We start from the raw sequence: 72,089 nt of genomic DNA, 5'->3' as shown, positions 1-72,089 counted from the left end.
AAATTCGACATGACACTACATGACTATAAATGACTTCAGTTCACGACATACAATGAAAGGACGACGACGACAGACCGCTCAATACTATTAGGGGTTTCCGACTAGGACTTGACTGGCCTAGGTGGGTAGTGATCCTGCCTGTGAAGCCGATGGTCCTGGGTTCAAAGCCTGGTAAGGGCGTTTATTCGTGTGATTAGCACGGATATTATTTCCTTAGTCATGTGTGTTTTCTATGTATTTAAGTATCTATTTGTGACGTCCCACGGTCAAAGGTACCTTATGGCGGGTATGGAGTTATGCATACCCCAGTAATCTACAATAAATAAGCTATCGATAACACAAAAGATCAACCTTCTAGGTTGCGTAGTTACAGAGATATGATTTTTTGAAAATAATGTTGTGAAATGAGCAACTTTACGATAAAGAAGTTTTAAGTTTAGCCGCCTCAAAAACTATGTTCCTGAAGTAAGTTACATAGTTGACTACAAATAATAATGCCTTATATATCTGAGATTAAAAAAATATTGCGACTTGTTCTGTAATGCAAATAGAAACTTTTGATATCGACTGATTTATGTGTATACTAACCAATCTCTTGAAAATAAAGTTTTATTTCATTTTCACGATTGATTGCAATGAGCTCTCAAGATTTAAATTTTATCTATTAGAAAACGACACTGACAGACAGTTTAAGCAAAAAACAATACCGATTTAGAGGTGAAAATGTATTTTCTGACTTTTTCATATAAAATCACAAAATTGAATATTTTTACTTTTAATGTGACACACAATCAATTTTTCTGAGCACATATGAAAGAAATTCTGTCATTCAAATGAAATAAATCCTAAAACCCCAACTAAATACTATATTTAACCCCTTATGCCACTTTAAACTTACATAACAATAACAGTATTTGCTCCATACATTTACGAAAAGGTACCTTATGGAAATAAATCTAATAATACATCACTACAAAATATCAATCATATTATAGTTTATCTTTTATGAATAGAAAATATTAATTTACATTAAACTGCCCCCAATTTAATTAGTTCTTCGTCATAATAATCTTAAAAAAGACCAATAATTTGTATGTAATGAAAAGGTACCTTGTGGTCAAGTTACATGATGAGGCATGATGATGATGGAACAGTTAGGATAAACTAATAATATTTTGGGGTTAAGATGGTATAAATCGTCTATTTCTTATCAATAATATATTTCGGTTGCTATTGAAGATAAGCGGCATTGAGGTTCAATGACCTCAGATATTCCATAAGGTAATGCGTCGGGTATTGGCATTTTTCAGCAAACCAATGGCTGATTTACTGCAAACCAAATGAAGATTATTCTAGTTAAGAAAGACTTGACGAGAGTAACTTTGGTATAATAGCAGTCTACTTGGATTTGTGATGTCGGTCTATGTACGGTTATAATATTTGCGAGGCGCCCCAACCAGAACTGAAATTATCAAATTAGTTTTGCAGAATGCTAATACAGTTCTCTACCAAACTTCTTTTCCCGTATTGACTAGTTTTTTTGGGAATTTTCAATCTTTTTTCCATAAGGTACCTTTTCTACTAAACTCTGAGACGACATTACTAGGCTTATAACTAACTTATAACAAAAATAAAAACAGGTAAACAAACGTTACGCATTAAGGTTTCAGATCACACAATAAAAAAAAATTGAGCATTTTTTCACCTCTTTACAAAACATTTAATATCTCCGAAACTAGAAACCCTCATAAGGTACCTTTTCCCGTGGAACGTCACATTTATAAATATTTATACCCACAACACGAACTTTATTGAGCTTACCGTGAGACTTAGTCAATTTGTCTAATAATGTCCTATAATATTATGTATTTATTTATTAACAAATAATTTTAAGCAAAAAATTATGATAAAAGAAAAGTTTTAATCATCTATACAAACTGCCAACCCCACTTCCAATTGAAAAACTTATTCTCTATATTGTTATCCACTTCACCGCTCAAGTTTGTTATGCTCGCAAATCCCTTATAAGTCTTAGCAATGTCCTCCCTAACTTCGGAACCCAAAGTAATCTAAAACATATAGACAAGTGGGAGTCGACGTTATGTGCCTGTCAAATTGCTGTCGTTTTATATGGATAAGCAATTTTGTGGAGGTTTGAGAGGTAGGTACGTGAACGATGTTAGTAAAACTTGTGGATGGTTTTAACTAGATTATATTGTGCTTGCCGTCTAAAAAATAGGTAGATTAAGCTAATAAAAATAGATAACTCAATCCAAAATACATTTATTTAATTGTTAAAGATTTAAAACTGCGGTTGAAAAGCGAACTGAAAAGCTTAAAATATTCCTTAACTTAATCTATGTAAATTAAAATTTAGTCAGGGTCATAAACAGCAGTCAAGGGACCTTGATGTATTGAATATTCCCATTTAAAAACGACAGGTTAGATTCGTAAGACGTGACGTCACGTGTCCGAACTGTTACAATGTCATTGAGTTTTTCATTTTTATTATTATAAGAGTTAGGAGCGAAAAACAAATTACATGCATTTTTTTAATGCGACGTAGCTATAGTTACCAATTATACAGTAAATTGTGTAAAAAATATTTTCCATAATGGCAATATCCAGGGAGGAAAATGAGGACTACGTTTGTAGTCCTTCTTAAAAGTAGGTACAGTCGCCATCAGATATATCGGAGCGGCCAAGGTGCCCACAAATATAACACGCCTCCATTGTCAAGGCGGTAGAGTGGGTGTCCAGATATTTTTGAGCACCTCGGCCGCTCCGTTATATCTTAGACTGTACAGTGCCTAAGTAATAATTCCTTTATTAGGAACCATTTTTCTACAGGACAAGCTGTACTCTGAATTACTTGGTCCCTCCAGCGTGTTTTCATTTCATTTCCTCTCGGCTCCTCGACATAATTATGTGGAAGAACTGAATGAACCTATCTCTTCATTACCGCACTTCCTTTAAAACGAACAGCAGTCCGTTTACATTAAAGGTACCTAGTAGGGATAAAGTAAGATGAATATATAAAGATAGAGTCAGTCCATGAAAAGTCTGCAGCGGATTTGATAGCCCACGCAGTGCACGTGTTATTTTAAACGTCAAACTTCTATGAAATTATGACGCATAAATGACACTTGCACTGCGTGGGCTATCAAATCCGCAGCAGACTTTTGTTGGTCCGACTCTAGTAATGTAAAAGCTGAAAATTTACATTTGACTTAGGTACGTTTGACCTCAATTTAAGTGTGTAATTTTTCATTAAGTTTGAGAATGACCAGACGGTTAACATACCTATATAGTAACTAAACCTATTAAAAGTTTACCTGCCGAGAATACAATGTATTTATTATACAATTTTCGCAATTTCGGAGTTGGTCCCATAGGAAAAGTTGCCCAGTATGACCTATTCACCCCGTAAATTTTAAACAGAAATAGATATCATACACTGGTCAAAGGCGCCTAGCCTTTCAAAAATGGCATAAAACGCGGCTTTAAAGACGCGGGTTCAATTTCCGCCCAAGCCACCGGTGGACTTGGTCACTTTTTCTTAAGTGTATGATATCTATTTCAGTTTATTATTACATGGTTCAACTGTGTATTTGTTTTCTTTTTTGTATTATTATTTAATTGTGTATTTTAATTTTATTTATGGGTACTTATTACAACTTTGACGGTGATGTTTTTGACATTAAAGATTTTGAATTAAATTGAATTGAATTGAATGTTAAAAACGATCTCACCACAATACACATATTACATACATATTTTCATCTAGAGGCTTATTATTTCGTAGGTACCTACTTACTGATCTATGAGAACGATCGTTTTGCTCAACATCGATTTTAACAAAGATAACAAAGAGCCGACAGTTTTTTTGATGTAAACAAATTCGGCTATTTAATTTTTGGGTTCGTAAATTCTTTTCGGAATTAGAATGAACTTAGGAAGTTCGCTTTATCGGTCGCCTGCGAGCGATACGGCTTTTGATACGTGATAGGAATGCCTACCAAATTATGGGCGGCTCGGACTCCGCAGAGGTTGGTGGCTCGAATGAAAAGCTGGCAATGGCAAGAAAATGCAGAAAAAGAATAACAGTTTGCCTTATAAGTGACAAGAAACGTTTCTGACAATAATGTTACTGAATAAATTTCAGGTCACATCTCCGCTACTTCTAACGTCAGTAAAACTGGTTATGATTATAAAATTCGAGACTATATGTCAGTGGCCGCTTGGCCTAGGGGGTATCTGTAACAGATAAAATAAAATAAAATAAATAAATGGATGGAAGTTCAAGACAAAGTTAAGAAGTGCCTTCTTAATTTTTTTTATGCCTCTGCAGTATAATATACCTAATGATTACATGCTTTTGAGACTTTGCTGTTTTGTGAAAATACTAATAAAACAGGGTCGTTGATACACATAATAAAACACTTAAAGGAATTATGTTAAAGTACTTGCTGTGATAACTAATAAGAATGTTGTTGTTTATCGGGAAGTATAAAATTACACACAAACAGATAATTAAAATTTTACACCTAAAAACTAAAGAATCTTAACAGAAATTTTCCATTTGAAACTTAATAACTTACATGAAATTTAAATGAAAGTTTCACTTTCGTAACTTACAAGCTGCCCATCACTAAATGCAGGTAACACAAGTATCGGTTATCTATATAGGTATATATCTATGTAAACATTACCATGCCCCACAGATGCATGTTTCTTAATATAGGGTGTTTAGTTTATGGTTTCTGGACATATTGTAGGGAAGTTGTGATATGGATGTAGATTATTTTATACTTATTATGTAGCTTAGATATGTAGTTCATTCATATTGGTTGTGTAGGTTACTTTCCAGTACCTATGCAAGTTAATGACGCATCTTCATCAAATAAACTACCTATGTACTTATATACGTTTACGAATAATAAAGTAATATAATACCAGCGCATTTAAAATCATATTTAAGTACACAAACATTTTTTTGGAATTACAACATTATTTGATGTACCTTTTCATAAACTTAACTTTAATTAAGAAAATCGAGATAAACAAAAAGGACAATCAGACATCAAATGAAATTTCCCGTCGAAATAACTCCGATATTTGTATCCGTTTCCATTAATTCTCGTGAAAATTCAGAATGCAATTGGCTTGATTTTTCCTTACGAATCAGCGGTATTTTTCCGATCCCTTGTGCAAGTTGTGCACTACAAAGGTGGGTGTTTGCACAAAAAGGTTTCATGTTCATTATGTATTTATGTCGCTTAAGGCCCTTAATGCGAAAAGAGAACAAAGGGGTTTAAAACCCGCGACACCAACTGCGTTTTAATCCAGTACAAAGTGGAATTTATAATATTTTTTGTTTATAAAAGGATGTTTTTAAATGACGATTTAAATGTATGTACTTGCACAATTGTGCAAACTTTTGTATGGATTGACATGGCTATTTGTACGTTACGTACAAATCATGTAGAAATAGCAATACATTTGACGTCCCCTCCCCCGCAAAAATCGGCAGACTGTTTCGTAAAGAAAATGACAGCGATGACATCTGCTTTCTAAATGTTCTAAGTAGAAAAATGTTATTGTAACCCCAGCTATGTGTTAAGGGATGTAGGGAGTAATGTAGGGACATTACTCATTTAGTATCAGATGTGTTGGAAAGGTTATTACGCTATTATCGTTATTAAGGTAAATGCTAACGAGTATAGCGTATCTATGGGCTAATAGTTGCCTGAAAATAAATATTTTCATTTCATTTCAAAGGCTCCAGTGCTCAGCCACGTACCATTGATGAGCCTTCTTGGTATGTATTTTCTTGATAAAAATAATGATAGAAATCGAAACAATATTTCAGTATTAGTAACAGATCTGTAAAAATTACATTTTTATTCATTATACGTAATTACCTGCTTGTCGCCTGTTGCTAACGTTATTTCGATACTTATTAAATATTTTTTGAATAACTTTTCATTTGCAATAGGTACTCAAAGAATGTTAGTTTGAACATTTTTTTACAGAAATACTCAAAGTATTTTATTACCTACCTTGCAAAAACGAAACTCATCGTGTCAACTTACAAAGAGAATAAAATTCGTGGAATTGAACACAAATGTTAAACATATTAAAACGATCACTCACGTATTTTAAGTCGAAAAACGCTCCGCTACGATTTTTCGACTTATAATAAATACGTTTTAAAATATTTTATTTGCGTGTGTCATTTATATAAGCTTTCAGAGTAACCAAAGAATGTTACATTACATAATATTTCATAACCCTATCCGAGCATAATCTTATAAGTTTCAAACAATTTCCCGTTCAAATATCGCTGCATAATGGAAAACCTTGCGAAATTCCAAACTAACCCCGGCTAAACTAAACCTCTTATAAGCATAAACCCTGCCGCCAATCGTTCAACTTTCTATAACGTTGTTATAGTTCGTAACACAAATTGTCTTGCAAGACATAGATCGTGGAGCGAGTTTGGCCCAGTCAGGTTCCTTGGGGACAGAACCTCTATATCCTGATTAGCTGGGTTCCCTGAAGACGTCGAAATCTCCTTATAACGAGGACAAGTTATGCCGCAATCTGAATGCAATACATGTCATCGAAGGAAGCTATATCTTTTCCAGAAGGCATTGGCGCTTTGAGTTCAATATTGCAATGGCGCCCCAGCATGACGGCGAGACGTATTTTTCAATTTTTTATTTATTTAAAACAAAAATGCAGACAAGAAGACGAATCCACGAATTGCTATTCCTGAAGAGGCATATATAATGCTTTTCTCCAAACGTGCGAGAAAATAAGGTAAAAATAATAATAATTATTGGATAATTCAAGAATATATGTTGTACTTTAGTTTTTACACGCATCGCGCTGAGGCAGCGCGGGTTAAAAAAAATATGTTATTTAAGACACTTCGAAAAACGCCTTGCGTTATCCTTTTTTAACACGTTACAATGTGTACAAATGTGTTTTATACAACACGATAAAAGTAGACGTTAAATTTTATAATAACATTGACTCGCATATAAACAAACAAATTAGTATGAATGGGTTGGGCAAATGGGCAGGCAGCGTTCGAAAACTTTGTACTTGCCTAATTAACTAGATTCGGGGTCTGTCTTGATTAGATCACGTATCGAGGGATCAAAACGGGTCTTAAGGTAAATATAAACTTTCTTTTATTGTTGTTTCGAATGCAATAAACAGTCAACTACTAAATTAAGATTGAATTTACTATGAATTAAATAGGTATAACTAGTGTCTCTCAGTAACTTGTAAATAGCATGACATGTGTTGGAATAATTTATTTTCTTGCATGAATAAAGCTTGTAAAATGTACATCTTAGAGTTAGACCGGTGCAAAGGAGCTTTTAGGTGAGTTTCACAGTGAAATGGTATGTCGGCGCTCCACGGCTGACGCCTGAATGATTTTTAACGAACCTATCTTAAATACATAATTATATTTTATACGATGTTTAAGCCACGTTTGTCTCAAAAGGTAGTTTAAATAGCGGGTTGATTAGAAATGGATGGTTTTAATAGATTATATCATCATCATCATTGGCCTGTAAAATCATTAAAATGATAGTTTATACAGCGTCCATAAGAGTGCGACACTTCCGCAAATGACTACGAGTAGTAAGTCCAATGCGAGAGCGGCAGCCGCGACCGTATACCTAGCTGGCAGTGGCAGGAGAATGCCGTGCCCGGTGACGAAGGTGGGAGAACGGCGCGGCGCGGCGCGCTGGTGTCTCGCTTCTCGCCTAGTGTGAAGAAGGTAAAACCACGCTTCATCGTGTGCAACTACTCCTTAACCCAGGGTTAGATTATATACGTTAAATTGTTGCATGGCGTTTCCGGATATAATAATGATACTAACTGAACAGTACCTACCAGTAGTCAGTATTAGTGACGCTGCAGGAGGTCTCGGGTTCGAATCATGGTAAGGGCATTTATTTGGGTGTATCACAGATAAAGAAAGCACCACGTGATCACCGATCAGCCTTCAGCCGTAGAAAGTGACATGACGTACGCCTCGGCCCGGGCCCGGGCCGGTCTAGCATGAGTCGTCCTTTATTTTGCTGTTATCGTTTTGTTATTGATATGTTTCTACCAGTAGTAGTGTATCTCGTTCTACCCAAGACATGAGCGCGAGTGAGATGCACGAGCACAAAGAGAATAGATAAAATTGACATGAATTTATAGGTTCGAATTTTGCCTGCTAGATTTTTCTTGTACGAACGAGGGATCTGCATGTAATTTCGATAAAAACTACAACTCGCTTAAAGCGGGGATTTTTGCTAATGAACCAATGTCGTGTTTTATTAACATTCAAGGGATCGTTGGAATAGTGCCCACTAGAGATGCCACGAATATTCGGCAACTATTCGGTATTCGGACTATTCGGCCACTTTGCCGAATATTCGGTATTCGGCCAAATGTTGCATACTATTCGGCCGAATACCGAATATCTATTCCACCTACCTAAAAGAAAAAAATCACCAAAAACTAGCTATTTTTAATATTTAAAATGTATTCTTGGAAAGGACTTATTTACGAAGGCACGTTTTTGAGCATTTGTTGATTAGAAAATATTTTATTTTTATCATGGGTCTGATTTGATTGACTCTGAAGCGTTGCGAGACTTGCACCTTTTTACATGTAATGTTTTTGATGGGTAGGTACTACATTAATTAATTATGTTCAACATAAAAATATATCTTAGCAAACGTTGTGCTTTGTTGGCGAACAGTTTTCGTAATAAATATTCACATCTCATGCCGAATATTCGGTCGCCGAATATTCGGCCTAATTCACTATTCGGGGCATCTCTAGTGCCCACATTTGGTGAAAGGAATATATTCAAACGAATTGTCATTAGATGTAATGCTAGTTCTGTGTAACCTATGTGAAATATAAGACAACTATAGAAACATACCTAATACAAGTGAACTTTCCGGGAAATAAAAACAATAACAAGGCTTGCAATATTGCTGCACGATATAAAACGCACCTCTTTACCAGAAATTCGGCACAGTATTGGGTAAAGGCTGACTCACGCTAGACCGGGCCGTGCCCGGGCCGAGGCCTATTAGTTATTCTGTGCCGAGGCATCCGACATGTCATTTTCTATGACGGCTGATCGGTGATCACGTGGTGCTTTCCATAGAAAACGAAGCTCCGGAAGCTCCGTTATGGCCACGGCCCGGTCTAACGTGAGTCATCCTTAAGCTGATTCGTAATTTCAAATTATTGCACACCTCACGGCACATATGATACCAACTCCTTGTACGTGTTCAAAGTAACTAGCTACACTTTTACAAAGAAGCCACTCCGTAAAGTTTCTGACGCAGAATCCGAACGGGTGTCGCCAGAGAGTCGTTTGAATAAAGTTAGCTCACTGATTTATGTGAAAACTTTTCGGAATACCCCGATTCTGGGATGTCCGTGTATTGTGTATTTTATCCTTGTGGCTATTCGCTAGTTCTATTAAGTATTTGCGTCCCATCGGTCCGGGCTGGTGTAAATAATGTGTTTAACTTCGTAAGATATAACAGAGTTAGTTAAACTGGGTTACACGATTTTACGCGTGCATATCCAGAATTAGATAAAATACTAAATTGCCATTATTCAGGTCAGTTATCGTACCTATTTACTTATTTATATTGTATGTAAATAAATGTTTTGAAAACTTATTTATCGTATGGCAATCTTATTAAATACAAGTGCGTACACATCATATTATTAGGGGAAGGTTGCTATCATTGGACCACTTAATTTCGCTGCCTTATAATTTGCACAATTCATGTAAGAAATTAAAACAAGTTTGATAATTTTGAACCATTGATATATATGTCGGACCCTGACACCAGAAAGACGTATTGCAGCGTTATAGTTCATTATTTTAGACGCTTTGATTAGATTTGATTAGCAATGTTGAGCTACGTATTATTTGGTTGTAACAAAATAAATAAATTTGTGTAGAGAGTAACTCCGTCTATTGGCGCATTGTTGAAATAAAGTTGCTTAGAGAGTAACGCCATCTATTGGCGTGTTGTTGAACTGAGATGACAGGTAGAAGGCTTTGGAACGTCGAGAGGTTTCTCTCGAGTGAGCGTAGGCACGAGTTGGCGTTTTTGTCGGTATGTTGGTAGACTGGTCGAGCAGGTTTGCCAACTTGACTGAGGCGGGAGCGGAGAGGTTCCGCCGCTGGTAGTTCTTCTTGATCGGACCGCGCTAGAGATCGGACGTACTCGTTAGCCAACCTCGTGCCTAACTCGCTACGTTCCTGAAGGTTTATACCTGAAGGATTATTCTGATAGCTTATAGAATCCCGCGTTCTTTAACCATTTAGCTAAGTGTTTTATTTCAAGTGTTATTTTTATTTCTTATGTTTCATTATAGTGTAAATAACATTATTTGCGGTATTTGACACATTATGACTGACGTATATAGAGATGTAACTAACGCAAATCGATTGTCACAGCAAGCGATTACGATTAGATGGCACGTAGACTGAGGTATCGAATTGTGACGTATAATGATTTTTTATTTGAGATTTAAATAAAGCTAGAATTATATGGTTTTCCCGCAAGCTACCGGTCGGTCGGTGTATTTAATACACCGACCGAGTAGCTCGCACCCATTGTCAAAATAGAAACTAACTGGGGATCTATTTTAAAGTTTATTTATGTTATTTCTGTGTCAAATTTGTTGTCTGTTAAGTGACGATAAATATATCCATATTTACAGTTAATTATCCACCTTTTCCTTATTTTTATTAAATGAAAAATGAAAAATTCATATCGATTTACTTAGACGACTACCGATTCATAACGGTGGTGTCCGGCCAACCCTAAAATTAAAAAAAAAAAGACGTAGAACGTAAACGTTCGCAGTGCAGTTGTTTTCCTTTGTGATTTCGATGTGCAAAACATTTTACGTAGTATTGCTGTTGTGAGTGACAGACGTCAAATACCGCAAATAATGTTATTTACACTATAGAAGCTTACTTTTGTGAAATAAAGAAATGATGTGTTATGTGTTGTTTTAACTTGTTTTGAAAAGATTTGTCCCTCTGAGTTTGTTGCCGGTCCCATAGAGGGCTAAATCTTCTCAGGTCAGATATGTAGGGTTATAGCCGGCCTAGTTTGACTTGAATAAAGATTTAAACGGTTTCTTTTTACTTTCTTATCGCTCCCTTGAGTTAAAAAATAGCAATTAGTTCTTTTAAACATTTAGTACTGAAGTATAGTAGGCACTAGTATGGTTAACGAGTCCTAATGTTTATTTCATGCACTGGTAGCAATGGTAGCATACTGGTTTAGCTGTGAAGTAATACATTATCGTACTACCCCCACGCGCCCACCGCCTTTGAGACCATCGGTACTCGACATATATTTATTCGTTACCTTACAGACAAATGACTACAGTTTAATAATCTAGGAGAAGAAACGTGAAAAGGATTTTTCGCACTGTTGCCTTCTTTGGACCAGGGTCACCTTGATTGGACCACGGTGTCACCATCAATGCACTTGGGATTTTTTTGCTGATGGTCTAATCAAGGAGACTTATATAAATTGTCATTTTTATTTCTTTTAATATATTTTTTATTAAGAGTATTTATAAATATATAAATGGAAGATCATGAGAAGAGTACATGACGTATGGCAGCCTTCTTTAGTTGACATTTTTAAAACTGAAAAAAAAAGGTGCCGTGATTGGACCGGTCCGATGATAGGACATACATGCGGTCCATTGATAGCAACTAGGTATCATATAACAAAAAAAATAAAAATAAAAATAACGAAAATAACTGGCCAGAAACTATTATTATAAATTTAATGATTAATAGATTTCTAACCATCATACGTCAATACACTCAAACAAATGCAAATATAATGACACTTATTTGCGTTTCTCTTTCGCGTAATTATTACATCGCCAACGCTCGAAACACACTTGCTCAAGTCACTCGTCGCCGAGAAGCGCGGCGCGACTGAGGAAGCAGTCGTGCCCATGGTATAATAATATACTCCGCCTGGTACTCCATTCCCGTCTTTTCTAGGTCACCTAACTGACACGGGCCTACGTCGTGCCCATAGTCTAATAAAACATGGTCTTCCATTCCCAGAGTGACACGGGCCTACGTCACAACAACATGGCCGCTATATATAGCGCTATCGCATATTATCATATAGCGCTGTCGCATGATGACGTAGGCCCGTGTCAGTTAGGTGACCTAGAAAAGACGGGAATGGAGTACCAGGCGGAGTATATTATTATACCATGGTCGTGCCGCTTGGATCGCTCAAGGACACTTTGTACCATGTCTATCTCTGTCTAGCATGCGTAGGTTTTAAAATATTTAGATGGTGGATGGCAACCTTCCCCTAATCTAAGTCAGATTATTATTTGTAAATAAAAACGTAAAAGTACCATCAAATGCAGGCAGGTTTGCCTGTAGCGAGAGAAATAATGTAGTCTTACTGTTCACTTTACTGTAAATTTAAGGTCAATGTTGCCTCATAAATAAGATCCTTCAAGAGCCGAGAAGCTAACGGTCTTCTAAATCCAAATAAACAGGGCTTCATCGAATTCTCATTCCGTCCTCACACATGATTTATCCGAGGAGTGGGATCAAGGCGGACGTAATTTATCGTCGGAGAGGCCCCGGCGACGCATTCCTACCGCTTACATATCCGTACGAGTCGAGCTTTGAAGCTGACCAGTATAACCTCTGCGATCCTTATCAATGGATAATTGGGAAGAGTACGTACACTGGTTTGCTGTAATCATAAATTCGCTTGTAATCGTTGAGCGATGAGAATGCGATACAAAGCCGTTAATTTTGGCGACGAGGCGAGATAACGCAGTCGACACCTTTGATAAAAACATACAAGAGGATCTCTTCTTTAATTCGTTCTGAGGTTTGGCGAAATATCCTTTTGTCTTTATAAATAATTAACCTGTGAAGGTTAAGACTTAAGAAAGCATGAAGTAATAAAGACACAATTAAAACTTTTGACGTGTAATCACGATCACTTATTGCGATTTTGCGTCTTTTTTTTGCATAAAGTACCGACCTAATCCCTTTTTAGGGTTCCGTAGCCAAATGGCAAAAAACGGAACCCTTATGGATTCGTCATGTCTGTCTGTCTGTCCGTGTATGTCACAGCCACTTTTTTCCGAAACTATAAGAAAGTGTTGAAAGTTGGTAAGTAGATGTATTCTGTGAACCGCATTAAGATTTTCACACAAAAATAGAAAAAAAAACAATAAATTTTGGGGGTTCCCCATACTTAAACTCAGAAACTCAAAAAATATTTTTTCATCAAACCCATACGTGTGGGGTATCTATGGATAGGTCTTCAAAAATGATATTGAGGTTTCTAATATCATTTTTTTCTAAACTGAATAGTTTGACACTTCCAAAGTGGTAAAATGTGTGTCCCCCCTCCCCCCCCTCCCCCCCCCGTAACTTCTAAAATAAGAGAGTGATAAAACTAAAAAAAAATATATGATGTACATTACTATGCAAACTTCCACCAAAAATTGGTTTGAACGAGATCTAGTAAGTAGTTTTTTTTAATACGTCATAAATCGTAAACCGCAATTTTATTATGTTACTTGCTGCTACGGAACCCTTCATGGGCGAGTCCGACTCGCACTTGGTCGCTTTTTAATAAAAGGACGTAACTAAGTGCCGCGAGTGAGAGTGAGATACTTTTGCTAAAATAATAAGTCAGTATGTATAGGTAATAAATAAATTTTGGCTCGCTCATCTGCCGAAACTAACTTATAAGTATATTTCAAGTTATCATGCTATGGTAAATACCCCGTTTTTCATAGTAGCTATCTAATCTTGTTTCCAGTTATACAACCATTATTAGGAATTTCCAATTACAATGTATTGTAAACCCGAAACTAGCCAAGGGCAATACCTACTTTAATAACAGAATATTTTTACAACCCTACTTCCAATATTGCTTTGACCATTTCCTTTATATATGTATTTAAGTAGTTTGAAATCGCAAAATAATAAAAGATAATTTGAACAGAGGGCCTACCGCGAACAACGTTCGACGTATTGCCTCCCTGTCACCCTTACGTACGAATTTACAAGTGCGACAGAGAGGCAACACGTCGATGTTGGTTCGCGATAAGCAGAACAAGAATAGGGACGGTCGCTAGGGCTCGAGCAGAATTTTAATAAGCTTTAATTTATTCAATAAGACTCGAATTTCGGGCAGTCCACAATTGGATTTGGGAAGTTTAAAATAATGTCAATAGCAGGTCAATGGGTCTAAGATAGAAATAGGAAGATAATATAAATTTGCAGACTTGTTATTTAGCTAAGAAGGAAAAATTCGTTTTAAATCGAAATCTTTGTCAGTTTAAAATGAAAATCGTTAACTGAAGTGGAACATCAAAATTTTATTCAGCGCTAATCACTATTTTGTTGTTGCGTTTCTTTGTAGCATTTTTGCTACGTAGCGGGAGTTCTGTGCTGGCTACGAGCGACGTAGCGCTACAAAATCCCAATAATATGACCAACCAATGGACCAAGAAAAGTCTACAACGATTTCAAAGCCTTGAATTGCGTAGACGACTTGCTATGGTAAAATATTTCTTTAAACTGATACGAGGCACATTGTCTAACCCTTCCTTATTACAATTTGTATCGTTTAAAGTACCACTACACATTAGAGGTTCCCTCCGTCCACGCCAACGGCCGCTATTCCTGGTCCCGCACGCCACGACAAATCTGAGCAACTCTCCTCTGTATGTGGCCTTGAACCACATCAACAATATTCTGCTCTTTGACCCAACACTGGACTTGTTCTCGCAGTCAGAGTCGAGATTTCTGGCCACAGCCGCTCGCTATTTGGAGTCAATTAACACTCCTACCACAATACAGTATTAGATTACTTTTTACCTGTGCATGTCATGTTAGGTGTAATATGTGCTCAATATGTGTATCAAAATTAATGTAAGTATATTAAAATTTAAATTGACCTACCTATAAACTGAAATGTATACGTGTTTATCTTATAATTTAACAAAATGCTATTTATGTAATTAATCATTTTATATTTTTGTACTGTGACCTATAACTTTCATGTTTGGCAATTTGCTGTAAATGTAAGTTGGTTAAATAAAGAAATATATAAATATTATCTCTATTTTTCACCGTGTTCAGTTTCTCGAACAAGACTAATACAACCAAGCGCAAGATGAACTGCCTGTAGGCACCTTGAACTCTCAATTATATTTAATTCATGTCGACCGTGGTCAAATATTAAAATTAGTGATATGTATTTAGTTCTTAAATAATTGTATTGCGATATGCCTATTAGGGTAATTATTTCAATTTGACATTTTATATTTATTTAAATTTATGATTATGATGATGAATTTGCACGCTTGACGGGCGTGGCGCGTTGCATGCGATCCAAAGCCGGGCGCCTTCGGCACCCTCATACTAAAAGCGTAACACTATACATATATTGTAACATCCCCATACTGTATCAATCCAAATAAATAATTTCTGATTTTCAAAGGAGTCAAAGAGCACGAAGGAATATAATCATTTTGCAGATCGGACGTAGGTATATCAGTAAAGGTGAAATACTGTAAATATATCATACTTACATACTCACAATTATATTATCTAGGAATACTGAAATATTTTAACTGTTGATGTAGGAAAGCTAGGCGCTTTCAAGCACCTCGTAAAGTATTAGATGTTTCTGTTATCAGAAAGTGTGTTTTTATAGCACTTAGTGACTTTTTCTTACGTTTCATATGCTTTGTTTCCCATTGTTTGTAAATGGTAAAATCACGTGACCGCGCGGAACACACTGACGCAGGTCCGTCCTCTACAAGCGCTGCCGCGCGACTGAAGAGGGCGTAAGTGCGTTCGCGAGTGATGGCGGTTGCGGATTTAGTAGGTATTGAAACATAGAAATTATTTTAATGATGTTACCGAGACAAAGTGATCCAAATCATCTAGATTATCTTATTACCTATACATTTATGTAAAAAACAAGTCAAAAAAGTTTGTATTGTAGCTCTGAGATTGATTTATTGTTAAAAAAAGGCGTAACTTTGGATTTTTTTTCTATCGAGCAAAGTTTATCTAATCATGTTTTTGAGATCCAAAACATATCTGCCAGATCCTTAAGTAAAAGATATATTTTTTTCTCAATTTTAAAACATTGTTTCTTATATTTCCGATGGATTCAAAAAACTGGTTTGCTGAGCTCGTACGGGAAAAGCACGCCTTAAAATAACACTTGCACTGCGTGTGCTATCAAAATCGTTGCAGACTTATCTTGGTCTAACTCTACCTATTGCATAAGGGTTTTGAATGAATGCCGTGAGGTTCCAGGAGGTAGTAGAGGATTTAAACTTTGTACCTATTCAGTATTTTCTCCTCTAAGGGCTACATCTGGTTACACTACATCATAGTTTCTAACTCAAAGCTTTGAGGAATTTTTGAAAGGCTATCCTGCTACATTTTATAAATAAAACAAAACCTGCAAACATTTATGTCGGAATATTATAGGCATTTATCATCCTCGTGCCCACGGTTCCACGTCAGTTTCGGGATCATTCATCACTAGAGTGGTAAATTGGGTCGTTCGTTATTGCAAAACATCTGAGAATTATTCTTGTACACAGTAGGACGTATTATCTCCACTATTACCGAATAGTGGATAAATACCTATTATTACCGAATAGTGGATAATTACCTAATTGCATACCTATGCAATTAGGTAATTGACAAGGACGTGTAGAGTGAAATAGATAATGATAATCTACTAGCTTCTGCCATCGACTTCGCCACCGACACCATTTTGGATATATCTGCATGGACGTATGCCGTTCACCCGCTGCTGCCAGGAAGGAAGTACTTGTTCCTTTTTAGGGTTCCGTACCTCAAAAGGAAAAAACGGAACCCTTATAGGATCACTCGTGCGTCTGTCTGTCTGTCCGTCTGTCACAGCCTATTTTCTCGGAAAATACTGGACCAATTAAGTTGAAATTTGGTACACATATGTAAATTAGTAACTCAAAGACAGACATGTAACGTAAACAAATGAATTTTAAACATGGGGGCTGTTTTTGGGGAGTAAATGAGAAATTTAAAAAAAAATTTTTTACAAACTATATCGTGTTACATATCAAATAAAAGAGCTCATTTTGAGAATTTCAAACATATTTTTTTTATAATTTTAATAGGTTAGAAGTTATTTAAGAAAATAGCCAAAAAATTACCACCCCCCTTTATCTCCGAAACTACCTACTGGGTCTAAAATTAAAAAAAAAAATACGAAATAGTTCTTTACCTATAGATGACAGGAAAACCTATTAGAAATGTGCAGTCAATCGCGAGTTGGACTTAATGTACGGAACCCTTGGAACGCGAGTCCAACTCGCACTTGGCCGGTTTTTTTTACTTAACAGTTTTCTGAAGACTATGTTAATACTTAATTAAAGTCACCATCTTGGTGGATATTGACGAACATTGAAAGATTAAGTACCTATATACTTACACCTTCATCCCACGTTGACGAGCACGTTTCGTCGGTCTCCGTGTTGACTGTAAGCAGGAAATAGGTCCGACCGGCGAAATGGCGTCACGATCCGTTTTGGTCATGAATGTAGATTAATCTCTACGGCCGTACGCCAATAGTGTTGTCTTGCTGTTGAATACCTAATGCTAGTTTGTGGTTTGCCGAGGTGCAAGATAAATCGTTTTGCATTTGTGTTTCACTTCGAGTACACTCAGATTGGGTCTTGTTTACGTCTCGTTACGGACGACGGTGCTGACATTCCTTTACGGAACTGAAAGGTTATTTGCTGTCATGCATTGGCGTATTATATCTAAAGACTGGCCTTACGGGCACTACAAATGGTACTAGTTTAGCGGTGTCACTCACGAATTCGAGCCAATCGCGCAGCCTAATGCAACTAGTTGCGACCAATCGCGCGCGTGATGCGAACTCATCAACCAATCGCGTGCGTGATGCGAACTCCTCAACCAATCGCGTTGTAGCGATGTCACACCACTGTACTGGCCACATTCATGCCCCATTTTTATTGCCCGTAAAGCCAGTCCTAATATATATATGTCAATGCTGTCATGCCCTTGTGTTGTCCATGTCCGTAGTCCAAATGGTAAAAACGAAACCGTTGTACTTTCCTCATGTAGGTCTATGAACTTATTTACAGCGCTCCAATATTTTATGGACCTTAGTACTCAAAATTCTAGTCACTCACGGCAAGCTGGTCAACAAAAATATATCAACCCTTACAATCTTAACATTTATCAAGAAAACATTTTATAGTACACCAAAAGCAGATCATCCCTTTTAAACCGACAACAATCACGTGAAAAAGTGCTCCAAATTTAAAATGTGAAATGAAATGGATTCCAAGAATAACGCTAACAGTAGAAAGTAGGAAGAGTAGAGGTAAGGAGAACAATCTCCATGTATCAAAAAGTGTCCGTCACAAAACCTAGGTGGCGCCACAATACCTAGAATATTTTATAAAAAATGTCAAATCATTGACAGCGCACTTCACTCCGCCAATAACGGCTACGTTGATTTAAACTTAAAACGATTTTTTCACATTATTAAATTGTACAACGGGACTAAATCACGTATTAAAGTCGGAGGTACCTAAATCATAAAACTTAAATACGCGATTAAGTCCCGTTGTCCAATTTAATAACGGCTACGTTCTTATCGTATGTTCTCCCATAAAAGAGTTTTCTCCTTACCTCTACCCTCCATAGTAGAAAGCTTTGAGAGAAACGTCTTTAAAAATAACGTACCGCAAACGTCGCGCGCACTGCACTCACAGTCTCACAATGATTGGGCTGTACTTCTTGCTGTCAAAAACTAGTACAGTCGAAGTCAAATATATGTTTACACTTTTGTATCTTATTGCAATGAAATAAGGTGCAAAAGTGTAAACATATCTTTGACGTCGACTTTACCTACTAGTCCGTAATTCACTTTTCCGTGGAAAGTTTTATTGGTTGCTTGTTGTGTAATAAGTTCGTGGTTAAAGTTGTGGTTTAAAGTGTTATCGTTTGCTTAGATAAAAACATAAATGATATATTTTTTCTTATCTTAACAAGTTTAACAACGCCGCCGTGTAACCTTTAAACATTACTTAATATTTTTTCTTTAATTTGTAACTCTGTCTGATTTAGACTGTTAATTAAGCATTTGCTGTAGAAGTTTGTCAAAAAAATTAAATTAATCAACTTTCTATATTCACGGTGTTTCTCTTTACTGAAATCCTATTGGTAAATGACAAACTGACGACCGGTCAGGCCTAGTGGGTAATGACCCTGCCTGTAAAGCCGATGGTCCTGGGTTCGAATCCTGGTAAGGGCATTTATTTGTGTGATGAACACAAATATTTGTTCCTGAGTCGTGGGTGTTATTCTATGTAGGTATATGTTGAAAGTCGTACCTACACCCCAAACACTCAAAACTAATAACGAGCAATGGGCTTGCATTATTGTTGTCCCGCTCCCTTATGATTAGCACTTTTAACCTTATTTTAAGCCAGCAATAGTACCTAACATTTTTACAAAATGGAAGCCAATTACTGTACTCTGCAGCGCTATTCACTAGGTACATATCTAGTTTATCCACATACCTACCTACAAATTTCGCGCTGTCCAAGATTCATAATGGCAACAATGACGGAGTGTAGTAATAAATATTTTACCATCAATCATCTAAACGCTCCACTTCCCGCCATAAGCAAATTTAACCGTCTGACTAATGAATGGAATTTACACATAAATGGCGCATGGTCGGATTGGCGAGCCGTGGCAGCCGACAGACGGGCCATGGTTGAATGCACTAATTTAAAACACGTCCGTTTCAGTTTTCAGCACATAGCACGCAACTGACAGCAGCGGCTGATGAGTTAGTTGTATTTTCAGGGATCAGCCGTCAAAATGGCAACTAATTTTCAAGTTGTGGGTATAAACTTTGTGATAAAAGTAACAAATTCTTGTCGGAATGCGTCCAACGTGGGCATGCGCCCTATGTTGAGCCTGCACCACCAGACATCACGCTCGAGCTCCGGACGCTTCGCGGTCTCGCTCTATTTCCGTACACGGTGGAAAGAAGTTGATAACTCGAGATATTTTATTGAAGAAATTCGAACTTAAAATAAAATTAGGTACATAAAGTAAAACTTTCTTAAATTTTCGGCCGCTTTCTATCACCGCACCGCTCGTCGTCGGCAGGGTGTTCATCCTCACACCCTAGAACCTAAATGGTCGCGTACTGTGCGATTTAAGAGGAATTTCCTCCCGCGGACGCTCCGGCTGTGGAATGAGCTCCCTTCCGAGGTTTTCCCGAGGGTCTACAGTATGGGGTTCTTCAAAAAAGGAGTGTACAGGTTTTTAAAAGGTCGGCAACGCGCATGTAACACCTCTGGAGTTGCAGGCGTCCATAGGCTACGGTGACTCCTTACCATCAGGCGGGCCGTATGCTTGTTTGCCACCGATGTGGTATAAAAAAAATTCTCGCCGTTTATCAACTTTTTCCCGCCGTGTACGGATTTACAAATGCAGCAATATTTTAGTGGGTAGGTATTTAGTAACGTTTTTCGTAGTATCATAGCATACGGAATCCTTTTTTTTATGCTTACACCACAACACGCATATGACCAGGTTTTTTCACGGCTCGTTCAAATCTCGTTTGAATCAAATTGCAAAAAAAATCAAGCACTAAATTAATCCGCAGCATTTCACTGCCATAAGAGTGCCAACAGTAGACATGAGATTATAAAATAAACTGAATCATTTTGTTTCCTTAAAGCCGACATGATTTTCACGTGAAAAGAAATCAATAATGTACAGTCAGAAATTAAGCGAGTCGCTTTACGAAATTGTCTCGAATTTACGGACACAATGCAGCTTTTAACGGCGGCTGGTCAGGTAAATCAACTGGGGTGGTTTCATTAGTGGTGCGAGTGAGCGTGAGTTCAAGAACTAACTGAAACAAACAAACGTTCAAACATTAAGCCCTATAAGGTTCAAAATCTTGCGTGCTATTTTCTTACATTGCGGTATTTGGTCGATCGACTGAACTCATAGTACTCTGTAGTTAGGAATGTATCGAATATTTCATGTAAGTTCTTGAACCGTCTAAATGGGGCTTTAAAATCTGACAAGAGGCGAGCGGCAAATCAAGGCCGTTCATGTATTTGGCCAACGCAATGTATAAATGAATTGCCTTGATATGACGCTCGCCGCGCGCCACTTGCGACCAGTCCGCGGCTTAATTAAGCGTATTTGGGATAATTTGCATGCTGCTAATATGTGGGAGAAATACACTGAGCGTGATATCATATCAATATCAAAATAAGAAGACTCCTGCCCGCTAGAGAATATTACTAAAGATCCGTTAATATTACTAAATATTACTAAAGAAAGTTCACATGTTGACTATATTTTTGCTCTTGCAACAATTAATAAAATAAATAAATAATTGACACAAAAATTATAATCGAGGTTCCGCTGTATTTAATGTACCTATTTATTTTGTTTTGTCTATATCTCTTGTCCATTATTTTCAATCGAAGCTTTACATCTACCCCGCCCAATCCACAAAATATAGGTTTGTTTGCTTGCTTCAGGCAATTAATTTAATGTGTTGTTTTTCTATTATACTCGCACAAGTAAATAAATATTATCATACTTAGTTCAAAGTTCTAATTGATAAGCGTTGTAATGTTACATCATTAACCTTGGTACATAATCACTTCTAGTTAAATGGGCAATAGTCCCAAGGCAGACAATAACAATGACGAATTTATTGTTCTTTGTGTTTTTAAGTGTTTTCTTAACATTGGGAAATGCTCAGCGTCGTCAAGAATTGTCTAGTTTTGTCACTAATACAAACTTGGGCCCAATTAACCCTGTGACCGACAAAACGATTTTGAATGCTTTTGTAAAAGCTAACCCTCAACTTCCCCAAGAACTGCGAGACACGACGTTGAATGGATTAATATACGTTTCTGTGGCATATCCGGATAATCGTCGTGCTTTGATTGACATCAAATCTGGATCAAGTTTATATACTGGTAAGCGTTTTTTTATACCACACCAGCTCTCGGAAGGGCTCTATTTATTCTTCGAAACTGATGAGAAGGTTGCATTTTATCCACAAGAGTGTTAAATAAATTAGATGCAAATTTTGAATGTAGCTGGTAAAATTGAATTTTAAATTGTTGATTTTGAATGGTCTATATTTAATAGCGTTCATTTGGATTTGATTCGTTATATTTTACAGTTAGTATTTAATTTAAAAACAAGTCTAGCAGATGTCATTTCGAAGTTTGATGCAGCCCAGGTCACTATAACCGAGTTACGCAACGAAGTCATCAGTTTGCGAAACAGTGCCTTTACTCGGTCGGCGGCGTCGAATTTCAAGTGCGATGACCGGCAAGCCACGAGCGCCGAGTCGGTCAGTTTGCGAGTTAGTTGCTGACACTGTAAAATGTGTCGCATCAGCTGTGTTGCCGCCCGCGAGCCTCCCGCGCGCGCGCCCTCTCCCCGCCTCCTCCAAATCACGTCATCGTGTTTACGCGGATGTCGTCGCCGGTCCGAAAGTCGCATCGAACCGGGTTAGTGTACCTGTAAAGGGTACTGAAGATCGAGCGGCTCCCAAGGAGAAGCTCCCTGTTACCAGTGTGGATGAGGAGGATTTCACACTGGTATCAAGAAAGAAGAAGGCGCGCACGGCGCCTCGTAAGACTCAGTGTGGTACCGCCGAACCGGCTAATTCTGGCTTGCGGATTGCACCGAGTAAGGCGCTGTACGTATCGCGCCTGCATTACACCGCCACGGCTGCTGGAGTGGTGGAGTATCAGGACTATGTACACCAGAAGACCGGCTATACACGCTGAGGGTGTTCCAGCTTCGATCGCGCCACTACGTGCACTTCAACTCTTTTGTGGTGCGCGTGCCGCGACCGCTGCAGGGAACCATCGAGTGCGCCGACTTCTGGCCGAAAGGTGTCGTGTTTCGGAGGTTCCGGGGCAAACTGCCGAATCCGACACAAGAGCAGCCGATGCAACGGAGCCACGCCGTTTTGTCGACTAAATAGTGTTTAGTTTTAAGTTTATAAAATACATATGTATGTTAGTCTGTAAGGTATTTGTAATATGGGCCTTGTTGCCTGAATTAAATTTCAAAATAAATAAATAAATATAATTTTCCTCGTGTCGGTGTGGTGAAATTTTAGGTCCCACTCGAGTCACTAGCTTTCACAACTTTGTCCCCTTGTAAAACAACTATTTTATACCCACCTGCATATTTTTTTGCGACCGAAATGCATAATGACATGACTCGCAGAACATTTCTCGCACACCAGACAGACTGATCCTTTTCGTAAACATTTGCTGAAATTATACTTACTCTCATGTTTTGTTCACCAGGACATGTGGAAGTCTTCTTCAACGGAGGCCCGCAGCCATCCACGCCTACATCTCCCCTGCACCACGGATCGGGCAAACTTAACTTGTCGAGGCTTACCAACTTAAACCTAAGTCTAGGACTACAGAAGGGCGGTGTACGCGTAACGGATGACCAACAGGGACGCCAGAAAATTATACAGGCATTCATGAATAAGAATCCTGAGCTACCAGTTGGTTTAGGAGTGGCACTTAAAGTGGGGAGGGTTACAAGGAACTCTGCGTCTTTGTATGTTGAGCCACCAAATTTTGAATACGAAGGTAACGTTAATGTGCCTTTGAAAAAAAAAAAAAAACAAAGAAACACACACACACATTTCACAAATAAAGAAATTCCGAAAATTAAACAGAATCAGGAATAAGTTGAATGCAAAAGTATGTGGAAATGTACGCAAAATTTGATATCTCTATTCTCTGGAATAAATGGTCGTTTGCCATACAAAATCTTAATCATTTTATTTGTTAGGTATTGAATTTTTTTTTTCAGATCTGCATTTTTTTCCAATGTAAAATAATTAGCACTGCATTACGCCCCAGAACTCTAAAAGTTAATGTACCTGAAGATCGCTAAGCTAAAGTGGGATTTCGCTGAATCTGTCTGCCATAGGTATGCACCCGGAAAGTTCGGCCAAAATAGTTGCTAAGTGACCTACATGGGACTATTGGGCACAGCAAAGCGCAGAAATCAAAACAATTCGACACAAAATTGGTATTTGATTCCTTAGTCTAAAATCATCATAAACCTGTTCATTAGGATTACGTAGCTAAGCGGTCCGACCCGGTCCGAAATAATGCGCATGCAACGAACCGAATATCACTTTAAGACCTAAATCCGTTTAGATGGGCATCGGAGCCTCCCTAATTCAATATCATGCATTCAACACATTAATAGATTATGGCGTACGAGTAGGTTTCGCACTCTTTAATCCCTTTCCAATATTCGGTAGGTATACAAGGTCCCTTTTCAATATTCGGTATGGGAAAGAGACGGAGTTTGGATGTCGGATTGCATAGACGCAGATTCAATTCAGCGGACTGGGAATTCGTAGGAACTAGCGATCGGATTACTACAGACAGGCCGATTCGAACGTACACTGACATGAGAATGATATTTAAATCATGTAATTTAGTTATGGTGCGTCTCTCCCGCGCCAATACATGTACGGACATGTACGAGCGAAATGCACGATAACTAATTAACATGGTTCAAATATGATACTGATGTCAGTGTACGTTCGAATTGGCCTGATAGTCGGTGGCAGAGCTAACGAGAGAGCAGCCATTAACAAACTTCAGACGTCTTCCAACGGGAACTAAACGTTATTGAATTGCCTGTATCTTTTTTAATAAAATTATTCTACGATTGGTTTCTGGTTGTATTTTTTTTGTTCTATTTTCATCTTTGTTACAACAGTAATTTGATGAGAAATATTGTAACATCATCAATTTTAATTTTGTTGTTATCGTCAAACCGTTTTTCTTGCGTGTCATGCGTGTGTCTATTTTTAAATAGATACCGGATTATAATGTATCCGCATCAAAGTAATAATAATTATTATATATCAAGTTAGTGTAGAGGTAGTTATATAGGTGCATACCAAAGTTATCGTGGTTTATACTGAGCTTTATTTTTCTTAACCTAAAATAAATTATAGGTAATGAGCAGAAAACGTAATTATCAAATACCTTAACAGAAGCTTCCATTTCCGGATCCCTTTGTTTGACATACTTAATTATTGAAATCCATAATGTAATGATTGTCAGATTAATAAGTCATAATTCTGAAACCGTTAACTTTTCAGGATTTTTGTTAGGTTATCCTATAGACAGGATATGTACGCGCCCACTGAGGTGAAGGGGTGATTTCCTCAAGAGTCGGGTCCGAGTCCGGACAGCCGCTGGCGAAGTTGCGGAAGAGTACCTACTTCGGCGTTCCTGGGACCTCGCCGTATAGCAGCGAGGCGACAACAGAGGGGTTTTAGTGGGTAAACCTGGGGTCTCATTAGCCCACAACAGGGAGTCCCACATATCCAATTAACCATCCCGGCCCGTCCCTGCGCCGGGTGGTATGCGTAAAGCATTTCCCCTCTTAAAAAAAAGGTTTGTTTTATGGCAATCCTGAAAAGTTACACGTTTCTGAAAAAATCAAATTATGTTTAACGAAAATGCGGACAAACAATACATTATGACTTAAACCTTTACAGGATACAATAGAGACCCTTTTATTTCCCTTCAGCATAATTATTATGTAAGTAATTTTTTAATGTGCTACCAAATAAACATTGTCACAAGTAAAATATTATGCTCATAATAAAATTCACGTGCACAACAATACAAATTGTATAAAAATGCCCGGCCTTAAACATTCCAGGGCAGTAAAACTTCCGATAATGTCTTGTTAGCTACGATTTATTGCCCAGTTTGCTATTAAGACCAAGTTTGCTTGGTGTGGCATTGCGCTTTAGCCTACCTAATTAATTTAATGTTATTCAGCTAGAATAATGTGTTTATACTTACCTATTAAAATCGATACACTTTTACAACGACTGACTTTTCAATTATAAACAAAGTGGGCCCAGATTTAGTTGACATTAAAGTATCGTTCCAATTGCAAGTAGCGTTCTTGTTACGACTCGTAGCAGCGTATAATACGTATTATATCGTCGTGAATAACAGCATAAGCGCCAGCCGCCATAAGGTACCTTTTTCCGTGGAACGTTACAAATGATTCTTGATTGTTTGCGACGAGAATAAAGCGTGTTCCTCACAAAACCTTCGTTACTTGATGACTGCGAGTCTGCATCCGGTTCATAGATTTCCCAAAGGTGAAGCATATTTTATATACCTTGTAATTTAAGTAGCTGCTTTGTTTTGATGGGGGAAAAGGTCTTGAGTTTTTCTTTATACGTAAGCTTATTGTGTTACAGGCATGAAAATTATTTTATAATGAGTGTTCAATAAACATGTTCAAAACTACGAAATTCATGCAAAAATTGTAATCCGCAATTTATTGTTACATTTTTGTAAAGTTCGAGTTTAAAAATGTAATTTATTTTTAATGTTTGTATCTACCTTATTTATAACATATTTTTTATTGCCCAAATGTTAGTTGATTTGTTAGATTCCTTTTGTTATAACAAGAACAAAAATAGGCTATTTAATTAAGTTAAGTTTATCAGAAAAAATTCTAGTGTATCCTTGCCAGCTTTTTTGTCTTCAGTCCACAGCTCCGCAAATCTCATAGGTAAAATCCTACGGGGACTTCCCTCAAACTATGAGACTGCGGGCTTGGACGAAGCTAAGAAAGCTTGGTCAAGTGCATGCCCGAACAAGGATTTCCCAACTCATCCAAATTGTCAAAGGAGCTAGGATGACATCATGAGCCAAATTTCAGTGAATTCCCTCCTAAGCCGTAGTACAGGCCGCGAACGGGCCAGACTACTGGCTTCGGCGTCGAGGGAGTCCGGTGACTGGCTCCGGGCTTATCCTTCAGCGAACACCGGAACCTTCCTCACGCCAGACACTCTCCGCATCGCGACCTGTCTTCGGCTTGGAGTCCGCGTTTGTGCTCCACACAGGTGCCCCTGCGGCAGTGAAGTCAATGAATTAGGACACCACGGGCTATCCTGTCAAAAAAGTGCTGGCCACTCTTCAAGACACACCGCATAATCCGCCGGTCTCTTGCATCCGTCAACGTGCCAGCTCTACTGGAGCCAACTGGCATAGCTAGAGAGGACGGTAAGAGACCGTACGGTATGTCCCTGGTTCCTTAGGGTTTGGGAAGGGTGATAGTGTAGAACGCTACCTGTGTAGACACTCTGGCCCCTTCCCACCTCACGGGAACCAGTAACCAAGCAGGTGCGGCGGCTAAAGCGGCCGAAAAGCTCAAATTCCAGAAGTACAGGGCCCGGCCCCGAGTATATTTTTATGCCATTTGGGGTTGAAACCCTTGGCCCGTGGGGTCCTAATGCCCTACAACTTTTTAAAGAACTTTAAAAAAGGCTTATAGACTTCACTGGTGACCGAAGACCTGGCAGCTTTCTCGCTCAACGTATTAGCTTCGCAATACAGCGGGGAAATGCTGCCAGCGTCCTCGGCACCATGCCAAAGGGGCCCAATTTCTTGGACGTATTTTAATTTAATTTAATTTTGATTTAGTATTAGTTTTAAGTTTTAATTTAGTTTTATTTTATAGAAAAATAATTTTTCTTTTTAATGTTTGCATCTACATACCTTATAAATAAATAAAATGCGTTATTAAATTAATTTTAATTTATTTACAGATTTTATAAAATCAAATTATTCCATTCCAGTAATTAAAACAAAAATGCTATAAACTCAGGTATTATTTAAGTACAAACGCGAATTTCTGTCTTTTACTAAGAATAATCGAGCAATCGATAATTCTCAGTCGGACCCGAACCGTTCTAGGGTAAGTCATCCTATCGTATTAAATAATATCCTGAGGCATGAGTAAATTCGACAATAAAAATGAGGATAAACTAATAAAAAATGGGCTTACACGGCGATAATAGGCGTATATAAATCCTTTTAAAAACGTTACAGGAACTTTTTGCTTGCAATTCAATGATTTTTAAACCTGATTAATTTTAAGCGACAATGAGCTCTACATATTGTTTGGCCACATATGTTGTAGTGGATATAGTTATTATAGTTAGAGTTTTGTAGTTATTTTAGATGCTATCTAATACTTTTTTAGACATATCTTTAGATAAAACTTTATTCAGGTGCCTTTAATTAACAAAATAATAAGCTTAAAATACCTACATTTTTTTTACGTTCCTATCATGAACACAAACCAATCAGCTTACTTTGTTTCTTTTTCAGTTTTTCTTGATTGATTTGCCCGAGGGTCTTTATCATTAATCTTAAAACTTTTAGCCTGAAATCTGAAAAAAGGGCTTTCAGATTAATGGCGCGTTAAGGCTGACTAATGCTTTAATTAGAAAATGTGGTACATAATGTTAACAGACACATAAAGGCCAATTCGAGTTTTAGTTATTAACTAAAGTTCGCAAAAACTAAAACTCAGATCAGAAAAAATAAGGTAAACTTATTGGTGCTCGACGCGGTCCCAGTACATGTCATCTTGAAACTTAAGTCATTGTCAATAGAGGTGACAGCAAGGTGTCATCTATTGGGCATTAGCATGTCGAGCACTAGTACGTTTACCTTACGCTTTAAACGAAATAAACGGGTTTTATTTCTGCAAACGTCTACCCGCGAGGTTTTAGCCTAGTTTCACGGATTTAACAATCGGAAGCACACTATTGCCTCCCGAGGCAAACAAAGATGCAATAAACCCTTGCAAGACGGCTGTTACGCGCCCACTATCTTTAATAGCGCTTTATATTGCTACCACAGACTACACAGACACCGCATTATGAAGCGTTTGGTGTTCTGCCTTTTCGCAGGACTATTTTTGGCGGAATTTCATTTGCCAACCAACATTTCGCCGACGTTTCACTTTGACAACTAACGATTAGCAAATTTTTGTATGGCAACGTTTCAATTGGTAGAATTATTGTAAAGCAGATTATTATAACGCCTCTAAACTTTTGGGAGACTTATCATTTGTCAAATCTTCAACTTGGTCGAACAACTCTTGGACGAATAACGTTTCGTTGGAGCTACAGTTCGCTTTTCATACATTAGGCAAGTTACAAATAAGAAAAAGATACATACCAAAGAATCAAAAATGGCCGAGTTGTTGTAGCTTTGCTCCCGCCTTAGTCTTCGATGTTATTTTTTTTTTCAACAACCCAAAAAACGTAATTACACAGCAACTTTCGGGTCAAATATCTCGGCCATTTTTGATTTTAGAGGAAAATTTATTAAGAAAAAAGTGATTATTTCAACAAAATCATGTAAATTATTCTAAGTGTTTTGAAACCCTGTTTTCCTCATTTATTCAAAAAAAAAATTATTGTCCCAGAAACGGCCCCCCTTTGGTACAGTACAGTCTGACCAAATGAAACAATTGGTAAACAATAAACAACTAAGTGTATATTATGCCAACTAAAACATTCTACGACATGAAAGTTGGCATTTTGAAAATTGGCATTATAAAACACAGACCAAACGTTTAGTTGGTAAGTGTGCGGTTGGCAAATGAAAAAAAAAGATTTGAAAAGTTGGGAAATGAAAATTCGGCGAAATAAAAATCCGCCAAACGTGAGTTGGGAAGTGATAATCGGCCATACCATTTTCGGCGATAAATAAGAGAACCGAAGCGTTTACAAAGAGCACGAGATCACCACATGTGCAGTTGCAATTTTTCTTATAAAGTGCTACGATTCAACCAGCATGACTATGTTGTATTCTACACCATTTTATACCTACTACAATAACCCAAATAAGTACACCACTAAAACTTAATTTTAGTAAATATTTTTTACCCGAATAGTGGTTGTTATTGTGGGCGCAACTGAAATAAGCGGTCGCGCATCCAGTATTTTGTACGAGAAGCACTTGTGTGTGGTAACCTCGATTGGCTTGTCAAATTAATGTATCATCTATTTTTAGACAAGTAAAGGATGACTCACGTTAGACCGAGCCGTGTCCGGGCCGGAGCTTCCGGAGCTTCGTTTTCTACGGAAAGTATCACGTGATCACCTGTCATCTGTCATAGAAAAGTAAGCGCCGGAAGCTCCAGCCCGGACACGGCCCGGTCTAACGTGAGTCATCCTTAAGGCCCACCTTACAGGCCGCGCGCCCGCGGCCGAGCGGACAGAAGTGGAATTTGTACTCCTAGGAGTAAAATGAATCATGCGAATTTCATTTTAGCCCGCTGCGTCCGCGGCAGGCGTGCGGTGGTCGTGCGTTATCGTCACTGGGATAAAAATTAGGCACTTTGCGTTTTCGATTTATGGACAAAATACGACTATTTCTAAGCATGCTTGAGAAAACATATTTCACCACATCACATCGTCTCGTCGTCGTGCGTGATGTGCTTCGTCTAGTAGTAGAGGTGGTCTGTGATTGCTACACATGTCGCTTTGAACTGGCTGCCTTTTATTTAGAGTTTGGTGTTTGTTCAGTAAATGGTACAAAGGTCGCTCGAGTGTTTTAAGTCAATATGGTGAAACGGCTTGGAAATTTTTCTCTTATACCTAACTAAGTATAGTGTTCGATGCAGTTAAGTTTAATGGCTCCTCTACACGATGGGCCATCATACTGGCCCACTACGATGGGCTAGCGTGTAGAGAGTTTATTAGAGTGTTATGGCGACGGCTCGGCGGGATGACGATGGGATGGCCACGGTGTCGGTTTTTCGTCCGCACATCAAAGGTAGTCAGCGATGGTGCGTATGCATTTACATGTGGCCCATTCCATAGTGCGTGCTCTCAACCATCGCATGGCCATCTCGCTGGTCCAGCGCTGGGCCATCGTGTAGAGAAGCCATAATACACCGTACTGTGGTAGCTGACTATGAGACCGTCTTTACCTATTACGCAATTGACATGTAAGTCGGCTTTAAAGACTTTCATAAGCCATAAACGTTTAGGTAAAAACATACTGAAGTAAATGTTGAAAAGTCTGTTTTCTTTTTTCTGCTGGAATCTCGCAAAAGGGTCAGGGTTCTCTCGTGTGCACAATAGTTAACAGCTTGTGGGCATGTAGGTATTTGATTTTATCATACTTATCCAAATAAAAGGAGTACTTTATTACTCTTTCATGTGGGTAAGGGTTAAATAAAAAAAAAATAACCTTTATAGCCCTTAACTTTTAGGTATGTCCATAGGAAAGACCTGAACATGGGTTTGAGTATGACTCTAAACTATCTGCACACAAGCGTACAAGTCAACTTGTCGTATGTTAACGAAACAGCAACGATCTCAAGCGATATCTAGATAATTTATGCCCCACCAGGCCCCAATTTCACCACGGTGACAGGTGCGACAATTGTAAAATCACTGTTGCTGACGTCACAGGCATCCATGGGCTACGGTTACCGCTTACCATCGGGCGGGCCGTATTCCTGTCTGCCACGATCATTGTACTATTTAAAAAAACTTTATTATGTCGGAAAAAAACAGATATTTCTTTTGCGTAGTTTCTGACAATTTTCAAGATTTAGAAGAATTGTAGGTAATTCTTGACAGGTAATGAGTTATATGTGGGAATTTCGTGACAATTGTAGTGTTTCTTGTGACAATTGTCATAAACTTAGCAAGAGAAATATCTGTTTTTTTCCGATATAATAAAGTTTTTTTTAATAAAACAATGATGGTGGCAAACAGGAATACGGCCCGCCCGATGGTAAGCGGTAACCGTAGCCCATGGATGCCTGTGACGTCAGCAACAGTGATGTTTTACAATTGTCGCACCTGTCACCGTGGTGAAATTGGAGCCTGAACATGGGTTTGAGTATGACTCTAAACTATCTGCACACAAGCGTACAAGTCAACTTGTCGTATGTTAACGAAACAGCAACGATCTCAAGCGATATCTTGATAATTTATGCCCCACCAGGTGTCACCCTTAAGACAAATTTACATAACGGGTAGGGGCACACGTAAATTTATAGCTACGCGTATTTCGTTGCCTCGGAGTTCGGTCAAGCGTGAGGCACGTTTGTGTTGGCAGTTCCGTGGCTCCCTAGAATTTAGAACGTAGTTGAATGTACGTGTTGAATTGTTGATGTTAGAAGTTTTGTACATAGCTTAGGTACCTGTCGTAACTTATGGTATTTGACTGTATTTAAAATAAATTATTTCACACCATGCATGAAACAAGGCACCAGATAATTATTAGAAACACATAGATGGAAGTTATTTTTAAACACAAGTTCTATTTAATAAATCGCATAGAAATATAAAAGCGGCCAAGTGCGAGTCGGACTCGCCCATGAAGGGTACCGTAGCAGCAAGTAACATAATAAAATTGCGGTTTACGATTTATGACGTATTAAAAAAAACTACTTAATAGATCTCGTTCAAACCAATTTTCCGTGGAAGTTTGCATGGTAATGTACATCATATATTTTTTTTTTAGTTTTATTATTCTCTTATTTTAGAAGTTACAGGGGGGGGACACACACATTTTACCACTTTGGAAGTGTCTCTCGCGCAAACTATTCAGTTTAGAAAAAAATATATTAAAAACCTCAATATCATTTTTAAAGACCTATCCATACCCCACACGTACGGGTTTGATGAAAAAAAAATTTTTGAGTTTCAGTTCTAAATATGGGGAGCTCCAAAATTTATTGTTTTTTTATATTTCTATTTTTGTGTGAAAATCTTAATGCGGTTCACAGAATACATCTACTTACCAAGTTTCAACAGTACCTATAGTTCTTATAGTTTCGGAAAAAAGTGGCTGTGACATACGGACGGACAGACAGACAGACATGACGAATCCATAAGGGTTCCGTGTTTTGCCATTTGGCTACGGAACCCTAATAGGTGAGTTGACCGTGACGTCATTGTGTAATGTTTCATAATAATATTTAAATTCCATATCAGCAAATCGTTTTGACAGTTCTAAAAAAGAAACTGATTTGACTCGTGGGAGAATACCTTATTGCAGGTTCGTAATTAGATAATAAAATTACTGTTTCTTCTTCGTCTTTAAAAGCCATTCGTTTGTTTAATCAAATTCCCTTAAGAAACATACCAACAGTCTGTCAATCCATTTTCGTCAATAGAAAACAGCGGCAAATTTAAAAATGTAGGCGCAAAGGGATATCGTCCCATATAAAAAATAAATTTCGCGCCTTTTTCTGCTGACAAGGTTGTTTGACTGGCTACACTACAAATTACTTACCTACATATACTTATTATCTGCAATCCTTAAAAACCGGGCAAGTGCGAGTCGGACTCGCGCACGAAGGGTTCCGTACCATAATGCAAAAAAAAACAAAAAAAAAGCAAAAAAAAAAACGGTCACCCATCCAAATACTGACCACTCCCGACGTTGCTTAACTTTGGTCAAAAATCACGTTTGTTGTATGGGAGCCCCATTTAAATCTTTATTTTATTCTGTTTTTAGTACTTGTTGTTATAGCGGCAACAGAAATACATTATCTGTGAAAATTTCAACTGTCTAGCTATCACGGTTCGTGAGATACAGCCTGGTGACAGACGGACGGACGGACGGACGGACAGCGAAGTCTTAGTAATAGGGTCCCGTTTTACCCTTTGGGTACGGAACCCTAAAAAATACACAGGAAAAAATATTCCCCGCGGATCCCTATAATAAGCCGATGAATAACTGATAATAAGTTCGTTTGAACCCCCGAGGGAAAATATCGCGATATAAATTAAGGTATTTATTATCGATACGGTAATAAACAAGAAGTTTATTCAAGCAGAATTCGATGGTATTATTTAATTAATGATTACAAAATTCAACGCTGCTGGAATAAAGGATGACTCACGCTAGACCGGGCCGGAGCTTCCGGCGCTACGTTTTCTATGGTAACTCATGGAAAGCACCACGTGATCACCGATCAGCCGTCATAGAAAATGATATGTCGGACGCCTCAGCCCGGGCCCGGCCCGGTTTAGCGTGAGTCAGCCTTAATGTCATGATAATTGTGTATTTTTTATTATTGAAGTAATCCATGAATCCGTTAAGGCACACATGAGTTGTTGTGCCTACAGCGCCAAGATGGCCAAGAACACTAACAAGTGTTCGGCTCGCCTACGACATTGCGCGACTGGCGACGGTGGCGGCGGCAACCATAGGTTGAAGCGAGACACAGCGATTGGACCTTTCGTTCCCACCTATGGTTGCCGCCGCCGCCGTCGCCATTCGCGCAATGTCGTGGCCGAGCCGTTACGGCTTGCGTTTTCTACCGGTCAAGGAGTTAAATTGACCGGCCAGGTCCTATCTCCATCACACCCGCATAATACTAATAGTCCCACTCGCACAGTGTCATTGCCCGCCAGCATCATGGGTCAGGAATATAATAACTACGCGCGTGCGATAGAGATAGGAACAGGCGGGGTCAATGTACGAAATTCCTCGTGCTAAGCGTCCTTTCTTTACAAGTAATATCAAATTAAAATCTAAATAAAATAAATTGTAGGGTTCCGTACCCAAAGAGTAAAAACGGGACCCTATTACTAAGACTCCACTGTCCGTCTGTCTGTCGCCTGGCTGTATCTCATGAACCGTGATAGCTAGACAGTTGAAATTTTCACAGATGACGTATTTCTGTTGCCTCTGTAACAACAAGTACTAAAAAGTACTGAACCCTCGCACTTTTCCGGTTTTTCACGTTCGAATGCACCCTAATCTCGTAGAACCTAATGCAGTTTTTTGCACACTCAGCTAAATGAGAGAGGAGACATTATTCTTAATCTTGAATGATGCCTGTGAGGTTTCACGTGTTATGTTCAGGGGAAATTAGCGGAAAACCGGAGTGTATGAAATATTAAGTCTATTAATTACAGGACAAAAGACTCGCGGGATAAGCGCGAATGGCACAACCTCCCTCTTAAGAGTTTCCTCTAACGACGTCACGTGACCGCTTCGCTTCTCCATATAAACGCAATTCCCATTTTCCTGTCTGGATGTTCATTACTCTATGTCTATGTCTGTCTGTCTGTCTGTGTGGATGTCTGGGTGCCTGGGTGTGTGTGTTGGATGATAAAAGGAAATATTTTAACGTAATTTATGTCATTAACTCATTAGGTATGTTATCATTCGCGCGTGCATTTAGCTCTCACTCGTTCGTATATGTATTAGCGCCAGCGAGACGCACCGCACGGGCAAATGATAACAAAAAAGAGATATATTTTTGATATGAAAATGTAAGTTTGGATTGGCCTCCGTGACTTGATTTGAGTAATAGATGTGCTTAATAAACTCAAAGTCTGAATAAAAAAAAGTACCTACTACCTACCTACAAGTTTGTAGCAAACGAGTCGCCGGAAAGAAAGCAGTATTCTTCTTCTTCTTCTTCTACCTAGCGTTATCCCGGTCTTTGCCAGGGTCCGCTTTCCTACTTGCTTTCCTCCACTTTGCGCGATCCTGGGCGTCGTCTAGTGTGAGCCCGTTCACACGCTCATATCTGCTTTCACGACAGCGAGCCATCGCTTTTTTTATATTTAATTATATTTATTGATTTGTTGGTCTCATTTACATTACAACTTGATGCTATATGCCTTTTTCTTATTTTAATTGCGCATGAGACTTCTATTGAAGCACATGTCTTTTTATGTTCATTCGCTAGAGATTTGCGGAGTCGTCGAAATTACCCGTCTTAGTGGCTGTACTACCTACCTTGTTAATTGACTATAGGTGCGTGAACTTTATTGCAAGGAAATAAGGTCTAACTCAGTTAATTTTCTGTTACTGTTACCACTTATTAATTGACGATAAGTGAGCTTTATTGAAAGGAAATAAGGTCTATATTAGGTAAGTTTCTGTTAGTGTTGCCACCACGGAGCGTCTTTTTGCTGGGCTCGTTTGAAACGATTCATTATCCACGCAGACTGAAATGTTTTTGTAGCAGTAATACCGTTTTAATTGGCTATTACATGCTCTCGCCGCGTTTTCGAATATTGGCAAATAATTTTGAACACCTCGCCCGTTTAGCAACTTCTACATGAAGCTAACCCTGAATATATTTTAAGGATGTTTACCATCATCGAGGTACAAAATAATTGGGTAGGGTACCATTTATATTAACCCCCTTATCCATCAAACTTTTCGGGCCTGATTTAGTCATACATATTATGTTTTATCCCTTTCTTACAAATACATAAGTCCAAATGACAGATAAAGACAAACGATTATTAGGTAGCTAGTTGAGGTTTGTAACGCGTTTAAGGGAATTAGTAATTCTCTAGGACAAATTATAAGGCTTTGAGCTAGATAATTTTTTGAAACCGGTTATCAAAATAGCACAACATAAAAGCGTACTGAAAACTTGCTTATTATTGCTTACCATACTACACAAAATAATCTTCATTATATTAAGTTTTTGGCAAAAATTTTATTTTTGGTACAAGCTTTTATCGCTGACTGTACTTTTCTTACTACAGACAACTAATACTCATCGAGACAATTGGCCTGATGACAGTAACAAAGAATCATGGAAATAATAGTTTCAAAGAAACATATATGTTAATATGGTTCTGAAAAATGGCCCAATCTCAGTATAAACATTAGGATTATTAATATATTCAATAAAATAAAAGTGTAAAATTCTCCAATCAGCCATTTTGACTGAAACGCCAATCAGAAGCGACCTAAGGAGTGACGTCATCAATCCATGACGTATTTCTTAGAGCAGCATAGACAACCTCATTGACCGTAATCCATACATCCTCACCAAAGAGTTTGGAGGTTCCAAAAAAATGTTATTTCGCCATTAAACATTTATTACGTCCAGAAAATATTATTACACGATGTAAAGTAAATATTTATTTGTTATTAAATAAATAAAATCCTAAATAATATGATATTTCACCAAAAAACTTTTTTAATTATTTGGCTGAATGGAACTATCATTGCCATGTTGGCTGTCGTAACCAGAAAAAATGAAAAATTAAAAAGTAAAACCGGCGCTCGGTGATTTTCACTCAGAATTTGCATAAATAAAATAAAATAAATAAAAAATAATAAAGCCTTTTATTTCTTGCAAAGTAGTTACAAAGTCAACTTAGTTTAAAGAGGAATAAACATTATAATTATGATAGTAAAATAGTAATAAATAATAATTCGTAATGTCATTATTTTTCACAAAAAATTAAATCAAAATACCAATAAGCATATTCCTAATTTCCTACGTAGCAAGAACCCCTTCTCGGGTAAAGGCCTCCTCCAGAGAGTGCCAGTTGGATCTGTCTTGTGCTGTTAGAGTCCACTTTTGTCCAGCGATTTTTGCAATGTCCTCCGACCATCGCATGTAAGGTCTTCCAACTCTACGTTTGCCTATTGGTCCGGGCCACGTAGTTATCTGGTTTGTCCATCTTTTGTCCACCATCCGTGCGACGTGGCCTGCCCACTTCCATTTCAACTTTTTTGCGTAATCTAGTGCGTCTATCACATTTGTTTTTTTCCTAATCAGTGTATGTTAACCCTCCAAAACAAACCCTCCAAACCCTCCAGAATTTGCATGTATCTAAATAATTCATCTTAAATTGCAACCGTGTGAGAGTTTTTGTATAAAATGAGTTATTGTGATTAATGTTTGTAATGTATTTATCATTCCTAATCATAATATATGGTGCTGAAGTTACAATATCATTCGGATTCAAGGAAAAATTCGTAACTGTAAGTATGTAAACAATGTCTATCACCCTTCCACCAACTAATTAATGACGTCACAAATAGCTTGCGAGTCGTTTTCGCGCGAGGTTTAAACTAGCTATAAAAAAATGCAATTATTTATGTTAAATCTTATGAGTATAGCTGAAATATTGTGTTTTTCGGAACCAGTACAAGTGTACCGACAATAATAAAAGGGATTTCAAAATTTGTCATCAGGCCAATTCTAAAAACCCCTAACACAATTAGGTTGCGTTGTTTCATCACAGAGTTCCTATGGCCACCTCCTGTCTCCATCATCAGATCAGCTCGATGGTTCCATAATATTGCATTGTAATCCGATTTATACATGTACCTATGCAAAATTTCAGCTCAATCGGAAACCGGGAAGTGGATCAATTTAACTTGCAAGATTTGATTACAGACCGACAGACAGACAGACAACGGGACAGGTGATAGTAAATAAAAGCTTGTAAAAGGGTAAAAAATATTAACGTGTCTTTTTATTGAAAATGATTGAAAACCACTTTTAAAAATTAGTTTATATTACGTATGAAAGCAAAAGAATGTAAATAATCGTATATGATTTATAATTGCTACATACTTGCTGTGACTTATTTTTAAAAAGTGTTTTTTTTTTTAATAAAAAGACACGTCAAGATGGCTTACCTTCTTTCTAATGCTAAATAAAACTGACTATAGTATTAAAACTTTAACAATGCCGTAAAGGGGCTATACATATCTTCGATATAATATTTTATCATAATGAACATGATCGCAATAAATATAATATTATATGAAATTGGACATTGATAGTATAGTGACTCTCGCACAGACAAGACATCCTCCACACTGAGCATAGTAGCTCTACCCCCTCTGCCACAAATACGGTAGTTTTACTCCATTTTCGAGTCGAAAGTGTCTTTGTGTGACGTCCGTGTCTTTGAACGGACCAATCACGGCACGGGCCCTCGCTCACCTCGTCCCCCGCACCCCCGTATTTTTGGCAGCATCTGTTTCATGAAATAATTGCTCTAAACTCCGTCTAGAGGATTCCTAGTCTATGGACTCTCGTCCCTACTAAGACGCAAATTTATAGAAGGCACATGAAAACGTGACTTGTGAATTCTGTCATCAGTCAAAATTAAGGAGAAGCAACAGTAACCGCGCTCTAAAAGCTAAATCTTGCTTGTTTTCGTGGCTCGTTTACATAAAACTCCTTTTATTGACTTCATTTTAATTAGAGCCACAATTTCTGAGCGTACGCCACGATCACCCTGAAGAATTGATTAGGTACCGTAAAACGAGGTGAGTAGGTTTCGCGGGGAGAGGTGGGTTATGAAAGGGGAGAGAAGGTTTGAGAGGGGGGTGAGAAGGGATTTTAAGGCTACTGCTACAAAAACAATGTATTCCAGTAAAACGGAGCTATAGTAATACGCATAATAAAAAAAAATCGATCCAACAATCTTCCAAAATCACCTTTGTATGAAAACCCCTCTCACCCTCGTATTTGGGGTGAGCTGGGTTTTCCTCTTTATCGTCAAAGTTATGAAATGGAACTACCCAAATTAAAATAAAAACTAAAATACAAACGTCCGGAACACTTATTACTTATATACACCATTCAGTTTTCATATGTAAAAATAAAATGTTATCGAGGTGTGAATTTCAGTTTCGACCCTACTCACCCCATTTTACGGTAGTTATTGAGATGGGTACCTACTAATGATGTACATTCAAAGTAATACCTGTAAAAGAAACCAAAACCAAACTGAGTAGTCAACTAATTATTTAGGTACTTTTGGAAAGAAAGACAGCGATATTTAGTCTAAACTATAGATGTGCAAGTATCGGAAAAAATCCTAAAAGTTATCTCTGAAGAGATTTCTGGAACATGGATATTTCTACATATTTTAGAAACGGAAAGTTTCAATTTTTCCCTTGTAGAAATTTCGCATATTTCGAAAACTTTCCAGCGGCACTTCAGTAGACAAAACTATGCCTTCATGGGAAAATGATTCTGCACGCATACGAATAGGTACAGTCGCCATCAGATATATCGGAGCAACCAAATGCCCACAAGTATCTGAACACGCCTCTATTGTCAAGGCGCTAGAGGTCTAGAGTGCGTGTTGAGATATTTTTGAGCACCTCGGCCGCGCCAATATATCTGATGGCGACGTACATACTTATGAAATCGCTGAGCCCTCAAGTTATGAATCAGTGGCATTTTGCCACGGCTCATGGGAGCCTGGGGTCTGCTTGACAATTAATCCCATGATTTGACGTAGGCACTAGTTTTTACGAAAGCGACTGCCATCTGACCTTCCAACCCAGAAGGGAAACTAGGCCTTATTGGGATTAGTCCGGTTTCCTCACGATGTTTTCCTTCACCGAAAAGCAACTGGTAAATATCAAATGATATTACGTACCTACATAAGTTCCGAAAAATTCATTGGAACGAGCCGGGTTATAAAAACCCGCGACCTCCGGATTGTAAGTCGCACGCTCTTACCGCTACACTGAGAAAAAAACTAACAAAAACACACTTAGAATTACAAAAATAAAACTTAATCCGGGGACAAGGAGAGTCAACTAATAGGAACAAATTGACTTTTTTGCAATTTCCATTTAGTAGGAAATACAACTTCTATATTTGTAATTTGAAGTATGCTAGAGTAATTTCAGAAATTTGGTTTTGTAATTCCGAGAGGTGCTTTAGCAATATCGGAGGTGATGACGTCATGGGTGAAAACTAACCGTTTTGTAATTCTAAGCGTGCTTTAGCAATATCGGAGACGATGACGTCATAGGTTTTACTAAACTGTACTGCGATTCCAAGCTAGCTGTTGTTATTCTAGAGATAATGACGTCACAGGCAAAAACTAAACTGTTTGCAATTCCTCCGCCCCTAGCAAACGGGCGCCGCGAGAGCATGTCGCGCGCGTGGTAGCTACCCGTCTCTATTTCTGTCTGTATGAATAAAAAAGCGTTTGGTAGTATATCTCTGCACTAAAGAGGCACTATAAAAGCCTGTCGAGATATTCTACCCATTCCTTTCTTATTCATACAGTCAGAAAGAGACTAGTATTTATTACGCGCGCAACATGCTCTCGCGGCGCACCTGTGCTAGGGAGGTTGGAATTGCAAACAGTTTAGATTTACCTATGATGTCATTATCACTAGAATAACAACAGCTAGCTCGAAGTTGCAGAACAATATATTCCTGTAGACACCAACTACACAGTAGGTCGCGGGTTAATATGTCCATGGCCCACAATATATCCTAAATTTATTATTTAACTTAAGTATGTTTTAAACAAAGAAGACACGAGACACGCCCGCCCGACATCCGACACAATACTAACTCTAACCAAATGAACGTAGCAAGTAGTAAATTTTACTAAAATCACTAACATTCGTTTCGCTGTGTTGGTATTACAAAACTCGTTTAGTGATTGGTACAACAATGAACATAAACACAACAAGTCTATCTACTAAATACCAGTAAACTTTGTAATGTCGCTATAGTAACAACTGAATTGTTATTTTAAATGGGGTAATGTTATTCCCGCGAACTCGTTTTTTAGATATTACAAAACTATGTAAGTGAGACATTTACTAAAATCATAACTTGAAATCACAGATGCTTTTTTCCAAAAATCACAAACTTTACTAGTAAAAATCGGAGAATTTTAGTAGTAATAAAAATGGATTGTAACAAATACTGAACTTTGTTTAATGCTCCATTTAATAAAGTCTGTTTGCTGAAATTAGATTTAGTATTAATGAGCTGTTTGTAGAAATAAATAAATTTTACAGAAATAGTGAAACTTCCATGATTACTACTAAAACTTCATTTTTTCCCCCAGTACAGAACTGTTTATTAATTCCTGGTGATGATTTTTCTCTCAGTGTAGGCCACCGTCCAGTGCTTCTGCAAGTCGCTTGTTAATATAAGAAAATCCACATTTATGTAACTACACTGCCTATCATTTCCACTCTGGTTGGCCCCGTCATCATCAGAATGGATCAAAACGAAAGAACTCTTCAATAGCTATTTTAGACAAATAATAATATTCAAGAAGCTTTTTCCCGCAGCCGCTGTCGATTATTAGACGACAGAGACATATTGAAAAGAAAATCGCCAATTAGCCTAAATAAACGAAATGGGCAAACATTTTTCAGAAAGTTCGCGTGAAAAAACTGTCATTCGTGTCTCTCCTAAGAGCGGTGATCGATGGGCGACCGTCACGCAGAGCGGACACGCGAACTGTTGCTACGAATAGACCAGTCAAAAATGCCTTCCTCTTGGTTTACATTTTCAACGGTTACTCGAATAATGCGCCATACCTACCTTTTTTTTTAAATTTCGTTATTAAGAGAGCGTGTACCTACACGTATGTAATAAAATAATAATTATGTGATTGTTATGTTGTCTGATGCCAATGCCAGCTGACGAGCATGTAAGAGTTGACTAATTAAGCCAAAACACATACTTGAAATTATGTTTTTGTAAGAAAACGCTTTGAGGCGTTAATATTCCTTACATGTTCTACGTTCACAATGTCTTCAAAGTTATTATAAAATTCAATTTGCGTTGACTTGGGTATACATTCATCTTTGATATTCGCATTGAACCAAACGAACGTTAAAATAGCAGCCGAGCCTCTTCATTACTGCCTAACGACGACATTTATGGGTATTACCTTTTTTATAGTATTCCAGGGTACGTTTGCTGAGTTATGTAACTTCGTTTGTAGACTTAATTGCAGTCTTTGCTTGATGGAATATACTTCCTGTACCTAATGTATATAAGCTTCAAAATCTTTTGACATCTCATACTAATTATTTCATTTCAAGTAGCGGATAACGGGGTCGAATGTCTTTTATTTCTTATATTTATTATTGATATTTGACTCACTATACCTAACATTAGTGATCGGATTTCATCTTAATCAGTTTTTTTTATACCACATCGGTGGCAAGCAAGCATACGGCCCGCCTGATGGTAAGCAGTCACCGTAGCCTATGGACGCCTGCAACTCCAGAGGTGTTACATGCGCGTTGCCGGCCTTTTAAAAACCTGTACACTCCTTTTTTGAAGAAGAAGAATACTGTAGACCCTCGGGAAAACCTCGGAAGGGAGCTCATTCCACAGCCGGAGCGTCCGCGGGAGGAAATTCCTCTTAAATCGCACAGTACGCAGTTCAACAGTTTAAACGTGAAGAGGTAAGACAGTCAGAGTTATTTCCGTATTTAATAGGTATTTTATATGGTAGATATTTAACATTCATGTTTCAATATACACCGTGTTTTTATTGAATTCCGTTAACTTCGGGGTATGGTTAAGTACGTTTAAGAAAACTAAATGGCATAGTTAATTTTGAAAAAAAAAATTTTTTTTTGCTTTTTTTCTTCAGAAAAATTAATATTAAAAAGTAATTAAATGTAGCATATAGCGTTGTTGTAACACGGGCATTACATTTAACTAAACCAAACCATTGAAATCTGTGACATATCAATGTCAATTCGAACATCGATCGACCGAGATTTTACTTAAGTTTAGTAGCAAATGTATGAACTCATTCTAAACACTAATCAATTGTAAACCGGCCTTAAGGCAAGTGTACAAGCTTGTAGAGGCCTTATAGGAAAAAAATAAAATATTGATTATCTTCGAAATGGAGTTAATTAGAATATCAGTGTCTTTGGGAAAGTTACTTGATTTAAGCTCAGGTATGCACCCTTGAAATTAACGGAAATCAAAAAAAACACGGTGTATACTTAGATATTTAATGATTGGCATATTTATAGTCCGAGAAGAAATTGTAGAAAATTATTGCGAGCGCCACTTTCTACGTAAAGCAGGCCACTGACGAGCCTTCCAAATGGATGCCGTTACAATGGATTCATCCAAATGAACGGCATCCTAATATTAAACATTGTACGTTTTTGACATTCACGGACCGATTTTGGATTGCAGCCACGCTATTTGGACTGTTGGAAGGCTCAGTGGCCACCTCTGTTACATTTTTTACGTAAAATGCTTAAACATGACAACAATTTGGTATGAGTTTTTTTTAGTTCCATTTTATTTAGTTTTACTATTTTATGTCGCACTATATGAATGACGAGGAATCTATAATCACGACTTCACGAATAATAAATCGTCTTAAAAATTTGAAGATTTTGTTTTACTTGTTAGATTGTAGATCACTTAGATAACACTATCCATTCAGTTCAGTCTCTAGAAATGTTCCAATTGTATTTATTGATGTATTTATCTCCAATTTGAGGAAGCGTAAATAAAAATCACGCATTGTAATCTAGGGCTATCGAAGAAACTTTTCCAATAATATACATAATGATAAATTCAGTTCTTTGTAGACGACATCTGCAAGGAATTACGTTCTTTTGTGGGCCCGGCGCCCGGGTTTCATATTGTGTCTCAAAATAGAGGCAAAACATCTCTTTAGTCAGCGCTCGGATATCAGCAATTTCTTAGTTCGATAGTATCGTAAATGTGGCGGTTAATATTACAAACTGAGGGTTAATATTGGAGATGCCCCGAATAGTGGTTTTGGCCGAATACCGAATATTAGGCCTCTCTCTCGGTCGAAGCGCCGAATATTCGGCGACCGAAAATTCGATATGACGTGCGAACATTTTGAGTCACAATTATTATGGCGAACACACCAACAAAGCTCAACGTTTGCTAATTAAGATATATTTTTTGTTGAACAGAATTAATGATTGAAAGAGTCAAATCAGATCCAGAATATAAAATATTTATTAAACAACAAATGCAAAAAAAGGGTCTTCGTATTTAACAACTTTCCAATAATACATTTTAAATATTAAATATACCTACTTAGTTTTTGGTTATTTTTATTGTGTGATTTTTCTCTTTAGGTAGATGGTATTTGGCCGAATAGTAGGCATCATTCGGCCGAATACCGAATATCTGTTGCATTCGGCAAAGTGACCGAATATGCCGAATACCGAATAGTTGCTGAATATTCGTTAAGTAAGTTAACCTTTTCGACGCCGTGTTAAACACAAAAGCTGTCACTCCGACGCCACGTCACCAAAGTGTCATAACTGAAATCGGACTTTATGCATATGCCCGTAGGTCTGTGTTGCTATGTGGTCTGTGACGGATTAATCGGTCTTTGGCGTTGGACCTACGGTGCGGATATATCGGTCATTGGCGTCCAAAAGGTTAATATCAGGTAATATAACGTTCACAATTTAAAGACTAGTCTTTTAACACCACATCGTTGCCGCCAAACCCGTTATTCGTTCTTGCATAACATTTTAATTACATCCCTTCATTTCACTCTAATAATTAAAGGATGATCTGAGTGTAAAATTGTACCCAAATCCGTTTTTATAACGGATTTTAACTAGACGAAACAAGGGTCCAAGGGTTTAGGGTCCTGATGGGACTCCCTAGATTCTGCAGCGCATCTGGAATGTTCCCTGACGCCCACGTAGAGGACTTCCACGACGTAATGCGCAAAAAGATTGTGTCTATCAGAAGCAGAATGCAGGGTATATAGTTCCAACAGCATACAGCATTCTAAATATGTTAGCGGATAGGCCAGACAGTCTTTTGCATTGCAAGACACTGGATGTACTAATAAACCCCCATACTGGGGATGTTTATTATATAATATACTAACCCCGTAGGTACCCGTAGGTACTGCACGTAATAAAATATGAAAATTATTTGTTTTAAATTTGAACTTTAATAGCTGTCAATAGAGTTGAATATTATATCCGCCATAAATGGCTTCGTATGCGGTAAAGGGTTAAAAAATACCTGTATAATTTTAGTTTATGTAAGTACAATAAACCTACTTTATACGTACATAGTTGATTAACAAATGTGGACTGTATTGTCTGAATAAAGAAATTATTTATTTATTTAATACCTACCTATAAAATGATCACAATGTTACCTGCACAATATTTTTATTATTCTTACAAACTTCGCTCGGAAACTCTAAATAAATTACTTTTCCATTACCCTTGCTTTCATACAAGTTTAACATAAAATCCTTTTATTCTGTATAATAATAGACAAAATGGACCCATGCGACCATCGCATAGTTAAACTTATCTAAGCCAATATTGCGTGACAAAACACTGCTGGCGCAGTAATCAGATTATCCGGGCGTTCGGTCGCCTTCACAACTTGTCCGGCTATCTCGCGCTATATATAACCCGCTTATATACTCTAACTTTGGTACTGTCAGCCCTTACACGCAGCGCCGCGTATTATAGTTGCTTATAAAGTCGAACGGTCAGCAGCTAGCCAGAATAAGTACGCTAACAAATAACACAGGTACCTATTGGATTTGGAGCTCACAAGTACGAGTAAGCTATTTTCTTTAAAGTTGTACTTACTTTTTTTTATTTGCTAATTTTTCTGTAATTTATACTCAGAATTTTGATCCCAACAGGAGAAAAAAGAGTCCCAAAATGTTATTTCCATTCCGTTACAATTTTTCATAGACTTTGTATATGAAGAATCGAAAAATGTAAGGAAATTTATAATAAAATACTCTTTTTAAACAATAAAAAGCCTTAAAATAGAAAATACAAACTAAAATAAATAAAAAATTATAATTATATATTTATAATTTTCTTATTAGGATCAAACGAGCTTGTGATTCTACATATATTAATTTGGCATCAACTAGAAATAAAAACTACTAAACTATCCGCTCTCTCTTACGGTAGATGTCGCTAGGGCCTCCCTAATTCTCAATTATTATGGAAATATTCGCTGTATTGGGTAAGGGCTTGGTAGCTCAGATGGCAGGACACTTGGCTAGCGAGCCAGTGGTCGTGGGTTCAAGTGCCACCCAAGTCAGTCCATTTTTCCACTTTTTAGGGTTTCGTAGGCACCTAGAACCCTTATAGTTTCGCCAGGTCTGTCTGTCTGTCTGTCTGTCTGTCTGTCTGTCCGAGGCTTTGCTCCGTGATCGTTAGTGCTAGAAAGCTGCATTTTGGCATGGATACATAGATCATGCATTGCAACAGCACGATAAAATAACAAGTACAAAAAAAATTTTTTTAGGGTACCTCCCATACAAAAAGTGTCCCCCCCCTCTAACTTTTGAACCACGGGTCCAAAAAATATGAAAAAAAAAGTGAAACAAGAGTTTAATAAATACTTTCAATGAAAACTATAACGAACATGATCGCTTTAGTAGTTTGTGAGTTATTGCAAAAAATCTTCTTTTCATAGTAAAAAGACGTAATGTACAAAGCGCTGCAAAGGTACTCACTCCCTTATGATACTTACTAATAGCCCCCGTTTGGCCTATTATGACACAAGGGTAACTACGAAACCCTACACTGAGCAAGGCCCGACATGCTCTTGGCCGATAATTTTTTCTAAACTCGTAATATAATACTTTAAACAGAATGGCTCAAGTACACTGGTTCCTTTTAGCTCTGGGTTTGCCTGTGCTCGAAGCTTCTGGAACCCGCGGCTTGCCCTCGTCAATTTGAATAAAGAACAGTAAAAAGTGAGGCATAAGATCGTCCTAAATCGGTCCCCGATGTTTATCAGTTTGTAGCAATAAAACGTGAATGAATTTAACGATGGTTTCTTATTGACCCGACTGACAACATCGAACGAAGGGTGGCTGATGTAGTTTATATATATGCAGGTTTTATGTATTATGCAGGCACACCCTGATGTACAAATAAAAAAATCAATTCTAATTTTAAAAGTGTATAATTTTTTTATTTATAACATGATGATTTTGGACCTTTTAAATATTTTTAAGCAGTTATTATAACATTTCCCATTATAACATTTGATGAATTATAAATTTGGTAGACGTTTGTTTGGAAACTAAACGTTCTGGGATATATGTTAATAGTCGAAATGAAATTAGGCGAAATAATTTGTTAAGTATATCAGAACTCCATTTTAAAGCACTGTAATTTTGTCATCAACATATCTCACCAGTTTCAGGAAAAAGCTGCAGACCTGAATTGAATTGTAATGTGTTTTCACAGAACAAACGTAATTATTTTTGTATTATCAGCAAATCTACAAACGATTAATGGCAATTGGATTGTCCTCAACGTGACAAATATCAAACATTGGAACGTCCCGTATGTACATATATTTAGTAAGTATTTAGCGCAAGTATTTGTTTGTAAACGCGTTCAGTGCGCTTACCACAGATTACTAATTCGATACTTTAGCGAGAACGTAAACAATCTGTATGGAGAAATTGTACGAGTACTGTGCCACTAGCGGCCACCTAATAAACTTATTTTTTTTCATGAGGCACATTTGTTTTTACTATACAAATACATACTAACGTGTGTTCGATTGCTGGTGTAGTTTTGTCGAGGGTAGGTACCCAGTTCCACAACAGAAAATCTCTTTCTAACTTTGCCGAAAAAACTGAGTAAAAATATTTGCCAGTGTAACCCTAAGGGCTCATTTAGGTGATGCGAGAACTCGCATACGAGTTTTATTACATTGCGGGTTTTGATCGGTCGGTTGAATTGGACGTAACCAACAGTCCGTAATGTAATTAAAATCGCATGCGAGTTCGCGCGCCGTCTAAATAAGCCCTACTCTACACATGCGAGTTCAAGTATTCGTACGAATGTAGGTAGTTTAATTTAGTTTAGTTTATTTATTTCATAATGATAAATTACATTATAAAGTGTTCTTACGCTAATCTATATGAATTTACATTATGATCGTCAATAATTTAGCATGCAAACGTAATTATAAAATGTCAACAATGATAATCAAATTACAAATTATGTAAACTACCAATTTATAATTTAAAAAGTACCGTAGTAATTTGTAAAGTTAATTACAAGTACATATGTAATTGACTATCTTTAAACGCATCTATCTGCCTTTATATTTAATTCAGAAACGAATAAGAAATCACACGTGCACGAATATTATCAGATTTCATCCACATAAAATAAAAAGAAATAAATATTTGGTAAAACTGGACAGGCAGATTATTATATTCTTTGGGCAGAATTAACAAACATGCCTTATTCCGCCTAAACTTTATTGAAATAAAGCCAAAAACGCTCCAAGCGAGGTTCTGGACGACTTATGGCATTCATCAACTAATTTCTATTTTTTTTTTCTAATTTACATAGACCATAGAGAAATATAAGTAAAGAACGAGTGGTAACTCCATACATCAGTCGTCTTACCAAAACGCGAGTTACGGCTCGATTCGGAAAATGAATTAGATTTCTACTAGACTTCAACAAGTTACGATACGGATAATTTAAAAATATTTGTAAGATAGATATGTCAAATTTGACGTTTCCGCGATTCTGGAGGTCCTTTTGAACAATTTCGACAAGTTATGACTGAGATATCCAAGTCACATCTAGTCGATATCCAATGTAGATCTAGTTGATCTCTAAATCGTCTTAAGATCTTGTGATTATCTCGAAATCCGAATAGGCCTGTTATTTCGCGATATCTAGCGTCAAGTAGCGGAATTTATCAATACCTACTGCTAGTTGGCAATAGATGTCGCGACGAAAGAAAAGTCTAATGCTCAACAATTTTCAACTAATATTATAACCGGATTAATCGGAACTTTATTTTCAACTCCTTCTGTTTGTAATATTAGTTGTAAATTGTATTAGCAGTACATTTTTTAACAGTAGCGACACTTGTCTGCCCTCCTAAGCTAAAAGGCAGTTTTTCGACATTTTGCCAAAATTGACTTTTTGTGATATTCGTAATGTAGAGATCGAGATGCATCGACCACTTTGGCCCGTTTTCCGATAAGTGGCTTAGTTTCCGAGAAAAATATCGTAAAAAGACCGTATTTGCACTAACTTTCTAAGCGTTCCTAGTCTAAAAAGCGACTATTTGACAAAGCCAGGCTAAAACAACGTATATGCAGCTATACGTTTTTTTACGCTCTGGTTTGCGTAAAATCTTATCCACCATGTCTAGCCTAAAATAACGTATAAGCCAAAAACTAGGCTAAAAATACGTAAAAGACGCTATACGCGCTTTAAGTTTAGGATCTTTAGCAAAATTTTAGATCTGATACTAGTCTAAAAAATCGTATAGTATTTTTTTTTGTTTAAATGTCTCATACGTCATTTAAGCCTAGTATCACTTAACTTTTTTACGTCACCATAATAGTCTTTAGAAACGTATAAATGTTATACGTTCTTCTTATTTTGTATGGACGTCGTATTAAACGCAAACAAACTTTTATAATGGTTGAAAGTGCGTCTAACTAGTCTATAACGCAGTATATGCTCCAACCTTCGTCATGCTCCCCGCGCGCCGAAAGACACCCTTATGCTAAGTAAAAGCCGTCAGCCGCAAGCGCAGGCTTGTGGCTGCCGGTATGCGAGCGGAGGTGGCATTTTGCGCGCGAAATATTGACCGAACGCCAAAGTAAGAAAAATACTTTATTATTGCATTACCATCATATGTTATCAATAATATGTAGTGTTTACAATCAGTACCTTCGAGCATTATCATTTTTATCATGGTATATACTTTAAAATTGCCTCGCAAATACTTACGCTCGACAGCAAATACGTCTTTCTATCGTAGTTTGTGATGATGAAATTGTTCATACGTACTTTTCTACAGCAAACGTTGTTTAAGTTTTATTTTTTCATTCGACGGTTTGACTGCTTTTATTTAAATAAAATCAAATTTATATTAGAGCTGATTATATCGGGTTTAATTCCCTATAAGCCAAGTAGGTATTTGACATTACGAAGAGTTTAAATCTTATTGAAAAATGTTTTAAAGGGAAATTTAATGAGAATTCTTATGGACAGAATAACATTTTCCGCCTAAGTATTTAGATAACCAGGACAAAGGACCATGGGCATCTTTGTATGGAACCTGGGTCCATCCAAAAACCAACTGAGAGTTATATATATATTAGGCCATTAAATACCTAAGTGGGTTTTATAAAAAAAAAATATGTATCTTAAAATAAGTTGGTATGTTTGTGTATTAGGTAATAGTTGTATGTTAAAATAGTAAAAGCTATGAGTTTGTAATCTAATAGAAAAAGAATTTTATTAAAATTTGAATCTGATTTTTAATTAGGTACAACCGCTAAAATGCGTTTTAGAATTAAATAAATGACAGAGTATGTGCAGGAATTAATACGAGTTTAATTTTATTGCTAATGTAGACTACACAACTCGCTAACGTCTTACCGTGCGATGAAACTCTCGATGATTCGATGCCTATTGATAACAAACTAAAATAACTATTAGAGATGCCACGAATTCGGTAAAACATTATGTATTATTGTAAGTTACGTGTATGCGACAACTGCTCACCTACAAAGATAGATGGTTGCTAAGATTTAAGTCAGCAGCAAGCTGGGATCTCCATACAAACGTAGTTACGCTCTCATTTTAAAACGATTAGGTAGATTGCTCTAAAACTTTGTACTCACTAAAGGATAAGGTATATCTATGCCTGTAATTAATGTGCAGCTTCAGATACCATAATAAAAAAATACAGCGAATATAAGTTAACTTATTTTTCCTCTATTTCATTAGTTTTGTTGGAATATAAACTAATTAGGTACTGGTATAGATATACCTTATGTTATTGTATGTGCAATTTATTACAATACAACACGTTGTTTTAAAATGAGTACGAATCTCCGTTTTTATGGGAAGTAATAATTCGGCAGAGTCCGCAATAAGGACTCTTTTAAGTTTCGTTGCTCATGCTCATTAGAAGTAAGTACATGTAATGTCATTAGTAGAGTCGAGTAAATCTAGCCTATGATACAAATAAAATCAGAAAGACTGTACACATTAAAAATTTGTACATATTATGGGGTTATTCCCACCAGTTAGGTATCTACCACCAATTTGTTACCAGTGGTAACTACTGGGAATTTATTTCCCACCTTTCTTCCCAGTAGCTACCACCAACTCAGTTTTGTGGTAATTACTGGGAAGTTTTTTTCCAGTAGTTACCACTGGTAAATGGTGGGATTTTTTCCCTAGTAGTTACCACCAACATTTTTTTACAGTACAATTTAAATGTCTTTTATTATATGAACAAAAAACACTATGTAGTATAGTTTTATTAAAAAAACGAGGTCCAGCGATTACTTTTTGGATTATAACCTTAATTACCATACAAAATTAACATATAAATCGGGTTATTCCCACTAGTTACCATCAAGTTGTTATAGTTAAATAGTAATAAAAACAGTATAAGTAGAATACTATAAAAATAGAGGCTTTATTCAACCCTAACAAAATTGTAGTAACTACTGGGGAAAAAATCCAACCTTTTACCAGTGGTAACTACTGGGAAACAAATCCCATTAGTTACCACTGGTAACAACTTGATGGTAACTAGTGGGAAAAACCCAATTTATGTGTTAATTTTGTACGGTAATTAAGATTATAATCCAAAAAGTAATCGCTGGATCTCGTTTTTTTAATAATAGCCTAGTAGTATGGCGTTTTTTGTTCGTATATAAATAAACATTTAAACTACGTGTCTATTTTTTATTCCCATTTCTTCCATAAATACTAATCTATATAACCGTATATTCGGTGTTTTTGGTGGTATACGTTTTTTTATACTAGCACGCTAGTCGAAAATCTGGACAAAATCTTAATTTTTCCTAGTATACTAACCAAAAAGGCCGAATAGCTGCTATAAGGTCTTTTAACTTAGGATTTCAAGTGGGAATTATTCATTGTTACTAAGCAAAAAGGCAGCATGTGACATATACGGCGTTTTTACCTAGTTTCTACTTCGTAACTAAGTTAGAACGCCGCATAACGCATGTTTACCGCCTTCTTGACTAGTACGACCAACACATTTTTAAGCTTAATACTAATCTAAAGTGTTTTTTATAAAATTAAAAAAAACTGAGCTGTTTAGAAACATACTATAAATACCTAAAATAAGTAAATATGTATACCTACCACATACAAAAAGAAAAAACGGAAAAAGTTTTTCCGTTTCGTAGAAATTCAAGAAAGATGTTTGGGTTGGTTTTTTGCGATTATCTCGAAACTAGCTTTTGTCGAAAAACTGCCTTTTAGACTAGGACGGCAGTTGTGACATCTGGTGTCATATAGCGGTACGATAATTCCACGAAATAACTCGCGTTTTGGTAAGAAAACTGATGTATGGAGTTAACCACTCTTCCTTTACATAATATATTTCTCTATGCATAGACTTTCGTAACACAATAAGGTCAATAAGTTACTCAGCGAAAGTGCTTGAACCGACGGCCTTTGTGAAAGCCACTTACAATGAAATTACAAAATAATTAGTCGGCAACAAAGGACCACTCAAGCATCGTTTCAAAATAATTACTGTTATTTGCCACGTTTATAATAATTTATTTCTTCACAGCACCGAGTGCTAAAGGACGTTACAAAAGGTATGGTCGAGTAACATCGGACTGGGTCAAGACGGAACGAATAAACTAAGTAAACATTAATTAATTAAGAATCGCAGACAACCCTTCAATGCTGAAAACACATAATGCTGTCTTAATTGTTGCACTTCATCTTTAGTCAGTTGCATATTACATGCGACAATTTACATGTTAGATGACAGTGACAGTTCGACTTTACCCGACAAAGATTCGAACTTAATGTAAGTAATTACAAAAATAAACGCCGATTATGAGCATTTCATGTGTGGCGCGAGCGAGATACACGGGCTACTGACAACATTTAGATATAATTTTGATGTCACAATATTGTATGATGTTTGAATTTACCTCCGGGTGTTAATTTTTCAATGAAAAATATCGTACTTTTGTCTAATTATGTAAGTAGATATTGTGGGTCGTATTCTGCCGTGTTTGGGAAACAAACATAATGAACATCTAAAGATACACAATTTGACATCTAAAATACATAAAAGAATGAAATATAAACGTATTTTGGAATGAGTACACGACTTAAGCAACAAATTAACGCTGAAAGCCTACCTAGTATTCGAATATGATCCCATCTTACCCCAACGCACCCTACTACCTATTTATCATACCATACCCACTTTGACTTGCCGGACTGAAACCCCAGAGTGGCGTGAACGAACTACAACATTTACGTAGAAATTACTTTTGAATTAAATTACTCAGACTTCATAAGTTTTCAGTACCTATATATGCAATGCATGCAATGCGATATTATAATCACGAATATTTGTTCCTGAGCTAAGAATATTATCTAAGTATGTATTTATCTACATAAATAATAATCCGGATGCCAGCGCGCTACATACTCATTCGTCATCGCATCATCGTGACCACTGCTATAATTAACAGTGATAATTAATAATCAAACAGTGGGTGATTACTACATTTAGCTTACATACACCATGTTTTTGGTCAAACGTGATACTTACGTACGCTCCATTATAATTAAATGAAATATACATAGTAAGTACCTAATTTACCGACGTTCGATTAAAATAAGGGAGAATTAGAAATAGAAATATGTTTTTTGTATGGGTCATTGTGCGCGTAAATACCTAGTAGATTGTTTGTTAACCAAGGGATGAAATGATGCCTTTCATCCGAGTTAAACACTCTACTTTTCATTTCGAATACGAGGAAAGTAAAATGCATGTATTTTTAAAATCATGACTAAGTATAATTTTTTATAGTAATTTTTGAGGGTAGGTACATACTTTCAATTAACGATTTAGGCAAAAGTATCGTTATTTATGGAATGGGGAGTCAAATATCAGAATGGAAATTGTATAACAAATTTATAACCAAATTTCAATTGCTTATCGTTAAAAAAATATATATTATCGTACTTGGAACCTAAAATGCTCTAGTGCCGAAACATATCATTTTCTGCACACCTTTTAGAACAACAATGACTTTCTTTCAGAGCATGAGAAATGATTTTTTTTTTCTAATCATAACACGATACCTACCGAATATTCCCTTAAAAGGATCCCCACTATTTTTGTTACATTCTGTATAGACGAACGTAATGATATAAAGAAGGCTTTTGTATTAAAACTCAGAAATCAACAAATATTATTTATTTAAACATAAAACATACCTTCCTTACTTATTTGGTACTTACCTTAGTTTAACAACAAAAGCGATATGTGACTCAAAATTTTTTATTTACATTGGAGACATTTTTTTTTGTAAGGATGCACAACATTAGTTTACTAAATAGCATTAACTCGTAACAAATTAGATTTCTACGAGTCAAATTATATAAACAATTATCTTATAAGCAGTCAGTTCAGTAAAATTAATTTATACAATATACAGATTTAACAAAACAGTTACTATCTAGGTACCTACCTAGGTACCGCAAACTTGCTTAAAATGTATTTTACACTGTGTTTATAAAAAAAAAACTATACTTATACTGTACGGTCGATTTCAAAACATTATCTTTGACATCGATTTTACATACGGGTTTATCTAAGAAGGCATTGCTACGTATTTTTTACGGGTCTAAAATAATGTCATTTTGTTTCTATAGTTACTTACCTACATCAAGACGAAAAATCAAGGTAAAGTGTCATTCTATGGAACTTGCTAACTATGTAAACAAACCGCCATATTGAAATCATCATTCAGTGACAATTTCAATATGGCGGTTTGTTTACATAGTTAGCAAGTTCCATAGAATGACACTTTAGGTAGCTATCTGGTTTGTAGCCACTTATAAAAAACAGGCAGTGTGATGTAAGCGTCGATAGAAAACTTGGACATAGAATAATCACATGAACCCCTATTTTAATGCTGGACTACTGGGTATACCAGACCACCGAAGTGACGGATGATCGAGATTTCACTATAACAACATTTTGATAAGCATATGGTGAAAGAAAATGTTACTTACTAATTCACTTATTGTAATAGATATGTATCGAAGACATCATCGTAGAAAAGAATCATTTCATAATCTAATACGTTTATTTTGATAATTAAACATTTGTCCAATTTTCTCTTATTCACAGTACCTACTTAGATCTTACTTATGATAAACACATAAAATATATTGTAGTCCGCGAGAACTTTAATTTTAACTTCAGATTTTAAAAATAATGATAATTACTGATTGATGATAAATGAAAAAGTATTTCCTTTATGAACAAAAATGTGACATTTTAATAATTGATTTATACAGGTGCTATTAAGGCAATTATTGGAAATAATAAGAACTATATAAATGTTTTGACTTAGAAAATTAATAAGACCTGCATTTCATTCAGTCTATAATTTTCCTACACCATTATGTAATTTTAAATTCAATTAGGAGTTATCACAACATCCCAGTAAGCTACTCTTTTTCTATAAATTTACTTTTAAGTCATAATCTATTAACTATCTATAATTTAAAGTTCGTAATTACGAGGCTTTTAGTAAATTCCCGCGGACCACAAATATATACTACTAGATATTATTGTGTTGTATTGTGACTGAAAATTCGGTGTAAGAAAATTACGTCATCAAATACACAATCCTAGTTTGAAACTACGCAAATACTCGTAGTATAATTTTTAGTAATGATTCAATTATTACTTTGAAAGAGATCTAGGTATAATAGAAATGGGAACATTCTGCATCAGTTGATCTATTGGAAGTGCTGTAAATTTAGGATGAACTGTTTAGATGATCAAAATAGTAACACATTCGTTTTTCCGAAATAGCGTGATGTGGCGTATTTAGCGTATTCTCAACTTTATACATAACACTATAGACTGTTAGAAGAAAAATAGTTAAGTGTACAGGTTGTTTCATCAACTTTGTTTTAGCCAAAAATAGACTTCGGCCTTTTTGGCTTAGCATAGCACTATACATTATGACGTCAATTTCTTACATCGATTTCACAGCCTTCTCAGAGTGCTACGCCTAAATCACGTTTGTTAATATAAGACCGGAGATAATTTATCACGTCCCAGATTGAGCCGTTGTCGGGGCGAAGAGCAGGCCCAGGGCTAGTGTTAACAGGATTACGCTTGATGATGGCACCTTGCTTGAGCTCTTTACTGAAACAATAACAGCTGTGTAAATATAAATGTAGACACAGAAATTCCTTACGGTTATTGACAATTCTACCTTTTCCACTTTTCTATTGTCTTTACGTAAATGTATACAGTCAAGAGTAAATGGACACAAAGTGATATGAGTTCAACTATTCAATGCTCTTGAGTACTTTCTGCAAAATTTCCAAAGGTATCTTGAACAAGATATCCTACACATCAAGATACCCACTAGACGCGCCAAAAGAAACAACGCCTTTACAACGGCTACTCCTTTTTACAAGCTTTTATTTAGTTTCACCTGAGCGTTGTCTGTCGGCCTGTAATCAAATCTTGCAAGTTAAATTTGATCCACTTCCCGGTTTCCGATTGAGCTGAAATTTTGCATGCATGTATAAATCAGATGAAAATGCAATATTATGGTACCATCGAGCTGATCTGATGATGGAGACAGGAGGTGGCCATAGGAACTCTGTGATGAAACAGCGCAACCTAATTGTGTTAGGGGTTTTTAGAATTGTCTCGATGAGTATTAGTTGTCTGTCGTAAGAAAAGTACAGTCAGCGATAAAAGCTTGTACCAAAAATGAAATTTTTGCCAAAAACTTATTTAGCCAATGAGCCTTCATCGCTTTTTCAGCCTTTATCTCAGTTTTTCGGAAAATTCCGAAACAAAAATGAAATGGCGAGAACCTATTATATTCTGAATCCAAAAGGAGATTACAATGGTAAGTTTGTGGAGCCGGTTTGAAGGATAAAATTAAAATTACTTTTTGCGAAATTGGAGTAAATATCTTTATTATTTTAAACGGACATAAACAAGATAAACCAACTACAGTATACTTATAATTTCTCCGAGGAGCGATTTATCAATTGTAGTTTAGAAGCCACTGGGGATTTAATTCTGAAATAAATCTCTCCAGGTTATTAATTACGACGAAGTAGTTTTATTATTTTAACAAAAAAATTTCAGCAGCCAAATTTTCAGAAGGATACCAAAGGCTAATGCAGGATTTTTGGTTGGATTATTCGCTCTCAAAAATGTATATAATATGTTATAACCTTGGTTGCCATAATACTAAAATACTAAAATATGCACCAAAGAAGGCCCGGTTCATAAGCTTGCCTATTTAAAATGTCATACCTAATTTTTATAAGGGTGAATAGGTTTAAATTTTGCTTAATGTTCGCTACTACCATTAGACAAAACGAAAACTTGATATTAAACATTTTAAGAAAAAAAACGGGTTGCACTCCAGGAGGGCCGGCAGAAGTGAAAACTCAATGACAATGTAACAGTTTTTCGATCAGGTCACGTGTCCGTCTTACGAAGCATCTTACATCTTACGCTGTCTCGAGTTTAACATTTTTTCCCCATCACAAAAAGTGCACAGCGCCGCTAAAGAAGTTTTCACTTCAAAAATAGAAATAACGATAAGTAGGTACGCTTTCTTGGTGTTAGGTACTACGTACGTATTCTGTGGCTTAAGGCAGTAAGCAGATCCGTAATCGCATCAATACAATTTTGCAAAGTTGTCGCAGCTGGGCTCCATTTCCGTCAACCCGCGTTAGTCGTCCCGAGTGGAATTACTTTCTCACAAAGTGCCGAACAGCCGCTTAGTGTCTTCAACGTAATCTATGTCGAAACTTACTTAGGAATAATTTATTTCAATAAAGTGTTCAGGATTTTTCGAAGTTACAAGTTAGGCATCCTGCATTTCAGCCACCAGCAAATAGGCCGGGGCGGCGGCTGACGTCCGAGAATGCTTCAAGGCAAATAAATATAGTTGTCTTGGGGCACACTACGAATTTGTAGCCTTTGGCGTCGAAACACTAGGTCCGTGGAATAGGAGGTTCGGGGGCTCCACAAGGCGCTCAGCAAACGCCTAAAGGAGTCCACAGGTGACCTCGCGCAGGCAGCTTTCTCGCGCAAAGATTGGCCATAGCAATACAGCGCGGGAACGCTGCCTGCGTGATGGGCGCAAAATTTTGATTTTTCAGCTTTAGTTACCTTATTGTAGTTAATTAATTGTGTTGTAGTTAATTTTAGTTTTATGTACATTTTATAACACTTATTTTATAATAAATGAGTTAGATTTTTTATTTCGTAATATTGTTTAGTCCAATAAAGTGTCCAGGAATTTTTCGCAGTCTCAATTTTGTTGTTTAGAAATATGTTATATCATTTGTAGTATTGCGTAGGTACTTAACTTGGTTATGATTATGAACAAAAAAAAAACATATGTTGGCATTCAGCCAATGCAGAACATTAGAGCTGGCTTGGAAAGTGCGCACAAGACATTTCACGCACTCCTCAGCGGTGAATGTGGCTGCTTTACAAGGATTCGTGGTCTATATCGTCTATGCCGTATCATCTATCGTCTTACCTAGCAACATGGCTTCCTTGCTATCCGCCAGCTGGTTTCCAACAACAGCCTCGCTGCCCTCTCTCCAGGCAGGCGCGACCCGCGCCGTGCACCGCACCTGCATAGTCCTCCCCACCGGCACCCGCAGGCCTAGCGCTGACGACATCAGCCCGTGAGCATGCTGCATCGGGGGATACTCCACTAGGAGGTCTGGGTCTGTCACCTAGTCAACAAAGTGAGAGGTCAGTGAACTGTCTGTTGGGTGAAAAAATGGCGGGAGCTCAGGAAATTTACGAGTATGTTTAACAAAACCGGCCAACTGCAAATATTGTAAGCATGAACCTACAATACAACGGACGGAATGTCGCTAGTATACAACTGGCCCGGGATTTCATCATATTATGCCAATTTCCTAGTTTTTACGTGCGAAACAAGCAGCTGCATTACTGTTGCCATCCGAATGCCACCTTTAATGGTTTAAATGTGAAAATTCAATGCTAATACGTGACATTATTCGAACTATTTTTTAGATAATTCTTGATTACATACATACTTTAAAATAAATTGATTGAATTACCTTTTCCCCATCAATGTCCCAACTGAGCACGGCTGCCGGGTATGACCTCCCCGACGTGCAGTTAAGAAATAATGAATCCCCTCTTCGGTTCTCCTGTTCATTCCCCGTTATTCTAGGGCCTTCTCTTGGTAAATCTAAACGAAAATACATTTTTGATTAACTCGTCCTATACATTTTATAGCACACAATCGTAAAATACAGAAAACAAAAATTTCCTGAGCCAAGGAATATTAGTCGTTTCAAGAACTTTTCAATTTATGCACGAATTTTTGATATGGTGCAGCGGGACAATTTCGACTGCGGGGTAATTTCAACTAATCGAAATATCTTCCATGTTTTACATTATTAACTAGAGTGCCATAGCGAAAAAGATGTGTTGTGTGTGTTGTGTGTGACTCTAGTTAATAATGTAAATCATGGAAGATATTTCGATTTATTGAAATAAACCCGCAGTCGAAATTGCCCCGCTGCACCTTATAGGTAAGGAAACTCGAAAATGTCTTCGCCCAAAAAATGTCCAATCTATACTTTCTTGTATGAAATAAATAACAAATTATCAAATAAAAAAGTCCGTTTTCATTTTCTATACGTACCTATATCTTGACTCAAGCTATAAAATTTTTGTCACAAGACAATGTTGAATTTTGATCAAGATTCTTATATCAGTTGAGACTGAAGTATGTGGTTCTTGTGTCAATTTTTTTTTTAATTCTGTTTAGATTTCGAAAAATTGAGAGAGTTTACAAGACATTACTACTAGCACAGATGTACATAGTGCATTTTTTTCCATCGTACTTTCTCGGAAACGTTCGTATTTGTCACGCTACTTGAGCTACTACGGTCAACCTTAGTACTTTTTGTACCGAGATTGGCTGAAACAGCAAGACACGTTTGTATGTTTCCGTGAAAATACGATGGAAAATAAATATGCACTACAACTGTATTGCATATATACTTAATGCATATATGGCCTTGAAAAATGTTGTCGCACAAAATGCATTACTTACACATTACCTGAGATTTAAATTGTAACCAATTTATAAGGGACAATGTTACATTACATCAATGATATTTTTTGTACCTACTTATCGAACGGTTTCTTCGTGTACCTAATACAATATGTAAAAAAATCCATTAATAATTTTAGAAACATTAATACAACTTACAAATAACTTCTAATTTTCCCTCTCCAGCCGCTGAGGAGAAGCTCGGTGCTTCTGCAGACACCTCGCACCGGTACAGCCCCGACGTCTTCAACATCACTTGGTGCAGGATCACTTTGCGGTCATCTGACTTAGCTACCTACGGAAATAAATAAAAAATATTACTAAGTTGTCTTGTTTTCATACCATTAGGATATGTAGACGCGTTAATATTTGGAAGTCAAAATGAAGTGTAGGTATTTAAAATAATATCAATATACAGTGTGGAAAAATCGAGTGCCACATGGATGGCAACTACCTTAAATATTGTAAATAGCACATTTTGTGTAAAGGAGACTTTCCTTTGTTTTTAAAAACAATAAATTCTGCATTTAAGGATTTAGGAAAAATCGCTTGCCTCAGTCGGGACTCGAACCGGTCAAATGTGACAAAAAATAACGTGCCATATTTTATGATGCAGATTGAAAGGGTTACTGATAAGGTTCATTTTTCTCTAAATAACAAATACAATCAGAATAACGGAAGGCCATGAAACCTAACAAATTTGATTTTTTGTCACATTTGACCGGTTCGAGTCCCGACTGAGGCAAGCGATTTTACCTAAATCCTTAAATGCAGAATTTATTGTTTTTAAAAACAAAGGAGTGTCTCCTTTACACAAAATGTGCTATTTACAATATTTAAGGTAGTTGCCATCCATGTGGCACTCGATTTTTCCACCCTGTATATCCGAGTTGTTAAATAGATTAGAGAACTAAAGATAGTTACAGATTACCTATTACAAATACAAATTTCCAAAAAATATTACGATACTTTATTTGGTTAATGGATGATGATTTTTTTACAGCCATATACTTTTTGTAAAGATATAATTTTACTGCAGAAATTTTATCGTAGTTACTTCTGCAAAAATGTATCCAATATTCGGAAAATAATGAGAAGTGGAAGTGCGATGTTGCAATACGACACGGTTTGTTGTAAATAAAGGTATCGGTTTGCTCAAAAAGCTGCGTCGAAGAGTTTGATAAATAATATAATATTGTTGGTTTCTTTTTAAGTTTTGGCACAAGTAGGTACTGTTCTAACTTTGGATGGTCTCGAATTTCTTTCATAATTGCCTTTGCATTGCCTCCGAGAGTTTAATAATCGTATTATTTATGGCAATAGAAATTTAAAAGTTACAGTAAGATACTGTGCTATTTGGGTCAAACACATTTTTAGAAAAAGGTCCATTCTATGGATCAAACAACAAAAATTAACCCGGGTACAGTATATATGTCACGTTTTGCTTACATCCCGCCTGTAAGGATGCGGCGTAAATATTGATTTTGTTTCTCTTAACTCTGCGATGTCATGAAAATATGTGGTATTATGTGAAAAATGTTGCTTTGAAAGTTTTGTAAGTTCTATATGCGGAGGTGCAAAAATAAATATGGAGGTATAAGGAAGTACCTACCTACTAAAAACACATGAAGCACAAATCTTGTTTAGTTTACCCCTAATAAATTAGACAGCTAGGGACTTCTATTAACTCTATTCTATACGTATAATACAAAAATAAGGAAATAATAAGATAACGAGATTACTAGTACCTACTTCAGGAATCCTGTACAGCTTTTAAATAAATTCCCTCAGAGGTCCTACCGCGAACCACGTTCGACGTGTTGCCTCTCTGTCGCACTTGTAAATTCGTACGTAAGTGTGACAGGGAGGCAACACGTCGAACGTCGTTCGCGGTAGGCCCTCAGCACACTCGAGCGATGCTGGGATGATAGCGGCTGAATAGTCGGCCCCTAATCTATTGTCTGGGTTTCGGCTCATTTCTTTTTCGATCTATTTACGATATTTATGAAACGACTCACTATTGTTATCCCTATTACATTGGAGAATTATGTTTTTGCGAGTTTCCAGAAAACTCTTATTATTGTTGACAAAGTTCTTCAGATACAATGCTGATAAGCTGGCTTTGAAATACATTACGCAGTAAGATACTAAAAAACCTAATAGCTATTTGGCAAATCTGATTACGGAATGAATTTTACCTACTAAGATTAAGAGTTTGACTTCAGCAAGCTCCAATAAATGTTATTTTTATACAATAAGGCTATTTCCTTTCGTTCAAGGAAACTTTTATAACTTTTGCTTTTTGTGACAAAAGATCTATCTTATTTTAATATCTCTTACTAGCTTTACTACATTAAGTAATACATTAATTCAAAATAATAAAGTTGCATGCAAAAGAAGAATGCGATAATTTGATTATATTCTTCAAATTGCAGTATCCCCGGCACAGGTTAATAAGCTTTTTATCGAAATATTTTAATTCCCGTGACTATCCTTTGTTCGTTCAGTACAATTAAATCACTTAACTCAGTAATGTAGACACATATTATATCCTCGTTTCAGTTATAAAAAAAAGGAACCGGTCCATCTTTTTACTATATCAACCCTCTGTTGTAAACTAGGTCAAATCTAGGGCATCTTTCCGGCCAGTATAAAAATAGTGTTCCAGTGCCATTTTGCTTAGCTAATATTTAATTACACAAACGGGACTACCGCGATATAATTTCATTGTTTTAACCTTTAATTCCGACGTTTCAGCAAATATGTGTACAAAACGCGAGAGTTTAAAGTGTTATATTGCTTAGCTAAGTCACGTAATACACTAACTAGAATTCAGTCAATCTTAAAATATTCGTGTTTTCGCCAGTATCTTAGTGTTGATTAATGGAACAATCCAGATCTGTTCATTCGTACTATTTGGACGGTCGGAAGCATGATTTTAATCTAGACTTTACAAATAAATGTGAAGGACGTAGGATAAGGATTTTATAAAATGCTATAAATTTTGATACTATATATCTTTATGACCAAGTTACTTAGGTATACCTCTTCGAGAATCTGCTTATTTGTATTTAATCTGCTGGGAGATGGCCGCAACAATGCGCTGACATTTTTCTAGAAGTTGACACTTGTTCTCTCGTTATTGTCTAACATTGACATGAATGTAGATGAAAGCACTACTATTATATTCAAACAAACTCACATCTACTTTGATCCCCTCTATCTTATACGCGTGCTTCGGCGGGTCGAACTTGGGCATGTAGCGGTAGAACTCCTCGTTGTCGCGGTACCACTTGACGGAGTAGAGCGCGTCGTCGCCCAGGTCGTAGTCGCACTCCAGCTGCGCCGGCTGCCCGCGCACGCGGTACGCCGGCACCGACACGCGCACCATACGAAGCAGTAACGATTCTGAACAAAGATTTTTTGTTATAAAATTAATTGAAATTGGAAAATGATTTGAGAGAGTTTGAGGCGGTATAGTAGTCTTGTGTCACTCCGAGCCTCGTTAAAGTAGGAAGTGACGAAAACATTATCGGTTTTGTGTTATAATTCGGTAGCTCAGTCGATTCAAGAGCAACTGGACAGATGTCTCAGTAACTATTATTAGCGATGGTAAAAGGCATCCTTTCATCGATCCTAATTAGTATTATGAACGAGAGGACTTCCTTCATGGCATAATTAATTAACCTCCTTTTTATGATATTTTTTTCTAATTCTTATATCATTAAAAGCGGAAAATTATTGAAAAGTATAATACCTTGTTTATAAAGCGTATTTTTCTAAATTCGATTTGACGTCAAATATAGAATAATATTCCGAAAACAATATTTCCTAAACTTTTCTTCTAAAACTTATACACAAAGAGAATATCTTCAAACCCGGCAATTGTAATTAAAATCAAATTTCTCCTCTTGACGGAGCACTGTGTGCAAATTTAATCTACTCTATCCACGTTTATTTCCCCAGAGTGTCTACAAACTGGACTGTGCAACAATTATTTAAGACAAGTACCTAATACAGGGGAAACCTTGTTAAACCTTAGCTAACTTTAGCGTAATCTGTAAAGTTCTCGCCAAAGTTGACGACGGAGCACGCAAACTATACTATTTTACAGTTAGCGGTATTCCAGTATCAGGCTACGGGCCTAGGCCATTGTAGCTATAATGGTGTGCTTGTTTGTAATTACTGGAAGGATCGTTTGTTTATATAATATATAACATGCATATATTGAACTTTGAGATAATTCTGCAAATTGATACGTTTAATGGGTAGGGAGCGTCCTTGAACCCAGCTTGGATCATAAGAAAGTGCCAAAATCATAAATGTATTTTATCAGCACTCCGCCTACCGATACCTATTCAGGAATGACACAATGCATGCCAAAAAAGAAAAAAAAACCGTTTTACACTTTATTTCACTAAAAACTCTTGTTTCTCTTCCAAAATGTCATTAAGAAGACAAACAATTGTTGTAAATATTTGCAATTTACCACAACGAGTTTTTTTGAAGTGAAAACTTCTTTAGCGGCGCTGAGCACTTTTTGTGATGGGGAAAAAATGTTAGACATGACGTCACATGTGACGAACACTGTTACTATGGGCCCGATTCGGATTTTGAAATAGACATCTATTACATATCTTTCAGACATCACCAAGATACGACAACGATATGTTTAAGATCTAACCTGTCAAATTTGACATTTGCGCGATTCTGGAGATACACTTGAAAGATTTCCACAGGATATGACTTAGAGATCCAATTCACATCTAATAGATATCTTACTCTATCTAACGTAAAAGTGACATTGATTGCCCGAATTGCACTGCAAAAGAGAACTAGTTGATATCTAAACTATAACGTATCTAGAATAGATCTAGTACGTGTCGTCTCTTGTGAATATCTTGAAGTTCGAATACGGCAGAATGTCATTGAGTTTTTCATCTAGTGAGTTTCCCTCAAACTGGTACTAATATAACTCTAGTACTCACAGTGATGTGCTTAATTAAGGGTTTCAAGTAATGCGATGAAATAACGCTAGACGGCGTTAACCTCAATGATACATTTTGCACTAGATGGCGCTGTTATTAATATTTTGAGTTACAATGTCATTGAGTTTTCCCTTCTGCCGGCACTCCCGGAGTGCAACCCGTTGTTTTTTTTTTAATTCCAACATATTTATTCACACAGAAATAGTACCTACATCGGTTTGGGAAGTGACTATCAAGCCAATTCGAATGTACAATTACTTACATCAGAATGATATCCAAATGGTGTAATTTAGTTATCTAAAGTAAAGATAAACCTCCCTTGACGTGGTCACTTTTCTATAATACATAGTTATGACATCTGTTTCAGTTCATTATTTGTAATGATTCTCATAATACTTCGGACACATTTGCAACCTACATTTTCATTGTACCTACATTCCCACGGGTTACGATCAAATATAGAAAGGATCGTTTAATCCCCACTAACCCTCTACATACATTCTGCATTACGTTAATAGCCTTCTCTCGTAGGAGCCTTTTTGCAAGGATTTTTCAATTTCATTCTAAATCTACATCGCCCTCTTTTAAAGGTGGTTTTTAATTCATGGCCTTAGTCCATGAGTCATTGAGTATTTAACAGTAGGGAAAAGTGGGATAGAACCGTGACGTTAAGCAAAAAGTTAAATAAAAATCTTGGTTTTATTAAAATCTACGAAATTTACTAGCCTCTGTTTAATAGACAATACAGGCCGTATTCGAACAATGAGATACGTCAAATACTAGATATTGAAACGATATGGATTGGATATGTCAGTGTCAAGCAAGTGTCAAAAGTGACGTTTTTGTTTGAGAAACGTCAATTTTGACACTTTTTTGACACTGACATATCCGATCCATGTCGTTTCAATATCTAATATTTGACGTATCTCATTGTAATAATACGGCTGTTAATTAACTACATGTTTAATTATTTAGTCGGATCATAATTTACATTATCACACGTGGAAAAAACAATCTACTTTTAAATCTCTATTTTGTCCGGTTAAATTACCCCATGCCTTGTCCAAAACCGGCTCATTTTGACTCATTTTGGGTCATCGCGCTAAACTAGTGAGTAGTAAGTATGCATATTGTAACGTTCTAGAGACAAAACTTTTAACCTCATAAGAGTCATAAGGCTCAATGTACCGCGAGCTGCAAAAGTGCTAAAATAGACATCGGGCTGAAATGATTTTAAATAACAGAGATACTTCGATTAGTTATTACCTACCTACTAAATCTTTAACTAGTGTTATTACTACGAGAAACAACACTATCAACAAATCGAATCTATTTCTAAGAAGAGTAAGATAATTTATATTATAGCAATACTCGTAAATATCGTAGTTTTCGGATGGATGACCCACAGAATTGTTCATTGCTAGCATAACGGGAGTAAGAGTCAAGATTTATTTTATATCGACAGTAAGGATACAATGAGAAATTATGCTATCGCTATATTCTACTCTCGTAGCTACTTCGTGCTTGGTCGCTACGTGATTGAAATTATTAGAGACGGTTGGCTTAAGAGAAAATCTTATAAAATTTGTCAATGTTTTTTTGGTTTGACTTTTAAGAATTAAGTGGAGAATATATAAGTTTTGACGTGGCAACATGACAGAATATTAAACCTTGTATTTACCAATAAGGGTAAATTACTAAAGAGGGATTTTTTAGGAAGGTCAGATGAAATTAATATGGGAGTATATGTACCTATTTAAATAGATTGCGCGATAAGTGGCAGTTATTCAAAACTACTATAATACTAACTAATACAATAGTGTCTTTCTAAACGATCCAAATAAAGGCCATAGTCGGTTTTCCATAGTAAGTTGGCCCTTATATCAATTTGACTCGGGTTTTTTTTTGTGAGTACCTCTTATGGTGAAGGATATTTTTGCTGAGTATCAACATCCTACTAGTGACAGTTTTTGACTTATGATTTTATTAATTTTTTTCTTTAATGTATTGTTTTTCGGGATGTACTCAAGGGATTTGCTTAATTTTTTTAAATAGTGTTCTTTATTTAGGTATGCATCGATATTCAAAAAACGAATACCAGTTGTCATATAAAAAAAGAAAAATGAAGTAAAAAATAAATAAAACATTTTTTTAATGTCGTTGTGAAGTAGTGACACCTCTAATTTTTTTTCTAGTTGTAGGCCAGACATTGGCCTACTACTTGCCTAAATACCAAAATTTTCCAAACGGTACTTCCTGTCAAAAATTAGCAATGTGTGTGGTCAAGTCCTGTACTCAATCGGTGTTTTTCAATGTAGTACCGAACGCATACGGTAATTTTACTCCATGTTCGAGTCGAAAGTGTCTTTGTGTGACGTCCGTGTCTTTGAATGGACCAATCACGGCACGGGACTTCGCTCACCTCGTCCCGCGCACCCCCTCATTTTTGGCATCATCGGTTGCATGAAATAGGTAATTGCTCTAAACTCGGTCTAGAGGATTCCTAGTCTATGCATCGCCCACACTGTTAACTGTACGTCGGTGGACTTTATGCCTTTTGTAAAAAGGTCCACCGATGTATAGTTACGATTATCGCTGTTTTTACCTAAGTATTTTATTTGTCACAAAATTGTAAAAGTCTTTATTCTTCCCAAAATGTATTATTATTTAACAAACACGGAGTCTCATAAAAATACGGTTAACGTGAAAATCCGTGACATTTTAATAATTTCACCGCCTCGTGGGATGGCTTATTATATCATGCCTAAGTTGACTCCGCAGAAAATAAAAGTCGTTTTAAAATATAAATTTTATAAATCGTTTCATATTTTCATGTAGCGATTTATTAAATGTTAGTAGTTGAGAACTTTCTGGGATTAAGTGTCTTGTATTTAGTTTTGAAAATATCTTTAAAATAGTAAGAACTGGGGAAAACGACGCCAGTGCAAAATTTTATGTTTATCACTTACCTACGCAAAACCGAGATAACAAGCTATTACTTCCAATTATGAAACCTAACAAGACCAACTTTTGCCTAAAGGAGATACAAAGAGTATCTTGCAATTTTTTTTTATTTTGAATCGATCAAGGCGAACGATACAAAACGCATTCATAGCCACTCGAATGCACTATCGAGACTGAATCACGACGGTGCAAAAAGACAATAATTATGTACAGGGTGCTGACAGGGTGACGGGTGTAGTAGTCTTTAGCATATGTTATTTATCCTTAAAGCAGAGACTAGTAAATATTCAAGACGAACAACCTCGGTACAACACCGCGTTTCTCGTGGCCCTTTTTACTATTTGTCCATTTTAGGTATACGTAAGAAATCTGTCACCTAATGCTTTTATGACTTCAAAACGTAAAATTTGACGTACGTCACCTTGTCCCTGTCATAATATACTATGCACTAAAGTACATTGAAAGCATATTCTCATTTTCTATAAGCTCAAAATACTTAATTTATGCTTTAAATCTACTTTTGTGACTGTATAAGTCAGTCAAGTCTGATTTTACGTTTTAAAATTATAAATACCAGTAGGGTGACAGTTTTGTACGCAACTAAATTGTAAAAATAATGTTTAATGTCATCTACAATAATAAACATTTGAGTAGAATTGTATGGGGGCGTTAAGTCTTCTTTATTTACCAGACTCTGGGCCCGATTCGGATTTTGAAATACACATCTATTAGATATATTTTAGACATCACCAAGATACGATACGATATGTTTAAGATCTAACCTGTCAAATTTGACATTTGCACGATTCTGGAGATACTCGAACGATTTCCTCAGGATATGACTTAGAGATCCAATTCACATCTAATAGATATCCTACTCCATCTAACGTAAAACTGACATTGGTTGCCCGAATTGCGCTGCAAAAGAGAACTAGTTGATATCTAAACTATAACGTATCTAGAATGTATCTAGTACGTGTCGTCTCTTGTGAATATCTTGAAGTTCGAATACGGCAGTCTGCTTAAAGCTATAACAACAGAGAACGTCAATTTAATATTCATGGAAGCACTTTCCATTTCGTGACTTTTCCGCATAAAGGTTTGTTTTAACATTGATTAGCGACAAACAAGTGCGAATACTTGTAATTTACGTTCAATCTTAGTTCTACTAACAGCTTTATTGTTTAAAACCGGCCAAATGCGAGTCGGACTCGCGCACGAAGGGTTCCGAACCATTACACAAAAAACGGCAAAAAAATCAAGTTTGTTGTATGGAACCCCTACTTAAATATTTATTTTGTTCTGTTTTTAGTATTTGTTGTTATAGCGGCAACAGAAATACATCATCTGTGAAAATTTCAACTGCCTAGCTATCGCGGTTCATGAGTTACAGCCTGGTGACGGACAGACGGACGGACAGCGGAGTCTTAGTAATAGGGTCCCGTTTTTACCCTTTGGGTACGGAACCCTAAAAACAACTTTGAACGTCTAATTAGCTGTCCATTAAAACAGCAATTATGTTTTGCTAATACTTTTGCAAGATAATACGATAGGTACTTACACCCTTATTCACACTTTACGGGCTTGATTTAGTTAAACTATGTTTTATCCCTTTCTTACAAACACATAAGTCAAAATGACAGATAAGGACAAACGATTATTAGCTAATTGAGGCTTGTAGCGCGTTTATGAATAAGGGGGTTATAAATATTGCAAGTAGATAAAAAGAAACTGTTTGGTCAGTAAAGTTCGTAGGTAACAACAAAATAAACATACAAATCACGTGACTCGCTCATATTTTGTAATTGTACTTCTTTCCGTAGGTTATGTTATAATTACAACTTTTGGCGGGCAAACTTAATTTAATATGTTACCTACTAGTACAATAACATTGTTACTAGTAACCGGTTTTATCAACACGATCTTTATTTTTGTCATATTAAAAACTAAGAAGCGCTGATGCCCTAGCAATAAGAGCGTGTGACTTTCAATCCGGAGGTCGCGGGTTCGAACCCCGGCTCATACCAATGAGTTTTTCGGAACTAATGTACGAATTATCATTTGATATTTACTAGCCGGAGGAAACCGGATTAATCCCAATAAGTTTACCCTCTGGGCTGGAAGGTCAGATGGCAGTCGCTTTCGTAAAAACTAGTGCCTACGCCATTTCTCGGGATTAGTTGCCAAGCAGACTCCAGGCTCCCATGAGCCGTGGCAAAAGCCGGGACAACGCGAGGAAGAAGAGATATTAAAAACTAATCATACCTAACCAGTTTTACACATGCAATACCTACTTAAGTAATTGTCATCCCGTTGGAAAAGAATCTACGAGAGTCGATCCCATATACAACGATATACATAGAAAATAACAAGGTGGCCTTAATACGGTATTCGACTAAAAAGCTCTACGTTATATGACAATTGTATAATATAAAAGTTTAACTTTGGCGCCCAACGTGGGGCTTACTTGTTTTTCAAAACCCAATATTAACTTCTATTATTTTAATGTTCCTATGAATTAAGATTTTTTTTTAATACTGCTTACGCCACTATTAAGAATAATATTATAAACACCAGATACAAGAAACTAGAATAACTCTACTTTAAACTCGAAATCAATCAAAACTTCGTGTTGTTTTCCACAAAACGTTGATTACCTTGTATAAGTAAGCTGAGAACTGCTAAGACAAACATCCTCACAGAGTGTAGGAAAAAGTTGCATCACATTTTATTTAAGTCACAAATACTGTCTTCACAGAACAATCGTTAATATTTTCGTCGCGTAATTTTAGAGACAAAAATTCTTCTGACGGACGACCGACTGTCGCGGAGGTTGCCTCGCTACTAAGCTCGACTTCGCTCTTCAGTTAATGCCCACCCCTCGCCGCCCATTACTATTTCATGACCTGGGCCGTCAATATTAATTATGTATTATGTTATTTTACTAGGTATCAATTCTTAAGTGCTGATGTGACAATTGAATAGATTAAAGTACGATGGTTGGATTGAATACTGCCGTGTCACGCCAAACTCCGTTAACTCGAGTTACATGAGTTACGAATAACCCGTCTAAATCGTCTTTAAAACCATTACATATATATCTTCTAAAAGAAAATTTTGAAAATCTTCATTATTTACTGAGAAAAGCATGTGGCTAACTCATGTAACTTCATTTTTTTTTGCCGATGGCGTCAGGCACAACTCAGTTAACTTGAGTTGTATGACTGACACAACCAAAATATCAACATTGTTTCTTAAGTTACCGGAGTTAGGCATGACTGGCGAGCGCTTGATTTATACGACAACAATATTGGTATAGTAAAACGTGTCATCTTTGATCACGCGTATGTCATGT

The 72,089-nt window shown here is 36.7% G+C and overlaps 1 protein-coding gene and 1 long non-coding RNA gene across 2 annotated transcripts; one reads left to right on the top strand and one right to left on the bottom strand.

The window, feature by feature from the left end:
• The first annotated feature begins 13,102 nt into the window (after nucleotides 1-13,102).
• Nucleotides 13,103-46,838, top strand: LOC134793856 (uncharacterized). Its single transcript, XR_010144593.1, has 2 exons — nucleotides 13,103-13,188; nucleotides 46,741-46,838. It is a non-coding gene; the product is annotated as an uncharacterized LOC134793856 (long non-coding RNA).
• Nucleotides 46,839-56,492: 9,654 nt separating this feature from the next.
• LOC134793840 (uncharacterized) lies at nucleotides 56,493-71,672 on the bottom strand. The gene is made up of 6 exons (XM_063765559.1): nucleotides 71,392-71,672; nucleotides 63,985-64,190; nucleotides 60,942-61,077; nucleotides 59,776-59,909; nucleotides 59,220-59,421; nucleotides 56,493-56,839 (listed from the first exon to the last, which is right to left on the bottom strand). Exons 1-6 carry the CDS (start codon nucleotides 71,426-71,428, stop codon nucleotides 56,742-56,744), a joined length of 813 nt encoding a protein of 270 aa, XP_063621629.1. The 5' UTR covers nucleotides 71,429-71,672; the 3' UTR covers nucleotides 56,493-56,741.
• Nucleotides 71,673-72,089: the final 417 nt, after the last annotated feature.

This window comes from Cydia splendana, chromosome 9 (assembly GCF_910591565.1).
Source record: "Cydia splendana chromosome 9, ilCydSple1.2, whole genome shotgun sequence".
Taxonomy (NCBI): domain Eukaryota; kingdom Metazoa; phylum Arthropoda; class Insecta; order Lepidoptera; family Tortricidae; genus Cydia; species Cydia splendana.
Note: the sequence above shows the minus strand (reverse complement) of the source record. Positions and strands in the feature narration are given on the sequence as shown.

What these genes read in the sequence shown, in the direction of transcription:
- LOC134793840 (XM_063765559.1), bottom strand. Translation starts at nt 71,428, where the DNA reads ATGTTTGTCTTAGCAGTTCTCAGCTTACTTATACAAG. An exon ending in TCTCAGCTTACTTATACAAG is followed by an intron (nt 64,191 to 71,391) that starts GTAATCAACGTT and finishes ATCTTTGTTCAG; the next exon opens with AATCGTTACTGCTTCGTATG. An exon ending in CAAGGAAGCCATGTTGCTAG is followed by an intron (nt 56,840 to 59,219) that starts GTAAGACGATAG and finishes TTATTGTTTCAG; the next exon opens with TAAAGAGCTCAAGCAAGGTG.